Source organism: Phaseolus vulgaris, chromosome 1 (genome assembly GCF_000499845.2).
Source record: "Phaseolus vulgaris cultivar G19833 chromosome 1, P. vulgaris v2.0, whole genome shotgun sequence".
Taxonomy (NCBI): Eukaryota; Viridiplantae; Streptophyta; class Magnoliopsida; order Fabales; family Fabaceae; genus Phaseolus; species Phaseolus vulgaris.
The window spans coordinates 19,299,867-19,371,955 of record NC_023759.2 but is presented as its reverse complement, the minus strand read 5'-3'; the positions used below and the strand labels follow the sequence as shown (position 1 = coordinate 19,371,955).

Sequence of the window (72,089 nt, the reverse complement as noted above, 5' to 3'; positions counted from 1 at the left end):
TGATTTATGCATTGGTGAATCCGGAATGCATTTTTTGACTTATGGATTGGTGGATGTATAATGTATTTTTTGATTTTTGATGTTTGATTGTGATTTTCACTAATTTGTTGGAATTTCATAGTAACATGTAAATTTGTAGAAGTATGGACAATGACGAATGATTTGTTGAACTTCATTATTAATCAATTTTAGGAGTCATTGGAAAACATAAACAAAAACATTCTTATGCAATCATCAAGGCTTGATCTTCATATGTAGTTATGAGGTTGTAATCAAATTCATAAATTGATATGAAAACATACGTTGTGACTATTATAAATGCGGAAGAACAAATTCACTCACGTGTAAGAACTAATTTCATTATCCTTTAAAATAATAATTAAACAATGTGTAGCTTCATCAAATTACAAAACATAAATGCAACTAAAAACATTAAAAATATAAATAATCATCATCGTCCATGACATTGTTTGCGGACATACACACACCATACAAATAGGCAACATGGTTTTCATAAGTTGTCAATAGTGACATATCCATTTTAATATTATACTTTGGGTGTTTCTTTTGCACTCCCTTCAATATTTTGCAATTTAGTGGATGAGTCATTGTTGACAACTTAATGATTAATGAATTTGATTACAACCTCATAACTATATATGAAGACCAAGCTTTTGCACTTGGATATAAATGTTTATGTCTATATTTTCCACGAGTCTTAAAATTGATTAATAGTGAAGTTCAACAAATTCTCCGCTATTGTCCATACTTCTACAAATTAACATCTTACCATGAAATTTCAATAAATTATTGAAAACCAAAATCAAACAAGTTAAAAAAATGCATTTTGAATCCACCAATTCATAAGTCCAAATAAGCATTTCGAATCCACCAATCCATAAGTCAAAAAAATGTGTTCCAGATTCACCAATCCATAAGTCAAGAAATACATTTCGGATTCACCAATCCATAAGTCAAAAAAATGCATTCCAGAAATCTATAAACATCATAATTGTGTCTTTTCAAATAAAAATGACAGGACTAGTTTTGGTACTTTAGGCTCTGTTTGCATCCGAGTGAACGAACATTGTTCACTCGGATTGGAAAGCGAAGAAATTTCTCATTTGTTTTCAATGATTTGAACGGACTGGAAAACGATGATTTGTGGGAAAGGGTCAAAAATCATCTTCTGTGCCAAGAGAAGAAAAGCGATGAAACATTACAAAATAAAGTCAAAACTATCCTTAACTATTATTTTATACACATGTAAAAATTATGAAATATTAATATTATATTTAAAACTTAAAATAAGAATACTATATATTAAAAAGTAATAAAATTATAAATAATAATAGTAACTAAAATAATAATAATAATAAAAAAAATATAAATTACATACTTAATAATAATTAAAATTAATTTTTATTTTTATTTGATTTGATTTTGTGATTTTTTTATATATTTATAAAATTTTAATTAATTAAAATTTATACAAAAATATCTCATATTTTATTATTTAAATATTTTTTAAGTAAAGGGTAAATTTGTAAACTTACATTTTACACATTAAAAAATATCTTTTTACAACCATCCTATCACTCACAAACTTCAATAACTTTCCTCACAAATCCACTATAATATACTCTAATTCAAACAATTTCATTTTCTTTACACTTTTTTCTCAAATCACTCCAAATTCACTATCTCAAATCTTTTTTCCAGTTCAAACACAACCTTAGGATGCCGGAAGAAACACCTAAAACTACGTAGCTAGATTTTTAGATAAGGCTGATAGGATCACGGATTTTCAATAAAGTAAACTTTTCCTTTTCATTAAGCCTTTATGCCCTATAAATGTACGGTATTGTTAGACATATCTATTAGCTCATGAATTATCGTTTTTCCACCGACGAACATCTTATTTTGTTCATCTCAAAAACCGTTTGCTAACGTAGGGTTCGTCCTGCCATCCACCATTATATTTTCCTATAGTGAACCAAATCTAGTGTGTTTTGTTGAGCGACACTCAACCCTGCTAAGTACAAAGGATGAATCATCAACACATGTAGGGTCTTAGTTCACTCCAACGTGGCACATGACAGTCACACATCACCATCAGTCGAACCTCTTTGTCTTTGTTCTCACCTCAGTTTTTGTTTTCCACCATTCGTCTTCTTAATAGACTCTTGTTCCTCTCAAGTTCTCTTTTTTTTTTTTTTGAAACCTTGTTCAACATTGTTAGTCTTTGTCTCTCCTTCTGAAATCTTTAGAATGACTTTAACATTTGCCACCTCTTTTTCTGGGACACCATAATCACTTCATACAAAAATTATGATAAACGCTACTTCTCTTGGTCTACGTACATCTGTTAATCTTTGGTTTCTTGGCCAAGGTTTTCGTGATCACTTGGAAGAAGATGGTAGTAAATTATGACATGAGTTAAGTATTTGATGATTCCATTCTAATGAAGACCTTGGTTAAGTTAAAGTAAATTGAAGAATGAAAGATCAAGTGATGGAGATTATTAATCAAGAATGTGATGATTTTACTCTTTTATCTTGATTTAATCATTTGCTAAGTTGAAAACTCTCTCAATGGGTTATGAAGCCCTTTGTAACTTTTAATTATATTTCAATAGATAAAAATGTATTTTAATACGGTAAATGTATTTTAATAGGTTAAAATGTTCTCCTAATTACTGAAAATGTAAGGAAGAACATTTTAATTAAATAAAATGATTAATTAATCAATAAAAACACTTAAAATTCAAAGTTGTAATTTTGGCAATGTTTTAATTGACTTAAACGAGTTTTTAAGTGATTAAGATCACATAAGTCTCATCTCATTTTTGCATGTTCTATTTTAATTATTAAAATCATTTAAAAGTGATTTAAAAACATAGTTTTATTAAAATGTAAAGTGCTTTAATCTAAAGATTAAAATGTGTTTTAATCTATTAAAGTGGTTTCAATCAATTAAAATCACTAGTTAAAAAATCTTTATATTTCTGTCATTTAAAAAAGTGAAATTACAATAAATCAATTTCATTCTTTTTTTAAAACATTTTTGCTTAGTTAGAGTTTGAGATTAAACACATTTATTGGAGTTATCTTACTTTTTTTTTTCTAATGATTGAGATATTTTCTTAAAGTATTTAAATTTAAGCATAACTTTATTAAGATAAGTCAGTCTTATACGATCTCATACTAAAAATTTTCAAGTATGTTTTCATGATAAAAAAAATTATAATAATGGTGAAAACCAAAACAATATAAAACAACGCTATGATTCAATAAAACTTTAAAAATGCATTAAACACAACAAATTCTATAGATTGTATATCACTAAAGCATTAGACGATGATCTTATCATACAAGAGTTATATACTATATAGCATAGATACAGATATGGATATTGACACGACACAGATACGGACACGGAGATACGTATAATCTCTAAAATGTAGGACACGGAGACACAGATCTATATATTATATAATTTTGAATTATATAAATTGAAAATAAATATTTATGTGCAAAAGTATGTTTCAGATTCTTTTGGGAGCAGGAAGATATTTTTCATGACTGGTTCAAAAGAACTAATTCCTTATTTTTATAATCATAATAAAAATTTATACAATAAATTTGAGTTTTTAGAAAATTATTGTATTTATACCTTTTAAAATTGGGTTAGAACCGTGTTAGAATTTTAAAAAATCCAACAAATATCTTTTGAATTGAACGCTTCACCGATAAGTGTCCTACGAGTGTCGTATGAGTGTCGACACCGATACGTGTGTCTGACACGGATACGCCCATTTAAGAGAAGTGTATGAACCTCATAGGTTATATATCAAATGACTTATAAAGTTAGTAGACAATGTCTATAAAAGGGAACTCAATGGACTATACTCTCAAGCAAGAACATGTAACATAACAATTGGCTGACAATGCTCTCAAGACACACATTAGACGATACTCTGAGAAGAACATATGAAACATGAACGTTACATGGACCAAACGATTTTCAAATGAAAGTACCAGACAATGATCACGTGTTGATAAAGTGTAAGGGAAGTTTCCAAACTTATTCCTTTTACTTTATATGTGCTTAAATATGTTTATCAAATGTTTTCTGAACTCGTTTTAATTAAGCTAAATTATACAAATCATCCTTGATGAAAACACGGTATTTTAATTGAGATTTAAAAATGTTTTCAAATGAACTTCAATGAATATATCATGTGACCAAATTGTTCAATATTTGAAAACATTCATTGAGCAAAATTAATATGTTTTGAATGATTAATGAAAGATATTTTATGCATTGATTTCAAATACATTTGTGCTTAATTGTAATTCAAATATGTATTTTAAAAGCATTTAGAAAAACACGTCTTAAATATTAAAATCGTTTTCGAAATTTCATGAAATATATTCAAGAGAAATTGTGATTATATTTAAAAAGAGTTATTATGTATACACTTGAATATATTCATATTATATGTGAATTAATATTTGAGAATGGAAAGTATTGATAATTCATATCATATTCTAAGATCTTAAGAGATTATTGTTTAGTGATATATTTGCTTTAACATATTGATGATTGTGTTTACGAAAAGTGTATCATGTTAGAAGTAATAAATTTTCCCTAAGGACGGATATCGAACCCATAAGGAACAATTCTAAAATCTCAAGTATAATATTCACTAAATATAAAACAATGTGTAAAATTTTGTTGGAAAGTTGGTTGTATTGTGAATTTGCAAGAAAATAAATAAAGTAAAGTAAAAGATTTGTATGAGTCAAATGCGAAAATTGGGATTGAGGTTCATCCTTCTTACTCGTTTGTATTTTTTCAAAAAGCATATAATATTCAATCTTGATTGATACTTATGCACATATAAAAATCATTCATATCGATTCCTTGCATACAAAATTATTAAGAGAGTCTCCTAAATAGTGATTTCTCACATATTTATAAAAACTCCTTATCATTACGAACAAATGTTATAAAGCAATTAACATTTTAAGTCTATTCCTAGCGTTCAAATATGTTAAGCATTATTATTTAGGTCAGATGTTTTGAAGTACTTTCCAGTCAAATCTAAGGATCAAAATCATGAATAATTCAAGCTTTGAGAATAAAATGATAATACCAATCATCAATCAATAATTGAATATTATAGATAAATATCACCTCAATACATAAGAGTTTGAACAGACTACTCCCAATCTCAAAGGGAAGAATTAGCCACTCATGTTGGCCATTACAAGCATGGAAAGCAAGAAAAGAAGATCTAAGATGTTTATCCTTGACAATTGCCTTCTCTAGGATTTTCTATCTCTCTTTATTCTCCCAATGATGTCTTGGGTTATACTTCATGCCTTCTATTTAACCTAGTTGGACTTAAGCCAGGTGACATCTCACTGAAGCAAGTTATTACTTTTTTAAGCGATTTTGACGAGAAAAAACTCAACTTCACTGGAGTGAACTCGCTTGGGCGAGCCTTGGGTTAGTCTTGGACAAGTTCCTTTGGAGTGATCTTCCTTGGACGAGTTTGAGCGAGTTTTGGGTGAGTTTGAACAAGTTTAGGGCGAGTTTAAATGAGTTTTGGATGAGATTTCAATGTTCCAACTTTGTCTTTTTATCTTGTCCATTCTCATTTAACCCTTTCATCTCCATTTTTCTCTAGAATCCTGGAATTAACAAAAAATTGGGAATAAATTGTTCTCATTCATCTTATAATCACAAAATATGTAAATAGGTTTAAATTCCTAAATTAGGGATTGAATTATAGTTATTTTATCAATAAAAAATCATAAGTACCTCTTATAATATGAAATATTACTGAATTATGGCGTTGATCACATATTGAAAATATCAATATCACTGGTAATCACAAAGGTTTCTAAATGTGATTTTAGGAACCATCAAGACAAAGAGGATAACATGCACAAGTTTTCTTATTGAGCGTCTAACAAACATAATAAAGTTATTACAGAGCGAGATTCATGGGAAGGAATTGAAGACATTCAAAGTTGTTGCAAATAACAAAGAGAATGAGCATTAAAGACGCAAGCCAGAACTTTCCATAATTACCGTCAAATGCAACAAAGATCAAGTGGAGAACAAGATTCAAATCAAATTCAAGATAACATCCAACGTTCAAATCCACAACGCGATTAGAAATAAGTTCAAAAAGCATTAAAGACAATTATAGATGACAATTATAGATGGCAAAGATCTGTAGATATCAACAAGCAAAAGTTTCCATATTGGGTGTCTACTGCATTGAAGTTGATTATCAAGATGACAGTTCAACTTAATATCAAGTCACACAAATATGAATGATCAACATTCACATCAAAAATCATAAAGGAAATAATTCAAATTGTTTCATATGCTCAAAGACACACATAATATAATGAAAGAAAAAGTTGTCATATTCAGCATCAAACGTGGAGAAGATGATGAACAAATGCATGAATGAAGGATACCCAAAGATTACAGTATTAATGAATCAATGTTCACATTGAAATTGAAAGAAGAAACAATTCAAATACAATTAAAGTCCAAGACGCAGAATAATCAATGAAGAACAAATATTTCTATATACATTGTACAATGACTATGTGAACAAAGAGAAGAATTAAAGTTTCAATGGTCACAATCAGAAAACTATATAAAGACTTTGAAAGTGAAAAAGACATAAACAAACAAGTGTATACATATCATAGAGAATTCATAAAGTGTATAGCCTTTATGAGAAAAATGAATTATAATCAACTTTGTAAAGAACTTCTTGGAATATAGTTCAAACTATTCCAAAATGAATTCTAAATTGTTCCAAAAACTTCATTCCATAATGATAAATTTCATTAGACGATGTTCAAAAATACATAATATAGAATAGTTCAAAATCATTTTTGGACTATCAATTTCAGAGATGGAAATCTAGAATCCTCTTTTAAAGAGTTAATTTTTTTTCTAGATGGCATGTTTTAAAGGTACTTTTATTACTATTTTGAATATTGACTCGCTAAAATCTTGTTAAGGTTCATAGACCGTCTAACTACGCCAGACCATACAATATAAGGTATGCAACTTTTAGCATATGTGGTGGCTAGTCTTAGTAGAATGTTTGAGAGGATTGATTGTTGTGTGGATGGTTGCATGCTCTTCTATGATAATGAATACGGTAAAAATGATGGAGCAATGCTTGAATGCAAATTTTGTCATAAGCCAAGGTATTATCACCATAACACGGGAGAAAGTAACAAAAAACTAGTTCCTGTAAAGGCAGTGTTCTATTTGCCAATAATTCCACGGTTGCAAAGAATGTATGCTTTAACATAGACTGTGGGAGAAATGACATGGCACTATCATGATAGAAGCACTAATGGAGTTTTGCGTCATCCATGTAATTGTGAGGCTTGGAAACACTTCGATAGAGTATATCCCAATTTTTCTGTGGAGATATGCAATGTGCAATTGGGCTTATGCTCTAATGGTTTTAACCCATATGTGGAAGCATCAAATGCACCATATTCATGTTCCCAATAATTGTAACCCCATACAATCTTCCTCCAAAAATGTGCATGTCTAAAAACCTTATATGTTTTTGAGTTGTCTCATACTAGAGGCATTCAATCCAAAGGCTAATATTAATGTATTTTTAGAGCCCTTATAGACGACTTGAAGAAATTGTGGAGTGGTGTCCCAACATACGATATTTCAAGAAAACAAAACTTCATGATGAGGGAAACATATAATGTGGACGATTAATGATTTTCCTGATTAATGTATGTTGTCTGGATGGGGAACTCATGGTAAATTGGCATGCCCATATTGCATGGAGCATTCGAAGGCATTTAAATTACATCATGGGGAAAAATTATTGGTTTGACTCACATCGTAGATTTTTGCTGAAGGATCATGCATTTAGGATGAACAAGAATGCGTTCAAAAAGGGGAAAGTTGACATGGATGCCCACCACCGAAGTTGAACCTACAAAAGTTTGGAATAGAGTGAAGACTTATCCTAAAGTAACTGAGAGTAGTGTGCAAAGAATACATGGTTACGGGAAGTGGCATAACTAGACAAAAAGAAGCATCTTTTGGGATCTTCCATATTGGAAAGACAATATATTAAGACATAATCTTGATGTTATCTATATTGAAAAAAAATTCTTTGATAACATCTTTAACACTGTCTTGAATGTGATTGGGAAGACAAAGGACAATGAGAAAGCACGAACGAACGAACTTAAGTTTGTATTATAGGGGAAGAGACTTGGAACTGAAGTCACATCCTCATGGAAAGATGTTCAAGCCAAAAGCAAATTACACACTTGCAACCGAGCAAATAAAACATGTGTGTCAATGGTTAAAAGATCTTAGAATGGCTGACGAGTATTCTTCCAACATGGCTATAGGTGCTGATATCAACAAGGGAAGGATGCTTGGGATGAAAAGTCATGATTGTAATGTACTCATGGAATTCCTACTTCCCATAACATTTAGTTCGTTACCAACTCATGTTGTAAATCCCAATATCGAGGTAAGTCGTTTTTTCAAAGATTTGTGTTATACGACACTAAAAGATGATGACCTTACTAGGATGAAACAAAACATTCCAATAATTCTTTGTAAGTTGGAAAGAATATTTCCCCTTGCATTTTTTTATTCTTTGGAACATCTCACTGTCCATCTAGCATATGAAGCAAGACTCGGTGGACCTGTCCATTAAAGGTGGATGTACCCATTTGAAAGGTAATAATAAGAGCTATTAGTCTTTATAAAATGTGAAGTATAATTATCAATCATAACATATTTCTTTGATTATAGATTCATGGGATATGTTAAACGATCAATGAAGAATAAGGCTAGGGTAGAAGGATCTATTTGCACATCTTATTTGCATTGTGAGACAACTCATTTTTGTTCACACTATTTCAACAACTTTATGTTAAGACCACAAAATAGTATAAATGAAGTCGAGATTGAAAGTGAAAGTCTTCCATCAATGTTATCGGTCTTTGACCAACCTGGACATCATTCTTGAGGGAGTTCACACGTTGGTTAAGTGATGAAGGATTGAACTCAACTCTTGTTCATATTTTGATCAACTGTAATGAAGTTAAACCATACCTTGAGTAAGTCTCATGCAAGAGTTTATTTTAAAACATTGTCATTCATTCATTAAGTTATCGCTAACCTAATACATTGACACCTATTGGCAACTCCTTATATTCTAATGAAATTATTGAATCAAATTCTTTGGCTTGTATACATGCAGGTTTCCCTTTGTGGTTTAGGGGACAAGTATGTATCTTCAAATTCTATAATTTACTTTTTGTTGATTTTTTTAACCATTTCATCAAAATTTAATGACATTGATACATTTATAGGTTCATAAAGAGCCTTTAAGTGTGATGAACCAACACTTAATAGATTTATCACTTGGTCCTTTAAGGTGGATAAAAGAAAGGCACACATTCTTTGTGAATGGGTTACAAATTCCACACTCATGCATGGAGCGAGGAAAAAAAAACAATAAATAGTGGGGTTCATGTAAAGGGCCTTATAGAAGGTGGTAAGGATGATTTCTATGGTGTGATTCAACACATGTATGAGGCGAAGTACAATTCTTCAACCTTAGATAAAAAAGTTGTATTATTTTACTGTGATTAGTTTGATCCATCAACAAGAGGTACATGAGTGGATTCCAAATATGGTATTGTGGATATTCAAATGGATAAAATATATGTGCCAATTGATCGTTTTATCATTGCACATAATATTCGACAAGTATATTATGTACCATATCCAACATCACGTGGCTGGTGTGTTGCAATCTAAACGAAGCCCAAATGTCATCAGACATGGCATATATATAGATGTCATCAAGAGATTGTGATCAATCATCACCGAGTGCCAATAAAAGATATGGAAAGAAACATTATGTGATAAAATTGTTATCACGAATAAACAACCTAAATCCATTATCCACTCAACTCATTATACCTACTCCATCTTCAATTCATGAATCTACTCCATCAGTAGAAAATGCTATTGCATCCACACCATCTCCACATGTTGCTATTGGATCCACCTCATTACTAGCCAATGTTAATGCATCCACCCTGCCAGTAGCAAATGCTACTGCATTGACACCATCTCCACGTGTTGTTGTTGGATCCACCCCATCAGTAGCAAATGCTATTGCATCCACACCATCTTCATCCGTCACGCCATCAATACCCGATCAATCCACCTCGTCCCTTTCTCCACATGTTGGTTCTAATGCATGAACCCCAAACCCAAATATTGCACCATCCCCACATACAAATGTCGCAGGGACACATTCATCTTCTACAACCAATAACTTAGAGGAGAAGGTCCTCTCAGTTGGTGATTGCCCTTTGATTCAGCATGGAAGAGGATAAGAATATAATAAATTTCAATTTATATAATTTACTATTATTTTCTTATAATTTTGACTAACTTTGGTTTGGTATTTAGGTTTTATCCATAAAAAAATTGCATTAAAGGTCATCACTGCCACCATTAAGCAACAATTTGGTGAGCCATGACTAACATGTGGGGCAATTCCAAAGGCTAATCGTGATCTATTTTTTCAAAGTTTTAAGGTACATGTTTTTTATTCCTTTTAAAAATGCTTAAATTTTACAATTTGGATTGATTATTCTTGTTGTTTTACAAAGGAAAGTCAAATGGAGGGTTGAGGATGAGGAAAAAGTTAAGAAATTTTTTTCATTCAAAGGCTTCTCATACCCTTTCACAGATGTTTAAAATGGTTCGCCAAGAAAACGACCTGAATGGATTGGAACTAGTGTTTGGAACAACCTCCTAGAAAAATGGAACATGTCTGTGTATCAATCAAAATGTGAACTAAAATGAATCGTTTATCCAAAAAAGGTGGATGTTTGCATATCGGAGGATCCATCAGCGTGCATGAACACGCGATTTGTTTGGTATGACTTCCCTATAAAATTTTATATTAATCTTTGATTAATTATTATTACCTCCTTAATTTATAAAATGTGTTTTTTTATAGATAAAAGAGCTTGGTCACTCGTTCCATGTTGATGAAGTGTCTCAACAAACACATATACGTAAGAACACTGTGGATTTTGTTGATGATAGATCGAGGCAGACACATGTTAGTTTTTTTCAACTTTTTTGTACATGTACATTAATTACTATTTTATAACAAATATTTATGATTTCAACAGAAAGATTTTGAAAGTAGATTCTCTCGAGCATTACTTGAGTCACCATCTGTGCGTACCTCGATATCTACTCCATTAGATTTTACTGAGGAGGAAAGATTAAGAAATAATTGTTGGCTAGAAGCTGCAGGTGGGAGGTATAAGGGACGAATGTACGAGGTTGGACGTGTCGATCGTCAGGACCACTGTGTTGATCATTACTTACAACAAACACAAACATCTTTTAATAAGAAAGTTGATTCAGAAGAAATTGTTGAACTTAGACAACAACTATCAACAAATGAGGAGCAGATTCGACACATGAATTCCCAATTTCAATAATTTCATGATCTTATGATTCAATATCTATCGCCTGAAGTAGTAGCGGTTGCACAACATATTTTTCAGCAACTAAATACTCAACAACCAAGTACTCAACAAAATCATATTCAAGATAATGATCAAGTGCAATGACATCAATGATGATCAACAACACAATTCACCTACTAAAGATTATAATAATTATTAGTTTGTTAAAAACTTTGTAATGACTTTAATTTCTTTTTATTAGATGTTTTCTTTAGTTTGAATGAATTACATTTGAATATTTTGAACATTTGAAAATAGTATTCTATCATGCTTTTGAATATATGTCCTGGTCTGAATGTTAATGAATATATGTCTCTGAATGCTTTTGAATATATTCAGGTATGGAAGAAAAGGTTTTCAATACCTTTAGGTGTTAAAAAAAAAATAAAAATTACAGTTACATACAAATTTTTCAGTATGTAATACATTAGTAATTACATATGAATATATTTGTATCTAAATACATATGGATTTTGAATCCGTACGTAACAGTTACCTACAACAGTTTTACATACGAATTTTTTTTCGTATGTAACTATGTTTTACCAATTTTTCTTGTAGTGTCAATTGACAACTTAGATGAACAATGTTCAATTGCAATATCTTTAAAGCTTAATCGAGTCCATATTACATGCACTGATTTAAGTGGTATGCTACCCACACCAAATGAAGTCAATTGACACACACACGAAAGACCATGAATACATGTAAGAATACATCAACCACATCTATTTTTATCAAAGCCCACATATTTAACTTTAACAAGCTCTTTGGCAATAAAGTTTAAAACATATTTAGACACAAAACCTACCAATTTTTTTGTATGATCTAACCTTAAATCGATGTCCACCACATAAGGCTCTTTTGAAATGAAGCTTTGATTGCATTATGTTATAAAGTAATTATCTTTCACCGCTCCACTACAACACATTTTTGGTGTCTGTTCCAAAGTTTTACAACGTTTAATTTATTCTCTTAATTACTAAAAAATAAGAGCAGACATGAATAACAAGGATATAAAGTTGAGTAAATTTGTAAATATTAGTAATTTTTATAGATTAAGAATGAATATATGAATCGGTATCTAGTATTGATTGACATAAAAATAATTTCAATAATATCTAATTTAATTAATATTGATATCCAAATAAAATAGTAATTTCAATTTCATATTGAAAATAAATAACATTATTAGAATAGATATTCATTCTAAAATCATGCAGTAATGAATTAATTTTCTATAACATAAACATTCATCTTTCCAATAAAATAGAATAATTTGAAGTTAAATATTGATGAATAGCATTGAAAAGCACTTCATGATAGACTTAAAGTAAGAGATTTCAGGTGTTCCAATACATTCAACATTATTATTGCAACAAATTCATTATTATTTTTTCAGTTAGTATTATTATTGTAGTAGTAAGGGGCTAAGAAGATATATGACAATTAATTTTTCTTCTTAGATCACATTTCCTTTTTTTTTTTGGCTTTTGGGTTTTAACTTTCGGTAAAAAATACACCTGTATAAAATTGTCCGACAACATGACTATTCGGTAGATGAGTCGCACTTAACAGTATAATCATAAAAATAATATAATTTATCTTGATGTATTTATTCCAATTCTGGGATCGATACTAGAAATTATAGGATCGTCGCATCTAATCGGTATAATTATTATTATAATTAACAAATGGTCCTGAAAAAAATATTTAAGATTACAAATGTTAGAATTTGTAATTACATTTTTAAATTAGAAATTCTGAAAATGGTTTATGAATTTTTTAATTCAGAGTTAGTATAGAGAAAATATCTGAACACCAAATTGTGAGCAGCAATTTGTTGGCATTACTCCCTCCACAGGCTTCTCTCTTTGAAACGATGGTGGTTACATGATATCACAACACTAACATTCTTCAAATATATATATATATATATATATATATATATATATATATATATATATATATATATATATAAGAAGATAAACCATCTTTCTTCCATACAACAAAACCCCACCAAAACCTTCATCTTCTTTTCAAACTCTTCTTCCCCAATGTCATTCTGAACACACATCCACATGGCTTCTTCTTCATCTCTCCTCCCAAGGCCACAACTTCGCACACCCCTCATCTCCAAGCTCAACTCTTTCCCAAGAGCATGGAGTCTCTTCATCCTCACACACCCTACACACCCCAAACACGGAAACAAGCAAAAGCTGTCACCTTTCACCATCAGTGCAGTATACACCCCACGTAGCACCTACACGCCTTCCACACCCTCAAAAACGGAACCCCGCAACGACCCCATCTCCGTCCTCAACGAGAGGATTCGCCGCGAGTACAGCAAGAAAGAGGTTTTCAGAACAGTGATGAACTCAGAGGAAGCGGGGAAGTACATGCGGATGGTGAAGGAGCAGCAGCAGAAGGGGTTGCAGAAGTTGAAGGGAGATAGGGAGAAGAAAGACGGGGTCTTCAGCTACAGGGTCGACCCTTACACGCTCCGTTCTGGGGACTATGTTGTGCACAAGAAAGTGGGAATTGGGAGGTTTGTTGGGATGCGGTTTGATTCTGGTAAGAATTCTTCAGAAGCCACTGAGTATGTTTTCATCGAGTATGCTGATGGCATGGCAAAACTACCTGTCAACCAGGCTTCCAAAATGCTCTATAGATATAGTCTGTGAGTTTTTTTATCCTGCATTCTTCTTTGTTGTTTGTTGAGTCAAATGTGGAGGTGATGATGCTGAACTTGACTTAGGCCGTGATTGGATAAACTTTTCATTAAGCACTTATCAGAGAAGAAAATAAGAAGGTAAAATCAGTTAAAATTAGCTTATGTATAAGTTAAAATAAAGTTTTGGAGAAACTAAGCGAGATAGTTTGTGTAAAGGTTGAGGTGCATAAGGTGATTCTAACTTGTAGGAGAAACTTAATTCATTTGAACTTTTCTTCTTTCCTAGTTAAAATGATCTTTTGGAGAAATTAAACGAGAGAGTTTGGATAAAAAATTGTAGTTCCTAAGTTGATTTAACTTATTCATTTTACTTTCTCATTTTCTTCTATTGCAAATGCTTTATCATAAGTTTATTCAAACATGGACTTAGTTGGCTTTGTAAATGCTGTTGTGTGAAGTGTGGTGTGCTTGCATTTCTAGGCCAAATGAAACCAAGAAGCCTAGGACATTGAGCAAGTTGAGTGATACTGCCGCATGGGAGAGAAGAAAGGTTAAGGGTAAGGTCGCAATACAGAAGATGGTTGTGGACCTGATGGAACTCTATCTACAAAGGCTAAAGCAAAGAAGGCCTGCATATCTGAAGACTCCTGCCTTGTCCGAATTTGAAGCTCAGTTCCCTTATGAACCCACACCAGATCAGAAACAGGTGACATTGTAATAAATTCTATGTCCTTTGGAGGAAGAGGATTAATTGATTGTGGTTTTTCGTTGCAATTTTATCTCTTCTGAGTGCACATTCTTGTAGGCATTTATTGATGTTGAGAGGGATTTGACGGAGCAAGAAACACCAATGGACAGATTAATTTGTGGAGATGTTGGTTTTGGTAAAACTGAGGTTGCAATACGTGCTATCTTCTGTGTTGTCTCAGCTAAAAAACAAGCGATGGTTCTGGCACCAACAATAGTTCTAGCAAAACAACATTTTGATGTTATTTCAGAGCGATTTTCTGTATACCCTGATATCAAGGTTGGGCTATTAAGCAGGTTCCAGGTACGATTGAGTAATTTTACTACTCAGTTAAATTCATCTAGTCGTTAGTCTTGCACAGTACAAAATAGAATTTTCACTAATCCAATCCAATTAAACTTCTTTGATAGTCAAATAATAGTATATTGTTAAGAAATGCTCTCTAATGATATGATAATCCACTTGAATCAGCATCAGAATATTTGAACTATCCCATAGATTATAACCATGCCCTGAGCTTAATAAATGCAAGTTTATGAGTATTGTAACATTTCCTGGCGCTAAAGACACAATTGCTATTTATTGGATAAACGTGACAGCCTTTTAGTATCTACCTTGTGTGAAATACCCTATCCAGAACATCACCTTGGTAGTGTCTGGCTTTATCTATTTGTACCTTATTGCATATGCAAACTATTTTGTCCCTATGACTGTGATACTATTTTACTATTAGAATGATTAGTTTAATTTCTTGTGCATGGACTAAATATATACTTAAATTAGTTAGTCAGCAATCATAAATCATTTACACCTCTAATTGTTGTTGGTGTTTTGGTGTACATTTCTATCCTTTTTTTTTTAATTATGAACTAATGTCTATATTAGAGAGTTATTGCAGTTATCCTCTTATTATTCATAGATATATGAAGTATGTCACTTTATTTTGCTTGATGTATCTATTTTGTCCCTCACCTACATTATTTTTATGCGATGATCCATCTAGGTTTCTTTCTCCTGAATTGGCAAATGCATTTTATCATGCTGTTTATGAAGGCTATCGTATGCTTAATCTGTTGATCAATCCGAAACTTCTCTATGATTTGCAGTGGTGAAAGTGACAATGATTCTATGGTTATGTATTATTGCCCTTATTTGCCAGCATAATAAATTCAATACTACATAGTATTATATTATTCAAAAGAAACTGGATGTGTTGCTCCTCCTTTTTCATCCTACAAACTTTTCTTATAAAATGGAAGCACATGGACGTTGTAGGAACTTGAAATTTGGAAAATTATAGGTCAAACAAATATGAGCTAGGTGGATATTTATAGTAACATGGTCTTCTAGGTGGATATTTATGAATAACTTACAAGTTCTATCAGTTTTAGATTATGTCACCTGCCTCAACTTGCAGACCAAAGCTGAGAAAGAAGAGAATTTGGACATGATTAAGAATGGTAGCCTGGATATTATAGTTGGAACTCATTCACTCCTAGGAGATCGTGTTACATATAACAATCTTGGTCTGCTTGTGGTTGATGAGGAGCAGGTTTACCAATTATCTGGAATTCATATTTTATTTTTTTTAATTAGAATGGCACTCCCCCCTCCTTCCTTACTGGGCTACAATTTATTGCTTGCAGAGGTTTGGTGTCAAACAGAAGGAGAAGATTGCTTCTTTTAAAACTTCTGTGGATGTACTTACTTTATCCGCAACCCCTATACCACGAACTCTTTATTTAGCATTAACAGGGTTTCGTGATGCCAGGTACGGTAACTAGTCTTTCTTCAAATTATGAAGGAAGATTCATTGTGTTTGATTAACTTGGTATTGAACAGAATCTTGTGCTGAACCTGTCTTGCACATTGTTGGAAAAAAATTCTAAAATATCTGGTTGCTGAAAAAGGATGTAGAGTGGTGCATGTTTTATCGATGTCTGTGTCTGTGAGTGGGTCCACGAGATGTAGTGAGGGTACTACAGTGAATTATGATATAATTGATTTTCCAAATTACGGTACATTAGCATATGTTTAAGTTTCTTTACTAGAAGTTTGTTTAAGTTGAGATTTGGTTCATTAGATATTAAATTAAACCATTCATTAGCCTAACCTGATTGGTTAGGCTTTTGGAAGAGTTAGTTCTGACACAGTATTAAAGCCTCTATGACCACCAAATGATTATGAGTTTGATTCAACCTGCCCACATTGTTCTAAATGAGAAGTTAAATTTTAGCCCAAGGTAGAGTTGCTTGTGAATTAGCCACTAAGTATAAAACCATTCACAAGCCTTCATCTGATGACTAATGCTTCCTTGATAACTTAAACTTTTGAGAGTTGTTTTTTTGATAACTCTTTTAAGCTGCCTATGCTGCCCACGCTGAGGATGTATTTTATTCTAAAAACTAGAAAAAAAAGGAGGCTAAGTCACAATATATGTATAGAAAAGGGATAATGTATCACTCTAATATCTCTTATATTTGAAGGCTAAGTTATTCCCTCTGTCCCCAACTGCTTTTCCTCCTAAAATTGTGTATAACAGGATATCTGTAATGTTAAATAAGAAAAATATAGAGTGAAAGGAATAAATATGCAATGCAACTATCTTAGTTATCAGCGAGTTGGTTCATCAATTCAGTAGAAAAAATGAAAAATTAACTTAAACATGGTTGAATGTAATGGGCTTAGCCCATAGTTTCTGTTATTTTGTTATTATTTCCATCTATAAATAAACAACCCTATGTCTATATTTTACACAAGGGATATTAATCTTATATTTATTTTCTTTATTTTTAATATGGTATCAGAGCTTTTAGGAGCTCTGGCCATTCCTTTTGCTTCTCTGTTCTGCTCCTTATTCTTTCACCATGGCAAGACGAGGGCAGAACGGGAAACAGTTCCTAAATGTGCGTAACAGTAAAATTGGTCTTAACATTTTTTACCCCCTTAATCTTCTGGTTCTAGTTTTGAGCATTGTACTTTGTTAGGCACTTAGATGGGAACTTCATTTGTTGCATGTTTGGCTCTTCCTATTGAAATCAGGACTAATCAAACCTCTGAGCTTAAGTATAATGCTAGACATGATTTCTATTAATCTCTGTTTCAGTTTAATATCAACACCACCTCCAGAAAGAGTTCCTATAAAGACTCACCTTTCTTCATTCAGTGAGGACAAAGTAACGTCAGCCATCAAGTATGAGCTTGATCGTGGTGGTCAACTTTTTTATGTTCTGCCACGTATTAAAGGTGATTCTCAGCTACTAATTTCTATACAGACATCTGTGTGTAAGCTTATGTATTGTCCAAGTCTGAAAATAAGACCTATCATTACCTTATGCAATGACTTTTAGTTTGACAGGAAAAGCTGTTGTTCATTTTACTCTAATGGCTGATTATTTTTGAGTGTTCTGTGGATAGGGTTTTCATTTGTGATGAAAAAAGAAGAATGTTTTGAACAGATAAAACTGATTAATGCACCAAAATGATATAAGAGGAAAAGAAAAGAAAAACTGTTAGAGGAGAAAAGGAAAAAATGATTGACGATACTATTTCATAAAATGATTCATAGCATACTTCTTTAACCTACAAACATATTTTCAAACCCTTTTTAGGGCCATACAACAACGTCTGTTCTGTTTATTACATTGCACATGCTTTCGTCTAAACATGCTTAAAAAAACTATCTGTAACAGCTTTGAATAATAAGGACCTTTTTTTTGTTCTTAAACGTAAAGTAAAGGTACCCTAATCTTAAGGATAGATCGGCTGCTGGTTTTTCTAAAACCTTCCAGAAAAGCTTACTCTGAAAATATACATGGTTTTTCCCTGTTGTATGTTGTGTGACTCACCAGGGAACCGAAATAGGTTAAGTATGCTGCACTATAGGCAAGCCCTGTCGTTGTAATCCCTGATCTCAATTTGCTGTGAGCTTGTGACAAATAAAGATTTTTATGGAAAGGAAGTGGAACATTCATGAGTTGGAACTTGGAAGGTAGAGTGCGGTAAAGTAACCTTAATAAATATAGATTGTCATCTGGCCAGCTGCAATCCCACTGTTACTTTCCTTTCTTTAATAGTTTACCTGCCTCCCAGAGTTTTAGGATCACTTTTTGTCACTTTACACCTAAAGAAATGACTAACTGATTAATATTTAAGGGAAAGAAATATTAAAACATTTTAAAGGAGAGGTGCAGTTAGGAACCTTCACAAAGAAGGTAAAACGCAGAAAAGAAATAGTGGGGGCAGTCCTTCAAAACTGTATTATTTCTCAGAAAACTTCCAAACCAACGTTTACAAATGAAAATACTTCCTTTCACACAGGACATTCTCTGTTAGAAAACAACAATCCTCCTTTTTCATCAACCCTTAAGAAAAGAATATATAGATTTCCTAAAAGAAAGCCCCCTTCCAGCAATTCTGTTAACAGCTAACAACTAACTAATTTTTAAATTTCCTTCTATAATAAAATTTCTACACCCTCTCATTATTCCCATTTCTATCATTACTCACCCCTGCCAAACTTGTCCTCAAGGTTGAATACTGGAAATTGGTCGCAGGCTAAAAGTAAGGGTGAGTATATCTCCTGATCAAATGATCGACGCCATCTAGCACCCTCTCCTAGAGGTTCAATTCTTAAATAGTATTTTTCCTAGCACAATTAACCATGTGCACTTATTATGAATGCAAACTGTTTCATTCAGTGCCTCGACAACACCTTTGGAATCATCCTCAAGTAACCTCCTATGAATCATTAGTTCCAATTGTCCATCTATGATGCTGAGCCCCCCACAACTCTATCTACCAAAATAGAAAATTCTACGCTTTTGTCTTTCAAGTAAATCCCAAGGTTGATTGGGTAACCAACACGTTGATTCACCTCCGAGTGCCAGTCTTTTCTATAGTCGAACACATTCACTGAAATTACATCCATTGTAATCACTATCAGATTTGGGCAGCATCACCAACCTTGGAGTAGTTTGCTTTAGAGCTATCCCATGCCTCCATAGCTGTCTTCATAAACATGTAAGCATCACTCACTTCGGGTGTCATGACATTCCACAACCATGACATTACCACCACATCTGTCTTGTCCCATGTTGCAAATTTGGGATCTGAAAATTTCTGAGTGTTGTCAATGAGATGATTTTCTTTGCCCTTCCCTTTTAGAAAGGTTTGGACAAAATGAGATCATTTTATGTAATTTTTCCCGTTGAATCATAACGTCAGTTGAATATTCTGCAGTTCAACCTACCCAAATTGTTTGATTGGTTAAGGCTTTTTTGTGTATTGGACATTTGGAGGTTTAAAGTTTGGCAATGCAGGCCTAGACTAGAAGGAATACAACATAAGAAAGAGAGGAATTTGCACCAATGCAGTATGCACTGATGATTACACAGGTTCCCAAGGATTTTGTAGCTCTGATTGTTCTGATTATTTCTATAGAAGAGCAATTGCTCTTGAATAGAATACAAAGAATCTAATTAAGTAAACTCCTAAATTATGATAGAAACAATCTATCCCTATAATTCACCATCAGCGATCCTGTACAATAAAAACAAAATGTTCAACCAGCCTATTAATTATGAAATATAATTAAATATGTACAAGGAAATATCCTATCCTTCATAGTGATGAAATTTAATTAATTCTTTGCAGGGGAATATTATCTTGAGCATATTCCTAGAGATTCTGACATTATCTTCAACATATTTGTAGGCATTCTGACAAAGAGTGTCCTGTGATACCATAAATTGCTGATGATCAGAATACTTGTGTAGCACTAGACAATTTATTGGAAAATTGCTGAAGTGTAGCTTTATAATATCTAGCTACCTTGATTAGTTTATTATTTATTTCTGTTTTTTTGGGGAATTTGCAAAAGCAGGTAGTGAACATAACAAAATCTTATTTTCACCATTTGTGAGAATTATTGTAAAGAAAAAATAAAGTGAAAACAAGGTGGCGAGCTCATTGTATTAATGAAGATAAATCAACACAAGATAAGCCAAAAAACACCCTAATAGAGTTTATGTGATTGTATATTAGCTTAAGTGTTTAAGTAAGTTTCTGTTGTAAGCAATAGATTAGTCTCTGCCAGCTGTAGTTACTTATGCCAGCTTCTGTTAATCAAACACACTCTAATTCTACACTTGCTTACATACTCTTGAAATCATTTTAGACATTAGAATTTATAAGAAACAACTGTAGAATGAACTATGCTGGTCATTTTGTCAGAGGAATGTGCATCCAGAAAACTTGCTATTTCAGTTCCTGAGAAGCCTGCTAATATATCAGTAATACATAGATGATAGAAACAAGTTGAACTAAGGTCTCATTATTGCAAATACGTTTAGTGCACATTTGGTGTTGCCCCTGTCAGAAAAAGTATTGTAGTATTACATGGCCATCACAGTCCTAAAAAGAGATTATCATGGTGTTGCTGTTAATGTATATATGCTAATATGTCTGATGTCTATTACAGCACTGAATCTGGTTTCTTAATAATTGTTGTGTTACAGGACTGGATGAAGTAATGACATTTCTTGTAGAGTCATTCCCGAATGTGGAAATAGCCATTGCCCATGGGAAGGTAGTTAACACTTACACCCTGTTTAAGGGTCTATTGCATGAAGAATGTTAGTTTGCTAAGGCGTGAAGATTGTTAGTTTTGGATGAATACGTTTACTCTGTAGCTCAGTGTGTTGGTGAATAGGCAATTATAAAAAATGGCAGTTATTTTGTATTTTGATACTCTTTCCATTCCAAAATAATAGTTTTTTAGATTTTTATTTTTTTCTGAAAATAGTATTGCTTTTAGCTTTTTAAAGCATTTTTCCGGCAATGCCTCAACAATATACTCACATTGAAAAGAGATACTAGATTAGTTGAAAAGTTAGAGATTTTGTCCTAATTTATATTAATTTAAAGGAAGGAGTTCTATGAAGAGATCTTTGTCTTCCCTGCTGTTTCCAGGTGGTGTTGCATAATCAGGAGAATTATGCTATAATTAAGTGCAGATTCCATTTTATATTTATTAGAACATATTTGTTAGTGATTTGATTTTATTTGATTTCTACAGTTTTAAACACCCATTATTTCTAGCTTTCATTACCTATTATTTCTTTCCTTAATTAGGTTGTAAAACAGTCTATTAAATAGAAACTGTAATCACATTTGGAAGATATCTCAGAAATATATTTCATCTATTTCTTTCCACTTCTTTCCACTTGGTATCAGAGCTCCTGATCTGGGAGACTCTGCTTCTGCAATTTTTTTTTAGCAGCCTTCATTGCTGTAATCATTTTCCTTGGCAGCCTTCACTGCTGCAATTTTTTTTTGGACAGCCTTCATTGCTGCAACTTTCTATTTTCCTTATCTTTTCTCCATTGACCACCACCACCACCTTGCATCATTGACCGTTACTGCCACCACCTTCCATCATTGACCGTTACTGCCACCACCATTGACCGTCGCCGACCACCACCACCGACCACCACCGCCGTCGCTCACCGGAAACTGCACCGCTCGCCGGAACTGCCACTACTCGCCGGAAGCTGCCGCCGGCCGCCGGAAACTGCCACCGGAAAAATTTTCCAGCGGATTTTTTTTGTGAACATGATCAAATTTTGCCAATCTGAAAGACTCAGTTGTGTTGAGCTCTCATGGACTCCCTTAGTAAGCCATCTAGCTATTGTTCCTTTACTATGAGTGGTAAGAGTTCTAGTTTTTTATCATTTAATGCTTTTAGTACTGAAAATATCTGGATTATAGACTCTGGTGCTACTGATCACATGACACCTCTTTCCTCTTCTTTTTCATCCTACACTGCTTTATCCGGTAACCCATATATTACTGTTGCTAATGGTTCCACTACCCCCATTAATGGTCGTGGTAACATTCACCTTCAACCTTCATTTCCTTTAAAAAATGTGCTTCATGTTTCCAAACTATCCAATAACCTCTTGTCTATTCAAAAGATTACCCAAGATTTAAATTGTGCAGTGGTATTTTTTCCTTCCCATTGTGTTTTTCGGGATCTTGCCACGGGGAAGACTATTTGAATTGCTAAAGAGCAGGGCGGGTTATATTATTTACAACATGAAGAAAGTAAAAAGTGTGCTAGACTACAGGCACACACTTCTAATCTTCAGCAAGGTCGTGAATCTTGGTCATCCTCTCAGATATGGCTTCAACACAAACGTCTTGGTCATCCTCCATTTAGTACCCTAAAGTCCTTATTTCCTGTTTTATTTACAAAAGTGTCTACTGAGTCATTTCATTGTGATGTTTGTTAGTTTGCTAAACACCATCGGACAACTTTTCCTCCCAATGGTAATAAAAGTTTTAAACCTTTTGATCTTATTCATTCAGATGTATGGGGACCTTCACCTATTCCTAATATCTCGGGTGCAAAATGGTTTGTTTCATTTATTGATGATTGTACTCGGGTTACTTGGATATTCCTCATGAAAGATAAGTTTGAAGTTTTTCACTTGTTTGTAAAGTTTTACAGAATGATTCAAACACAATTTGAAAGTCCAATTAAGAGATTGCGTTCTGATAATGGAAGAGAATATGTGAACCAAAACCTTTCCAAGTTCCTTGAGGAAAATGAAGTTGTTCATGAATTAACCTGTGTGGACACTCTTCAACAAAATGGGGTTGCTGAAAGGAAAAATCGTCATCTCCTTGAGGTTACTCGAGCTTTACTTTTCCAAACATCTGTTCCTAGATCTTACTGGGGGAAACAATCCTGACTGCCACTTATTTGATTAATAGATTACCCTCTCGGGTTCTAGAGGGTGTTCCTCCTATTCAGGTTATGACCACATTCTATCCTTCTATTGCCATGTTGAATAGTCTTCAGAATCGTGTCTTTGGTTGTCCTGCTTTTGTCCATGTTCATAGTCCTTATCGGGGTAAGTTAGATTCTCGCGCCATCAAATGTGTCTTCATTGGTTATGCCCCCAACAAAAAGGGGTACAAATGTTATCATCCTCAAAGTCGTAAAGTTTATATTTCCAAAGATGTCACCTTCCATGAAACAGGGTCTTTCTTTCCCAGTTCTCAGCTTCAGGGGGAGAGTATTCAAGAAGCTGAGGACCTTGAGTTGCCACCTTTTCCTTTGTTGCAGGATTTCGTTCTTACAGAGAATGACATAGACCCTATGCCAGCATCATTACCAGAGAAGAATAATGAGGACAAATACTTTGGGAAACAATATCAACGAAGGCAACAAGAACCCGTCCTGATCGAACAACAACTTCAATTGTCCGAACTGGAGGTAAGAACTCATACCTATGAGACTTTTGAGGACACCTTAAATGAAACTAACCTAGATGATTTACCTATTGCCTTAAGAAAAGAAAAAAGATCTTGTGCCAAATATCTTATATCCCAATTTGTGTCTACAGAAAAACTTTCTATGCAGCACCAGAGTTTTCTTTCAGCTATTGATTCTATCAGAATCCCTACATCGGTACAAGAAGCCTTAAAAGATGAGAACTGGATTCGAACCATGAATGAAGAAATGAGCACATTAGAGAGGAATGAGACTTGGGAGATTGTAGAGAGACCAAAAGATAAGAAAGTAGTGGGTTGTAGGTGGATATACACAGTTAAGTATAAGTTTGATGGCACACTAGATCGGTATAAAACAAGGTTGGTTGCAAAAGGGTACACTCAAACCTATGGGATCGATTATGAAGAGACTTTTGCTCCAGTGGCAAAAATGAATACAGTCAGGATTATTCTCTCCCTGGCAGCACACTTTGGTTGGGAAATGCATCAATTTGATGTTAAAAATGCCTTCTTGCATGGAAGCTTAGAGGAAGAAGTATACATGGAGATTCCACCTGGTTATGGTGTTGTTAATGAAGGGAATAAGGCGTGCAAACTTAAGAAGACCCTATATGGTCTTAAACAATCACCTCGTGCTTGGTTTGGAAGGTTTACTCAAGCTATGGTATCTTTGGGGTACCGACAAAGCCAAGGTGACCATACTCTGTTTATAAAACATTCTCAGAATGGTAAACTCACTCTACTTTTGGTCTATGTAGATGATATGATTATTACAGGTGATGATGAGATTGAAAAACAAAATTTGAGGGAGAGACTAGCTGCTCAATTTGAAATGAAGGATCTTGGGAAGCTGAAGTACTTCCTTGGGATAGAGGTTGCTTACTCGAGACATGACATCTTTATTTCTCAAAGGAAATACATCCTTGATCTTCTCAAAGAGACTGGTAAGTTGGGTTGTAAGCCCACTGGAGTGCCAAGAGAGCAAAATCATAGGATTGGGAATGATGAGGAAAACCCAAAAGTGGAGAAGACACAATATCAAAGACTTGTGGGAAAACTCATTTATCTATCACACGCTAGGCCAGACATAGTTTATGCAGTTAGTGTGATTAGCCAATTTATGCATGATCCAAGAGAAAGACACTTGCAGGCTGTAGATAAAATTATTCAGTACTTAAAAGCCTCTCCAGGAAAATGATTGCTATTCAAGAAGGGGGAAAACTTATCCATTAAAGTATATACTGATGCTGACTATGCAAGATCGATTGTTGATAGGAGATCCACCACAGGCTACTGCATGTTCTTGGGTGGAAATCTAGTGACATGGAGGAGCAAGAAGCAAAATGTAGTTGCAAGATCAAGTGCAGAGGCAGAATTTAGAGCCATGACTCAAGGGGTGTGTGAACTCTTATGGATGAAGATCATACTTGATGACCTAAAAATAAAATATGATGCTCCTATGGGCTTGGCGTGTGATAATAAGTCCGCTATCAGTATTGCACACAATCCGGTTCAAGATAGATCGACACTTTATTAAAGAGAAGTTGGATGATGGTCTTATAGTCACTGAGTACATCCCTTCAAGACTCCAATTGGCAGATATGTTTACTAATGGACTTCCCACAAAACAATTCGAGGATCTTACTTGCAAGTTGGGAATGATAGATATACATTCACCAACTTGAGGGGGAGTGTTGCATAATCAGGAGAATTATGCTATAATTAAGTGCAGATTCCATTTTATATTTATTAGAACAGATTTGTTAGTGATTTGATTTGATTTGATTTGATTTGTAAAGCTTTAAACACCCATTATTTATAGCTTTCATTACCTATTATTTCTTTCCTTAATTAGGTTGTAAAACAGTCTATAAATAAAGACTGTAATCAAATTTGTAAGATATCTCAAAAATATATTTCATCTATTTCTTTCCACTTCTTTCCACTCCAGGCATTGGTACGACCTACAATACAATCTACATCTATACTATATATTCTCGTATTCACTAAGCATTTACATTTATGAGATAATTCGAGAGATATTGCTACTGTCCTTAAATTATTGAAACAATCCTTTAGAGTTCTGCAGGCAGGAGCCTTTTCAATCTATTTGATATTAAATGTTAGATATATGATTTGAAAGGACGAAACATTGAAGATTCATGGTCACTTTGACAGTAAGAAAGTCCTAGGAATATCATTATGTATTTTGTTAGCTTCTGCAACATTCTGACTGACATGTTTACTAAGTCTCTCAACAGGTGTTGTATTTATAAAATTTGTAACAAGCTTGTCTCATATGATACATATGCTCCAACCTATGAGTGGGAGTGTTAGATATATGATATGATTTGATGGGGATATTTCTCTATAAAATCACATCCTATCTCCCTATTAATGTGATCAAGTCATATCTCTAAACCTTCCCCTCAAGATGGAGCATATCTATAAGATAAACTTGTTAAAAATGGTCAGAGGGCAGATATGGGTAGATGACACATTGACTGCCAAAAAAAAAAAATGTTTAAAGAAAGTAGCAGTTGCTGGAAAAAGAATTATTACAGGTCATGGCAATTGCTGGAAGAAAAAATTCTCAAAGGAAATGACAGTTGCTGGAAAGCAAAAATGCTCAGAGGACACAACAACTGTTGGACAGCAACAATGCTTAGAAATCATGATGGCTTTGAAGAAGCAAAAATGCTCAAAGGACACGATAGTTGTCGGAAAGGTAAATTGTTTAGAGAGTGTGGTGACTACTAGGAAGCAAAAAATGCTGAGAGGGTTTTGCAATTGTCAAAGAGAAATCACATAGCAAGGCAGCAACAGTGATGGTAACTAGCTTAAAAAGCTTGTAGGAAAAAAAGGACTCGCTCTAAAAACGTTGATGTTGCCTAAAAACATTGAACAATACTTATTAAAGAAATATCGGTGTTAAACAATACTCTTAAAAAATGTCGACAATAAATAGTACTTGTCGAAAAAACATAAGTGGTGAATATTACTCATCGAAAAATGTTGGTGGTAAACAATAACACTACCTAGAAAAGAAAGCTCAATGGAAAGTTGTCAGCAATGAACAGTAACTCCAGTGGTGAATTGTGATGGTGGTGATGAACAATGTATGTGGCATGAACAATAACTACAGAGTCAAATAACATAAACTGGAAAACTTATACGGTTTCTAAAAAAGTTACTCCTATGAGCTATGGGTCGACAGGGAAAGCATAAATTTGGGTTCCTTTTTTCTTAGGCTCTCAATATCCTGTTGAAAGGAAGAAAACAGGTCACAGGGGATGGTAATGCTCCAGTACCATGTTGACAAGGGATAAACTAAGAAGGAATGTAATGAATTCTTTGTGTTGGGTACATACATGAGTATTCTTATTGATAAGAAAGAAGTGATAGAATAATAGGGAAAAAATGAATATTTAATAAAGGGAAATATTTGGAAAGATATTTCCCAATCAAATCACATCTTAGGAAGTGAATTTAGGCTTAACTCAATTTTACAAAACCGGTTTTCAAGGTAATGATTGCACCCACTTATATATCATAATTTGACCATATCTTTAGCAGTGTTATCACTTTTTGGTTATTATTGGTGCCATGGCGGAAGGCGGTGGCAATGTGGTTTTCCCATGGCGACCACTTTTGGCATCTCGGGATGCTAACGTAAAATGAAAATATCGAAAAAGGCGGAGAAAAAGACGGTGGCAGTGGCGCAAGGTGAGCTAGGGCAGTGGCGGAAAATGAAGAAGGGACCGTGCGGCGCATGAAGATAGAAGAGCTAAACAAAACCCTAATAAGTTTGGGCCTTTGGCACATTCCAACTTTTAACTAATAAAATCCTAAAACTCTAATTATTCATATAAAATTTGAATGTGCTGCAGCTGCATGAACTCTTAAACCTAATTTAGAGTTCAAAACCTACTTAAAATTAGGTTTTTAGGCCTATTTTTGGCCCAATTAAAACATTATACTTTTTAACTAATAAGACCCTAAAACTCTAATTATTCAAATAAAATTTGAATGTGCTGCGCTTGCATGAACTCTTAAACCTAATTAAGAGTTCAAAACCTACTTAAAATTAGGTTTTTTTGGCCTATTTTTTTCCCAATTAAAACATTATACTTATTGCAATCCACAACACATTTTTTTATCTTTGCCACAACACCTTCCGCCCTAACCCGTTATAATTTCCGTTATAACTTTATAAAGGATTTATGGGGTCTCGGATATGATTCGTTATCCGATATCGATAACACTAATCTTTAGTTGATATGAGATATGCAACACACTTCCTTACACCAAAAATTAGACATCTCAAGCGTGAAACTAGATATTTGTAGGTGATCCAATGATGGTTAGATAGTGGTTCCACAAATAGGCCATTAAACCTTATTAAAATAGATTTTGATACCATCTTAGAAAGTTGATTTAGGACTTACTCAATGTTATGAAATTAGCTTAAAAGGTGAGGTTTGCGTCCAATTATTTGTTTTAATTTTATCATATTTCTAGTCAATGTGGGATCTTCAACATTAACAAATATGTATACTTATTCTGACAAATTTCTACCTTTAGGATGTTGCAACTTGCAAATATAATCTGATCTAATTTTGGAAATTGATGCAATTGCTCCATCCATTCCCATCCATATGTGGGACATACTATATTCTGGGATGTTTATTTACACATTTTGTACTTGTTGGTTGTCCTTTTATTAACAAATATAAGCGTTTTAAGTGCTTGATGTGTGCCATCTATAGTGGATGCTGGTTGGCTGTTTTGTCAAGAACATTTCATGAAGTGCAACCTTAGTTGCTTTCCAAAAGTAGATCTGCTTCACTTATGCAATTTCACTTCTTCCTTTTATTCAATGCAAGGTGATAGTACTACTTCAATACAATGGAGTGCCACACACACTGCCTCTACCGTGATAAATGTGCCCTGGATCTTTTGATGGAACTCGTGCATCATATAAATACTTAGTACACAAATTTATTCTTAATATGATGAAAATCTCTGTTTGGATTGATCAACTCAAAAGTTAAATTGTGTTATGTAAAAAGTTATTCGTGCATCATATATGTAAAGAGTTGACATTGACAATTTGACTTTAATGGTATGCATTTGACTGTTTTTCTGGAGTAGCTGTTCTCAAAGCAATTAGAGGATACAATGGAGAAGTTCGCCCTCGGAGAAATAAAAATCCTTATCTGCACAAATATAGTAGAAAGTGGGCTTGATATTCAAAATGCAAATACCATTATCATTCAGGATGTTCAGCAATTTGGCCTTGCACAGTTATACCAGGTTTTGTTTTTTCCTAATTTCACTATTATTTTTTATTTAGAAGTTCTCATATTTTTTGTTGCTGACTCCAAACATTGTTTAGAACTGGTTATTGTTATTAAATTTGTTCTGTAATATGTATTTTACTATCACCAGGTATACTTCATGAGCTTTCATTAATACAGATCATCATACATATTTTTTTTTCAAATTTCAGATCATGTGCTGGAGTAATTTTTTCCTCTTTTACAATCAACTTAATATTGTTTCAAACAAGCCTGTTTTTGATAACGATGAAAGAAATTGAAAGTGAAATGTCAGAATTACATGGATTTTGTTAAAGGAGGAAAAGAGGGAAAAAGGAGACTATGGATAATAGTTTCTTATGCTTATTGATGTGATGCAAAAGGAAAAATGGACTAACTCTGAATCAAATAAGGAAATGAATAATGAAATTCAAGGAAAATGGTTTGGAAACCACTTCAAGAGGCCATCCAAGATATTCTAACTTATTTTATGATTCAGTAATGATATATTTTATAGGTAATTCTGACATAAGTATATGATGGAGGAAATACGAAATTCCACATAGTAGCTCTTGAACAATTCCAGCAATGACAATTTTACGCCATAATTACCCTCTAGAAGCCTGTACATTAGTCACATTATAAGCTATAACTGTGTAATTCGAAATTAATATAACAATAACTTCCTAATAAATTTATAATACAGAATTATAAATACCCAAATCAGATTCCTGTACGGAAGTAGCCTTGTCCTCAAGGCTGAAATAAGGATGTTGTTCCTTGCAGATCAATATTTTTATTTTATTTCATCTATGAAACGCTGAGTTCACCTTCTCCTCCATGATCATCTTTCCCATAAATAAGCACCCTTAACTTCCTTTATAAAACACCTATGAAGTGGCCCAAATGGTTGGATGCATAGAAAACAACATTCTTCCCTCCTGACATTTTCCTGACAATGTATGCATAGTGGCAATGTTTCAAAATGACAAATCTTGTGAATTAATAGCAACAGAACCTGCACTTGCTCCCGCTGTATTTCCACCCTATTTCGCACTTAGAGAAGAATAGAGTGCTGTTATTTGACTCAATTAATACTTAATTCAATGGTTATGCCCAGAAACAGCTGACTGGTCAGGCCTGGTGTTCTCTTGTATGAAGTTGCCTCCCTTCTGCTCTACTTGTGGCATACTGCACCAAATATGGATTTCAATTGTTTGGACCCAACATCATACTATCACCATATAATTCATTCTTAATCTTTATGGCTAAATGATGCTTCTATGCACCGTTGCAGATCCGTTCTCATTTCTCTTCTGATCACCTAATTCAAATGATTCGTAAAATTATCCAAAGCCCATATTTCTTGAATCTCAATTAATTCCTGCACGAACTCCACAGATTCAGTTTGATAATGTTCATATGGATTCAGTTAACTACTAGAAAACTTCTTCAATAATTCTTCTTAGAAAATCTCCTATGTCATCTCCGGTAATCAGTTCTTCAAATATCTAATCTTTTATGAAAGTCCCATCAATACAAATGAAGGCCATGGATAACTTAAACTTTGGTTTAGTTTTTGTCTTTTGAAATTAAAAAAAACTGTCAGCCTTGGCCAGCTATGCACTGGATCTGGTCCACCTAAATTGGGTAATTCTACTTTCTGACCACCTTTCTTAAAACATCTGAATTTCCCATCTTTAAGACTGGAAGAACAAGTGACAAAAGGCTGAATATATCTTGTACAGTAGAGTCACATAAAGTTCAAAGGACTGTGGCATGAGGGAACATATTAAATATATAAAATTATTCTCAAGCTTTCAAATTATAGATCAGGCTTTTGTGATAGTTAATGCATGACAAATATGATGATGTAACTCGTAGTAATAAATGAATATGATAGGAACTTGGACATTATGGGGTGCCCAAGTCCCACATTAGTAGTATGGGATGCTCTTTTGAGTATTTAAGTGTTTGGTTCTCCCTCCTTAATAGCTAGCTTTTGAGGCTGGTTCTCCAAGTGCTTGGGTACTTATTCTCTTAGGGGAGGTGCTATGATAAGAACTTGGGTATTATGGGGTATCCAAGTCCCACATTGAGATGTATGGGATGTTTGATGGAGTATTTAAGTGTTTGGTTCTCTCTCCTTAATAACGTACAAGGTTTGGGTTCCCCAAGTGCTTAGATGTTTGATGGAGTATTTAAGTGTTTGGTTCTCTCTCCTTCATAACTTACTTTTAAGAGTGAATTCCCAAGTCTTTGGTACTTGTCAGTATATTTACAAAGTTATGCAGATGTAAAAGCAAGTAGAACCTGTATGCATTTTTTTAAACTTTTTCAAACTTTTTTTACAGCACAGGAAATCAGACCATGCTGTTAATTAGTTTTTATTTGTTCAATATTTCTAGTTGCGTGGAAGGGTTGGGCGAGCAGATAAGGAAGCACATGCATACTTATTTTATCCTGACAAAGGCCTGCTTTCTGATCAAGCATTGGTATGTTTCTCATCAATCTGTACCTTTTATTTGTAGAACATATATCACAAAAGAATATCGGGTTCATCAAACTTGGTATATTCCATACTTCATTAATATTCCTATCACTAAATTGATTCTTTCATTTCAAATATAGAAAGTTAGGTACTAAACAATTGCTTAAATCCAACATTCTCCTTGGTGTTCTCCCATAGGAGAGGCTTGCTGCTATTGAAGAATGTCGTGAACTTGGTCAAGGCTTCCAACTAGCTGAGAAAGACATGGGTATAAGAGGTTTTGGTGCAATTTTTGGTGAACAACAATCAGGAGATGTTGGAAATGTTGGTGTTGATCTGTTTTTTGAGATGCTCTTCGAGAGCTTGTCCAAGGTAAACTTTGATTTGTGATGTGTATTTTGGCGTGTGGCATTGGTCTTAGACTAGTTAAAATAGAAGAATTTTTGGTCGTCTGCCTGTTAGTTTTGGGCTTATCCTATTCTTCTTTCATTTCTAGGTTGAAGATCACTGTGTTGTTTCAGTTCCTTATCACTCGGTACAGGTATGTTTGATGTACCACAAAGGATTTATTAGAATAATTAAATGCTTTATACGTGTTTATCTGAATGCTGATATATACAGTTCCACAAGTCAATTCTGACGATGTTTTTCTCTTGCTTGAGGTGAAACAGGAAAATGTAAAATGCTGTTGCAATTAAAGATTTTCCTTGAAAACCGAGAAAATATGATTTTATAGTTTGCATTTATCTCTTTTTGGTCATCTATCATAACTTTTATAATAATATAATAATGTCAAACACACGAAAGTAATTACTAAATAATTATTGGTGCCATTGGGGTTAGATGATATAATGAACTCATTTTGTTGTTTGGATCTGTTTGTTGAACTTAAAGACTAATTTTGTTATTTGGAATCTTTCCTCTGTAAGTTGAACTTACAGACAAGATTTTGAATGATAGTATATCATTTATATAATCAGTCCTTAGCAGAATGAATTTTTCTCTTTTGTAGAACTCTTTCTTATTTGCTTTGGAAGTTTTTTTATTCTTTTAATTGTTCAAGCAAACTTTTGGATTAATTTGTAGTTCTATTAATTAAGGGACCATTTTGATTTTTTTTTTAATTATTTTTTAGTTAAAACATGATTGAAAGAAAGGCTATATTGTAGTTAGATTAGTTTTTCAAGAAAAAAAGTAGAACATAAAAAGTTGTTTTAATGCTTTTCTCACAATCAAATAAGGGGTTGTCTATGGAATGAGGTAAAAATGTTTTATTGGAAAATAAAGTATTTATTTTATTAAAAACGCCAAAATCATTTGCCAAAGTCATTTTATGTATACTTTTAGTAATTTAAAACATTTAATAGGCACATTTAAATATTTACTACTTCAACAGCGTGCCTTTGGGCACTCAATAGAATATTCCATCAAATAAATAGTATCTCACTCTAGGTATACACTTTATTCAACTATACATGTGAATAGAAAATAGCCAAATTAACATTGAATTGTGAATACAAACCGTTCAAAGCCTACACCGAAATGGTCCTGATAATATTCTTCCTGGTGTTCTCTTCATTTCTAGTGTCTTTGTACTTATGTAGGTATAATGTGTATCTGGCATCTGTATAAATGCATATAGTAGAGATTTTGTGGTTGATGCATTTTCTACTTTATTATTATTTAGGTTGACATGAACATAAATCCTCATCTCCCTTCTGACTACATTAATTATCTGGAGAACCCTATGAAAATTTTAAGTGATGCTGAGAGAGTTGCCGAGAAAGACATCTGGAGTCTGATGCAATTTACAGAGAATTTGCGCCGCCAATATGGCAAAGAGCCTCGCTCCATGGAGATTTTACTAAAGAAGCTTTACATGAGGAGAATGGCGGCTGATTTAGGGATAAGCAGAATCTACTCTTTAGGGAAGATGATCTTCATGAAAACAAACATGAGTAAAAAGGTATTCAAGCTGATGACAGAGTCCATGGCATCAGATTTACATAGAAAGTCGTTGGTTCTTGAGGGGGACCAAATTAAGGTATTCCAAAGAATTTCTTTATCTCTGAATTCTTTATATTGATGAATTTTGACATCTCTTGAGATCTGCCTTTGTATTTTGTTCATTTTTTTGCCTTATTTTACACATGAAATATGTAATAGTATATAATTAATTTGGTCATTTTATTGATAGATATTTTTATGCATAAAATTCCATTCAATTTGTATAGAATCACGAAGCATAATTTTCTTTTGGTCTGAAATTAATGCATTTGGACAGGAAGTTCGTTTATGCTTCATTTTCAGTCTCTTTGGATACAAAGCTAGAAGAGCTTTTTGAGAGCTCCTATACTAGACAAAGCTCTATATTTTGAATTAAGAAACTCTTAAAAGTGCTTTTAGCTTGTATCCAAACAGGCTCTTTGCTTATATTGTTTTAGCATCAAGACTGCCCATGTCATTTCTTCCAAAGATGATGTAATATTAAGGCTCTATCGCCTAGGACACCCTAATTTTGCTTACATGGAAAAGTTGTTCCCCTTTTTTTCAATAAAAAATCCAATTTGTTCAATCGTGGGTCAGTTAGCCACTAAATCTTATTATTCTATCCAGATATATAAAACATCATACCCATTTTCATAAATTCAGTGATGTATGGGGGCCTTCTTGAGTTAACAGTTTGATAGAGTACATATAAGCATTGGAAGCTTAAACAACATAATAGTGAGAAGACTAGATAACAATTAGAATCTCATCCTTGTCTTAAGTCATGAATTGAATCCATGAGAGGCTTGAATCAAGGATTCCATCAACACAATAACGTATATGAGATAAGAACAAGAAAAGGAACACAAAACAACATAAGGAAAAATTAAGAACATGATGACTGAATATAGTTCAGAAGTAGGTGAGAATATAAAAACAAGAAATAAGAATAAAAAATAGAATAAGAAATTGAAGACAAGTTGAAAGAAATAGATGAAATGTAATCCTGATGTATTTACAAATGTGATTACAGTCTCAATTTATAGATTGTTTACAACGTAATTAAGGAAAGAAATAATAGGTAATTAAAGCTATACAAATCAAATCAAATGACTAAAAGATATCAAATCTGTCCTAATAAATAGAGAATGAACATTGCACTTAATTACGGAATAATTATCTCCTAATTATTCAACACTCCCCCTCAAGTTGGTGAATGTATATCTATCATTCCTAACTTGCAAGTAAGATCTTTGAAGTGTTTTGTGGGAAGTCCCTTAGTAAACATATCTGCCAATTGGAGTCTTGAAGGAATGTACTCGGTGGCTATAAGACCATTATCCAACTTCTCCTTAATGAAATCTCGGTCTATCTCTACGTGCTTTGTTCGGTCATGTTGAATTGGATTGTGTGCAATACGGATGACAAACTTATTATTTCACACCAAACCCATAGGAGATTCATATTTTATTTTGAGGTTATCGAGTATGATCTTCATCCATAATAGTTCACAAACCCCTTGAGCCATGGCTTTAAATTTTGCTTCTGCACTTGATCTTGCAACTACATTTTGTTTCTTGCTCCTCCATGTCACCAGATTTCCACCCAGGAACGTACAATAGCCTGTGGTGGATCTCCTATCAACAATTGACCTTGCATAGTCAGCATCAATATATACTTTCATGGATAAGTTTTCCCCTTTTTTGAATAGCAATCCTTTCCCTGGAGAGGCTTTTAAGTACTGAATAATTCTATTTACTGCTTGCAAGTGTCTTTCTCTTGAATCATGCATGAATTGACTAACCACACTAACTGCATAAGCTATGTTTGGCCTAGTGTGTGATAGATAAATGAGTTTTCCCACAGTCTTTGATATTGTGTCTTCTCCACCTTTGGATTTTCCTCATCATTCTCAATCCTATGATTTTGCTCTATTGGCACTTCGGTGGTCTTGCAATCCAACTTACCAGTCTCTTTGAGGATATCAAAGATGTATTTCCTTTGAGAAATAAAGATGTCCTGTCTATAGTAAGCAACCTCTATCCCAAGGAAGTACTTCAGCTTCCAAAGATCCTTCATCTGAAATTAAGCAACCAGTCTCGCTCAAAGTTTGTTTTTCAATCTCATCATCACCTATAATAATCATATCATCTACGTAGACCAAAAGTATAGTGAGTTTACAATTTTGTGAATGTTTTATAAATAGAGTATGGTCACCTTGTCTTTGTCAGTACCCCAAAGATACCATAGCTTGAGTAAACCTTCCAAACGAAGCACAAGGTGATTGTTTAAGACCATATTGGGCCTTCTTAAGTCTGCACACCTTATTTTCTTCATCAATAGCATCATAACTAGGTGGAATCTTCGTGTATACTTCTTCCTCCAAGCTTCAATGCAAGAAGGCATTTTTAACATCAAATTGATGCATCTCCTAACCAAAGTGTGCTGCCAGGGAGAGAATAATCCTAACTGTATTCATTTTTGTCACTGGAGCAAAAGTCTCCTCATAATCAATCCCATAGGTTTGAGCATACCCTTTTGCAACCAACCTTGCTTTATACCGATCCAGTGTGCTATCAGACTTATACTTAACTGTGTATATCCACCTACAACCCACTGCCTTCTTATCTTTTGGTCTCTCTACAATTTCCCAAGTCTCATTACTTTCTAATGCACTCATTTCTTCATTCATGGCTCGAACCCAATTCTCATATTTTAAGGCTTCTTGTACTGATGTAGGGATTCTGATAGAATCAATAGTTGAAAGAAAACTCCGGTGTTGCATAAAAACTTTTATGTAGACACAAATTGATATTTGGTAGAAAATATTTTTTCTTTTCTCTAGGAAATAGATAAATCATTAGGTTAGGTTCAAAAGAATTATTTAAGGTGTCCTCAAGAGTCTCAAGGGTACGAGTTCTTACCTCCGGTTCGAACAATTGAAGTTGTTCGACCAGGACGGGTTCCTGTTGCGTTTGCTGATATTATTTCCAAAATATTTGTCCTCATTATTTTTCTCTGGTAATGATGTGGGTGTAGGATCTTTGTCATCCTCCCTAAGAATGGAATCCTACAACAAAGGAAAAGGTGGCAACTCAAGAACCTCAGATTCTTGAATACTCTCCCCCTGAAGTTGAGAACTAGGAAAGAAAGACTCTGTTTCATGAAAGGTGTGACATCCTTGGAAACATAGACTTTACGACTTTGAGGGTGATAACATTTGTACCCCTTTTTGTTGGGGGCATAACAGATGAAGACACATTTGATGGCGCGAGTATCTAACTTACCCCAATAAGGACTATGAACATGGACAAAAACAGGACAACCTAAGACATGATTCTGAAAGCTAGTCAACATGGGAATAGAAGGATAAAATGTGGTCATAAGCTGAATAGGAGTAGCACCCTTTAGAACCCGAGAAAGTAATCTATTAATCAAATAAGTGGTAGTCAGGATTGCTTCCCCCAGTAAGATCTAGGAACAGACGTTTAGAAAAGTAAAGCTCTAGTAACCTCAAGAAGATGACGGTTTTTCCTTTCAGCAATCCCATTTTGATACCAAGTTTAAATAAATAGATGAAATGTTTGAGGCTGTTTACAAATGGGGTCTGGTACCAAGTTGTTGCGAAAACATCAACTATAGAATGAGTGGAATAAGTATGTTCTAGGGTATATTTACTATGCAAGTTATGATACTGTTTAAGCTCATTAATTTTTGATAAAATAGGATCAGCTTCTGCATCTATTTCTGAAACATCCTGCCAATAGGGTCTAGATACAAGCTGCAACTCTTTATCTTCCTCTTTTCTCGATAACACATCTGCCACCTTATTTGAAGCTCCCATTTTATATACAATGTCAAATTCGTATACCAAGAGCTTCACCAACCAATTTTGTTGATTATGTTTAATAATCCTCTACTCTAATAACAATTATCTTGAACTTTTTTGTCTTAATAAGTTGGGTCGCTAATGTTGAATAGCTAATGTTAAAGCTATCAATTACTTCCTGTTTATAGACTTATTTAAGGCAGTATCTGATAACGGTTTGTTATATTATATTTAAGAGAGAGAGAACAGAAACAAAAAAAGAAAATTTTGTATTGATAAAAAAGTACAAAGGAACAAAGATTCTCTTTATATAGAGAGTGAAAAGAAAGAAAGTTGGAATTACATCCTTTTACATGCTTCCTCAGCTCTAGGGGGAGAGCACTTTTGAAGCTAAGTCTTCTGAATCTCGAGTCATCTTTTGTCCCAATCATATAGGAACCGTATCATGCTGATACCACTCTCGGTACTCCTAATACTTCTCTCGAGACATCTGCAGATGTCTTTGAAGCTCTTCCTAACAAGGGCAACTTTGTTCCCAAATTAAGGTCAATTCTAGGAACTAGTCATCTAGAGAGTTTCTCCTATATACAATATCAAAGGATACAAAAGCAACCTAAACTGATCCAAAAACAACTCCAATCATCTAAGCTAGGGTAACTTTTCCTTCTTTTGGCACCCTTTAAACTTTTGAAAAATTCCTTGAATAATAATTGTGAGCCTGACCTTGATGACCTGTCCATTTCTTTGAGAAGAGGAACTCTGTCTTGTACCAAGTACCCTATTTCTCAATTTGTGACCACTAAACATCTATATATGCAACACCAGATTTTTCTCTCAGCCATTGATGCAAATAGAGTCCCTACATCATTTCAAGAAGTATTAAAGGATGAAAATTGGGTTCAACTCATAAATGAATAGACGGATGCCTTAGAAAAGAACCAGCCAAAGGAAATTGATGACAGACCACTCAATAAAAAGGTAGTAGGATGAAGATGAGTTTATAATGTAAAGTATAAATTTGGTGGCACACACTCAATAAAAAGGTAGTAGGATGAAGATGAGTTTATAATGTAAAGTATAAATTTGGTGGCACATTAGACTGTTACAAAGGAAGGTTAGTTGCTAAAAGATATACTCAAGACTTATGTTGTTGATTATGAGGAGATATTTGCTCCAATAACAAAGATGAATATCATTGACAACTTATTTTGGTTCGGAATTGCAACAATCTGATGTGAAAAATGCTTTCTTGCATGGACTTTTAGAGGAAGAAGTTTACATGGAAATTCCTTTAGGTTTTCAGTCTATTAAAGAAGGGAATAAAGTGTGTTGGTTGAAGAAAGCCTTATATAGACTTAAGCAGTCACCTTGTGCTTGGTTTGGTAAACTCACTCAGGTTATGATCTCGATGGGGTATCGATAGAGTAAAGGTGTACATACCCTGTTCATTAAGCATTCACCAGAAGGTAAACTTATATTACTCTTGGTCTATGTTGATGATATGATTGTTGCAAGAGATGATGAACATGGAAAACAAATCTTGAAAGAAAAGCTTGTTGCTCAGTTTGAGATGAAGGATCTAGGAAAATTAAAGTACTTCCTTGGGATAGAAGTAGCTTACTCTAAGAAATACATCTTTATCTCCCAAAGAAAGTATGTTCTTGATCTTCTCAAAGAAACAAGTAAGATTGATTGCGAGACCACTCAAGTTCCTATAGAACAAAACCATAGAATTGGGATTGATGAAGGGCAATTCTATGAATAAAGGTCATTATCAAAGACTTGTGGGGAAACTCATTTACTTAGCCCACACTAGATCTGACATAGCCTATGTTGTGAGTGTAGTTAGTCATTTCATGCATGATCCAAGGGAGAGACATTTACAAGTTGTGAACATAATCCTTTGATATTTGAAGACAAGTCCAGGAAGGGGATTATTGTTAAAGAGGAATGAAAAATTGAAAAGGAGGTGTATACTTATGTAGATTATGCAGAGTCTGTCACAGATAGGAGCTCCACCCCAGGATATTGCATGTTCTTGGGTGGAAATTTGATGACTAGGAGAAGTAAGAAACAAAATGTTATTGTAAGGTATAGAGCAGAGCTGAATTTTTGAGCTATGGCTCATGTGGTGTGTCAATTTTTATGGATGAGAATTATTCTAAATGATCTTAAAGTGATATATGAAGAGTCTATGATAATGTTGTCAAACTCGTAAATCGTAAGAGAATCAGGAAAGAGATAAAAGATCGTAACTCGAGTATTGTAACTCGACTCGTAAGAGTTACTAAGAATTTTACAATATATACTTATAGATAACTTAAAGAAAAGATTAGAAGTCTGATGTGGATTAGAATTATTGGGCACTTATAATATTTTAAATAGGCCAAGTAAGAACCAAATAAACCTTGTTTAATTAGGGTTTTAAATTAATATTATTGCTCACTTCCTCTAGCGATTGCAGAACACTTCTCCAATGACTTAATTTGAATTAGGGTTGCAATGGGTTGGGTATTAAAAATGGGCCAAGGCCCACATGTTTGAATTAGATTTTCTGAAATTATGGTTTATTTTTGGGCAACAACTCCTTCATTTTCATGCACCACACACGACACAACTTCCCATTTAATTTCTTCATTTTCTACCACCGTCACAGCCTCATCAGAGCGTGCGTTGCTGCTGCCGCCACTGCACAAGACCATTTAAGTCGTTGCACAAGATCATCGAATCTTCTCCCCGCTTGGGTTTTAACTGGAGCAACCAAACTCCATTTTTTTGGCCAAAAATGGCTGCGCACGAGTCACGATCTAGGATTGGCAACCTCAGTCGATCCACTGAGCCATGTGACACCTCACTCGATCTACTCCAATTCCGATCCGTTAGCCGATTCACCTCGACTGGCCCTCCAAACTAGCTGACTCGTGCGAGAATGCGAGTAAACTTGCGATCTTGGCAACATTGGTCTATGATTTGTTATTGTCATAATAAATCAGCTATTAGCATTGTTCACAATCTAGTTCAGCATGATAAGACCAAGCACATAAAGATAGATCAACAATTTCTTAAAGAGGAATTGGACAACGACCTTATCACTACTTATGTCCCATTTGGGCTTCATTTAGCATATTGTTTCCAATAGGCCTTCCCATTGAACAATATCATGATTTCATCTGCAAGTTGGGAATGATAGATATCCACTTGAGAGGAAGTGTTGTTAGTAGGATATTAAGTGTCTTGTTAGAAGCTATAACAAGTCGTTAGAAGATTTTAGATATCTATTTATAATCAATATTTTAGGTTTAGAATTCTCTATATAGAGAATTATGATTTATGGTTTCAAATTAATCAATTGAAATAAAATCTTCTCTCATTTAGATTAATCATTTTCAAGTGACGCTGAAGAGAACCTACAATAGATCTATAGGAAGTTCATCAAAAAGGAAAATCAGAACCTCTTTTGATAGTTTGCAATTAGAGACCATAAGGGAAGAAATAAACTTAGCTTCAAACATATTAGATCCATGTAAAAGATCATGAAGATATTTGCTTTGGGTTATAGAATAAGGAACCGCCCTGAAGAGTTCTAACTTTTATTCCAAAAAGTAATCAAGGTGACCAAACTGCCTAAAGAGGGAAGGCAAAATTAAGTTGATTGATAATCCTTTGAACAAAAGTAGAAGAACTATCTGTTATAATTATATCATCAACTTAAACTAGCAAATAAATAGTGTTAGTTTGACATTGATAAACAGTGTTCCTTGTTGTTTGGCAAGCCATTGATAAACAGGGTTTAGGGCTTGCTTCTAACCATAGATAGCATTGTCTTGTTTGCACGCCAAAGAAGGACCAGAAGATGCAAAATCTGGAGGTTGTTGCATGTAAAATGTTTCATCTAAAACACCATTTAAAAAAGCATTATTAACATTTAGTATAAACAAGAGGCTAACGATTACTATTTGCCAAAGACAATGTAATATGAATTCCGGTTTGATGATAGGGGAGAAGATTTAATGAAAATCATAGCTAGGTTGTCAATGAAAGCCTTTAGCTACAAGATTAGCTATATACTCGTTTAAAGAGCCAACAACATTTTTTTACCATTTATATCAAGAGTTATGTGTCCAGTATTTTCTCTTTTTTTCTGGCCATTTGTATCTAATAATGTAGTTTTTTTTTTTTGCATTATGCATACTTCCTATCTGTACCGATAACCTAGGCCCCATACCCAGAATCATATGTAATAAGTTTATGTTCCTTTTTCCTAATGATTTTCTTCATGCAGGCTGAACTTCTTTTAGAGCTACCAAAAGAACAACTTCTTAATTGGATCTTTCAATGCCTGGCTGAACTTCATGCTTCACTACCCTCCTTCATTAAGTACTAGGTCCAATACCTGGTCAATTCTGGCAATATGGAAGTTGGAAACCCAACTTACTGTTTACATCACAAATATGTAAAATTTGATGGATTTAGTGTGTTGAAGGGCCAGAAACCTACCACGGCAAATGCAAAACAGGACTGTTTTGCATGACTGACATGGCAGTACAGGACATCTGAACAAGTTGGGACTATCAGCTGATACCAGTGAACATGTGCTTCCTTTCAAGATGTATAATCACAGCCACATCAATGAGGTTAGTTACAACTCACAGGCACCTTAGAATTGGAGTTATCTAAATTGTACTCCTAAATTTGCAAGCCTTATGCAGGACAGGGGCATATGTTACAAGGAAGCAGTTAGTAACCTAGTCATCTGGGCACCTTTAATACTTGCACTCATAAAACAACATTCCTTTCAGAAGCCATCTATGGTGATAACCTAGACATCTTATCCAGTAAACCTTTAATCAAAATATCCAGAATTTACCTTTTGTATACGTCACTGAGTAGTAAAGCATTCTACAACCATACTTTCTTCCTTTTTCCCATCTATAAATTCTTATCGAAGTTACCTGATATGGAGAAATTCATTGCCAAGATTCAGTCTCAGGCTAGTTAATACATTCTAAAGAAACTAGAAATCAGTCTGGTGAGTGGAGCATTTTTGTTGCAGATCACTAAGAAGTATGCTGTTGTTTATAGTTATTGCTAGAAACTTGTATTCTTTATAGAAAGAAATTCTTGTAACCACATGTTTTTGCAATCAGTTCCATCATTTAATATTAATTCCGTAGTTGACATCTATAATTATTTCTATTTTTAGTTTTATCTAAAATCAAAGGAGAACAAAACTTATCCTCCTTTAATTGTAAAAAAATATGAAAATCATTTGAGAAGGCATTTTAAGGTTGCTGACTATAGGCATATGCCATGTATTAATGTGTAGCAATGCTAAATGCATATGTTTCTATCATTATCACGTGCCATGCCATTAAAAATTTCCAAATCAGCGAGGTTGATGTTACTAAATGTATATAACGTTATTAGAGACTAATATATATATATATATAACACGCGCGTACATATATATGTGTGTGCGCGCGCGTGTGAATTGAAATAAAAGAGTAGCATTTATAGGAATTGAAACATATCTATTACTTGTACTTCTTAAATGCAACACTTGTTTGTTCATGCACTAATAAACTTTTTCCAGTATGGAATGATCCATATGGTGTTCACATTATCAACAAATAATAATAATTATGATGAATAAACGATTTCAAAAAATTAAACACACCCTTCTAATGTATCACAACTTGGACAATGCATCACATATTCTCATGCATCCTTTACCACCTACCACGTCTCTTTATAAAGTTTTTACATTCCTTTCAACGTGAAACCAATGTTGAAGGTTGGAAGTTTATGGGAAAATAGTGCTAAGTGCTTGTAGTGAAGCAAGATCTATCACTAATAGTCTAAGTATTTCAAGAAGTCCAATAAAGTTGTTTTCTTATTTACTTGTCAACATTAAAAAAGCCAAAGGCAACCGTGTGGACTTGGTTCTTTTTATCATCTCTAATAGGCATTATTAATTATTGGATTTTAGTTCTTGATCATCTTTATGATTGTGCATCTTTCACATTATATACTTGCTTTACAGTAATGGTATTGTCTAAATTATTCTCTTTCAAATTTAGTAAAATATTTGTAGCTTTTATGTCAACCAACATCATTAGGTTTTTATTTGATGTCATATGGATCACATATTAATATATCAATCAATTCATGATTATGATGTCTACATATTACAAACACAATCCACCATCCTTCGTTATGTACTAGTTTTTCACGCAATTTAAATGGACAATCATATTTCCTTATTTCAGTAATAGTGAATTATAAATTCTTTTTGTAACTCTTATATTTGTCACCTCTTTTACAACCTAATAACACATGTTTTTTTTTTGGTTCAGTTGTATCAAACCTCAACATCATGATTAAAAATCATAGTTTAAATGTTATCATGTGGATCCATTCAAGTCAATGATATTGTGTACTAAATATCTACATAAATACATACACCATCAACATATCCCTTGTGACGACACAAACAATACTTGAATTGATAAGATGGAGAAAATATATTGATTGTTTTATCTTTTATTCATGCTTGCGTGTACATGTGGTTATAAAAAAAGGCAAGACAATTACCTTAAACCCAAAGTTGGGTAAGTACAAAAAAATAATAATAATAAAATAACATTACATATGAACATTCTATGCATCAAGTTAGAAACATATAAACTGAATCCTAGGTAGAAATGCGTGACCCACATGCTACCAAGAACTCTCTACGTGGATTTGTCATATCCTCCTTCTCGAGCCACGCTGAGCTAAGTCATCAAGATGTACTTCCATTCAGAGTCAGCATGCTTTTAAAGTTGTCTTGCCCACATGCTCATTCGTGTTCTACCTTGAATTGGAAAGGCAAACATTTGTTCTTGTCGGTGAGAACTTACTCTAAAGGTTGTCTTAGAAACTACTAGTGCTTTACTTCCTGCTTGAACTAAAAGCTCATCTTGAAAAGCTAGGTCTCAAACTCAAACCTTTGTTGCCAACAACTTCTTCTAACCCAATGATGTTATTATTTGATGCTGAATAGATGAAGGAAATTAATGTTACAATCGATGGATTGTGTGATGTGAGTTGATTTTAGCTTTGTATATGTTTTTATGATTTTTTACTTGGATTAAGATTGTGATTAACAATAATAGGTGAGACTCAGTGAAGATTATCACCGGAGACAAACTTACCAAGTGGTTAAATAATTGTGAAGATTCTCTTCAAAAGAGTAAAATAAAAACACAATTACTAAGATAATGATGATGATTGCGGAAAATAAAGCAAGACAAAGGAATGAAGAAATCGAATTGAAAAGGAAGAAAAAATGGCGGAACAATTAAAGAGATAATGAGCAAAAGAAAAGAAGAGTAATGACATAATTGAAGAGAAAACGGTAAGGAGTGGAAAGAAATGAAGAGGGATCACACCACTTGGGGGAGGAAGCTCCAAGATGAGTGAGGATGGGGTCACCACTTGCAGCTATCAAGATAAGACTAAAATAAAATATAGGAACACTTTAGACTCATTCAAGCTTAGTTTCTTTACTTCATGTGATTTACAATAAGGGAGACATAGGAACAAATTTGATAAATATTGATAACTCTCAGATAGAGTATTAGAAGGGAAAAATCCTTTAGATGATGAACTATTGATTCTAAGCCATCTCTGGCAATGAATCAACAATATCCTATTTACAAATATGAGTGTCGTGGAGAGGAAGAGAGGAAGGATAGGGACATAAATGACTACATACTTCTAAAAACTAGGTCAAATGTGAGCACATGGGGGAGTCTTCTAGAATCTAGGTCAAAGGTGAACACATGGGTGGCTCATGGGCAGTCTTCTAGAAACTAAGGTTTCTAAAAACCTAAGCGAGTTTTTTCTTCTTCTGAATGGGCCAATGTGAGTCCAATTGATTACAAACTAAACTTGTCTTAGAAAGACTAAAAGGAAAAAAATAGTTGATGTTTAACCTAGTCTTGAATAGTAATTTGGGTTTGTGGTTAACTTCTTGCAATGTTGGGTCATATCAGGCCCTCCAGGTTGGAAAGAATTTGTCCTCGAATTTAGAACTCCTGTAGATAACATAAATTAGTTTGTTCACATAAAAGATATGAAGATTTCAAAAGGTGTGAAGTGAATCAAACTTACGTGCATCGAGCTTTTGAAGTTCTTGTTTATTAGTTTTATATACATGTTGTATTTGTAAAGAATGTTTAGGGAGAAAGTGAATTTGATGTGTAATGGCTCTTATAAGGTGTAAATCTTTAGAAGGATTTTGAAAATCATCCCCAAATTTTGTAATAAATATTTCAATTATTTAGAACTATTAATGGATGGAAAAGATAAGGAAGGAACCTAGGATAAGCAGTTTTTATTTTTGGACGAGCCAACGTTACTGTTTTGACCGCATGTGGTGAGATGATGAGACTCGTTTTGATTTTGTTATTTTCCTCACCTTTTTCATCTTCTATTTTTGTTTTTATTTTTATTTGATCCTCATTAACTTCTTTTGGAAATAGAGGTTTTTTAGTTAATCTTGTGTCCTTGGAAGTTGAAAGAAATTTTTTTGGTATTGGCCATCATGTAAAATCTTTCTATTATATTGCCAAGGCCCCAAAAGCATGTGTGGCTTCCATTGACACAACATCACATAAAACTTCATCTTTATATTTTTCAGTGGCAAATATTACAAAAGGAATTGTCTTCTTGGGTTGTTGATGATGGTGACGCCTAACTTCATAATTAGGTCTCTCCATTCTTCCTCATCTTCCTCTTGGCTTTCATAATGTCTTTGATACCTTGTGGTACTTTTAGGCTCTCATATTCTTTTCCGGATTTGCCTCTCTTGTGATTCTTCTACAACTTGAAGCCTCTCCATAATTTTTCTCTTTAAACCAAGTTCCTATTAGTTTCCTCAAGCTCCAAAATATTTTTTCCCTTTGAGAAGAATGTGGCTTGGAAGATTCCCCTAATGACAAGTAAGCCATAATTGTATACAAAAAAATAAATAATTAAATAATTAGTTTAAAAAAACAATTAAATCACTCACTTACGTGTATCACTCAACTTTTTTTTGAGAAAAAGATGAAAGAGGGTTAAGTTCACTCAAAAGAAAGGTTCCAAATTTCAAGAGCCCACACTTGCGAGAAGAGCTTCAAGTGAAATAGGACAAAAAATTTATCGATCACTCAAAAAGGACTCCACAAAACTTGAGAAAATTTAAAGTTAAGCAAGAAAAGATTAAAGAAAGAAAGCTAAACCAAATATGAATCAATATGAAGACAAAACTTTAAATAAGACAAACAACAAAAGCATGTTTTAAGACTCAAAGAAACTTACTTAAACTTTAACTATGAACTTTATGTTTTAGAACTTGTTAAAGCAAGAAGGATAAAATTCCATAGTTATGAAAACAATTTGCCACACAAATAGAATCCCTTTGTTTTAGCATCTTGAATTTCAAGATGTGAATTCACTTACTTTTCTTTGTTTTTATTGTTAGAATATATGGCCTTAAACGAGAGGGGGTGAATTGTTTAAGAGAGGTTTTTGAAATATTTTTTATTTTTAACAAAATTCTTTGTTTGAATCCTGAACAAAAATTAGGTTAGCCAAGAACAAGATCAATAAAACAGTAAAGCAGCAGAAAAACAATCGGTTGTTTATACCAATAAAGCTAAAAACAGAACGTAAATGAATTTAAGGGTAAGAGAAAGATACACCAACAATTTATACTGGTTCACTCTTAAACCAAGAGCTACATCCAGTCCCCAGAAAACCACTAGGTAATCCACTAAGTAATTAAACCAGATTACAACACACAATCCACCAAAGCAGTGAGCTTGAACCCTTCAAGAAACACACTCACTTTGACAAATCACACACCAAGAGTATTGATCTTGACCACCTCAAGAGCACACAACACTCCTTGGCAACACAATACTAGAAATACAGAAGGTTGAGAAGAAATTAAACTTGTTTACAGAACAATCTGAAATCAATACGAATGCAATCCTATTCCACTCTCTTGGAAAACCCAAAGCTTTGATGTGAATGTTTTAAATCTTGAATCAACTCTTTTCCACAACTGAAAAACTTAAATCTGTTTCTCTTTTTTTGTTTGAAAACATAAACAAACTATTTATATTTTCCAAAGATTGGTCAAAACATTTAATGAAGGAGCGTATTTAGTTGGAAATCATTTAAAGCACATTCAACCACCGAAACAGAATTTTGTTAGGATTTTCAAAGAAATAATCGGTTGAAACCACGAAACAACCGATTGTTTGGTTTGGCAGTTAAGTCAACCAAACTTAAACAATTTTCAACCTTTTCAAAAACTCCTAAGAGTAAAACAACTGGTTGATTCGACAAAACATGTTGTTTTTCACTTAGTTTGAAAAACACTTTATTTCAAAAAAGATTTAAAACACATTAACTTTAGATTCAACAAAGGAGTGGATTACAAATAAAACTACCCAGATCCCTCCCAAAACAAAGCAACAACACAACCTTGCATCAAGCACAAATGATTTGGATTCTTCAAAGCACTTGAGCACTCTTGATCAACATTTATGGATTCAAAGTTTTCCATATTCTTTTTCATGCATATTTTTAATTTTCAAAAATGATCTTGGATTAGGATTCAATGCATATGAACACTTGCATTCTATGTTTGGAATTAAATCAACCATCACTCAAACAACTTCTAATTTGGTTTTTGTTCTTCACAATTAAAATTAAAATAAGTCGAATGGAATAAAACTACCTAGAACACTAAGAACAATATACTCAAGGAAAAAGCAATGGCAATTTTAAATGACAAAGGAATTTAAAAACGGAATTTAAATTGCTTAAGAAATATAAAGGCAAAATTGTAAATGACAAGAAATTTAAAGACTGAATTGAAATGACAAGGAATGTAAAGACTGAATTGAAATGACAAGGAATTTAAGTGTTTGAAAAATAAAGATAGATAGAATTGAAAGGTGTTGAAATTTTAAACAAAAAATCAACTCAGAAAAAATTAAGCACAAAATAACCATGCTTTCAATACCACATGATGTGAGTTGATTTTAGTTTTGCACATGTTTTTAGGATTTTTTACTTGGATTAAGATTGTGATTAACAATAATAGGTGAAACTTTGTGATGATTGTCATTGGACACGAACTTAACAAAGTGGTTAAGTAAGTGTGAAGGTTCTATTCAAAAGAGTAAAAGAAAAACACAATTACTAAGAGGATGATGATGATTGCGGATAATAAAGCAAGATAAAGGAATGCAGAAACCAAATTGAAAAGGAAGAAAAATGGCGAAACAATTAAAGAGATCATGAACAAAAGAAAAGAAGAGTAATGGTAGAATTGAAGAGAAAAAGGTTAGTAGAGGAAGCTTAGGGATTGGAAAGAAATGAAGAGGGATCACGCCACTTGGGGGAAGAAGCTCCAAGATGAGTGAGGATGGAGTTGCCACTTGCAGTTATCTCTGCCAAGATAAGACTCAGAGAAAACATAGGAACACTCTAGATTCACTCAAGCGAAGTTTCTTTCCTTCAAAATTAAATGTGATTTACAAGAGGGGAGACACCTTATTTATAGATATGAGTGCCTTAGTGATAAGTGTGAAATTTAATTTATATTTCATATTAAAATACAAGAACTTATGGATATTAATTGATAGAATAATCATAAAATAACACCTAATTTATGAATTTATACATTTTTACATATTTTATGATTTTAATTTGAATAAGAACGATTTATTCCCAAAATTGTGTTAATTTCAGGATTCTAGGGAAGAATGGAGATGATTGGGAAAAAGGAGAATATACAAAGCTAAAAGGGGAAAACTAGAACGCACCAACACTCACCAAAGGTCGCTCAAACTTGCATATGCCAGACGCCTAGAGGATCTTGCTCAGGCGAGATCACTCCAATGATGTTGGACATTTTTTTGTGTAACTCGCCCAGGCGAGCCCAATAATGCCCAAGCGAGAAGTCACTTAGCCAAAGTCAATTAGGTTAAATAGCAGGCTTGAGGCACAACCCTAGGACGCAAAATTGAGAGGAAAACACCTTTGAGTGAATTGTAATCCAATTGGGAGAATAGAAGGTGTTAAAAACCCTAAAGGAAGCAACTGTCAAGGAGAAACATCCTGGGTCCTCTTTTCTTGCTTTCCCTGTTTGTACCAGCCAACATGTGTGACTAATTCTACCCTTTGGGATTGGGAGTAATCTGTTCAAACTCTTATGTTTTGAGGTGATATTTAAACATAATTTTATGTTCTTGATTGATGATTAGTATTATCATTTTGTTTACAATGATCTCGAAATTTAGATTTGACGGGAAAATACTTCTAAATTATTGACCCAAATGATAATGCTTAACATATTTGGATGCTAGAAATAGATTTGAAATGTTAATTGTTGTCAACGTCTGATCTTAATGATAAGAAGTTTTTATAAATATGCGATGAATCAATATTTAGGAGACATTTTAATAATTTTATATGCGAGGAATCAATATAAATGATTTTTATACGGACATCAATATCAATCAAAGGACACAATATTGTCATGCTAATTAAAATACAAAAGAGTGAGAAAGATGAACCCCAATCCCTATTTTCCCAATTGAAACAACAAACTCTTTGACTTGTTTTCTTTTTAATCATTGCAATCATAACAAATTCCAACAAACTTTATTATTTTTGTTTTTTATTTAGTTAATATTTTACTTGATTATTCAATTATTCCTTGTGGGTTCGATATTCGTCCTTAGGGAGAAATTATTACTTATGAAAACACGGTGCACTTGCCATAGAAAAGTCATCACTTGGAGAGGAAGAGAAGAAGGGTGGGGGCATAAATGACTACAAGCTTCTAGAAACTAGGTCAAATGTGAGCACATGGGGGAGTCTTCTAGAATCTAGGTCAAAGGTGAACACATGGGTGGCACACGGGTGATCTTCTAGAAACTAGGGTTTCTAGAAGCCTAAGCTAGATTTTTCTAATTGGGTCATTGTGATCCCAATTGATTACAAATTAAACTTGTCTTAAAAAGACTCGAAGGAAAAAATAATTAATATTATAGCTCATGCTCGGTTGTTCTTCTCCTGAGGATCTTTTGACGAATGGTGGGGTCCTATGTCTCTGCCTGAGATGTTTGACCTAGCCTTGAATAGACCTTTGGTTCATGGTCAACTTCTTGTAAAGTTGGGTCATATCATTGTGGAAGTTGATTAGAGTGGCAGTGGAATGAAGAAGATATGCACCAAATATGGAGTGGTTTTGGTGCTTAGAAATAGAAAGAGGATTGATCAACTTTCTAGGGATTCATTAGACCTTTGAGGCTCTCTAGCAAAAGGAGATTTGGTACAAAATGATTATGAAATTATGAGTAATTCATTTAATTAATTGTAAATTTGAATACAAGAGGTGAAAGTCACCTATTTATAGACGAAGAAGATGAAGGTAGCTTGCTTCTTAAGATGCTTACTCTAGTTAATTAGATTAACCATGGTGAGCTTTACTAGTTTAAGAAGATGCAACCCAATCATCTTAAGATGCACTAGAAACCCTTGCTTGTATCAAGTGAGGGTTTCTAAAGTGTCTTGTAATTATTTAAGAACCTACTTTAGAAATGGTCCAGAAATACAAGATCTGAAGAATTATATACTCTACTTTTTACAAGTTTATACAAGCTAAGACAAATATTTATTCTGTATATCTTGAGGTTGTTCTCCGCTTTTAGCATTGTGTAAGATGGCTTGGAAAGTGAGGATGGTTCTCCATTAGGTTCCTCTTCAAAAGGACTTGTCCTCAGATTTGAATTAGGGTGTGACCTTATTAATGGAGCAGGGTGAGCATGTTCCACCTGGATCAAATATCTAACTGTAAAAGATAGCAAACATAAGGACAATGCGAAAGAATAAAATCTAGAGGATATGTAAACATAGTGAAAGAAAAAAAGAATTGGGTTGTGTGGTACCGTTATTCTGGATCTTATTACCAAATGTAGATAAGTGAGGCACCACATGAAATGGAGAAGACAATGTGGAAGAAATAGAAAAAAAAAAAATTGGAAGAAAAATTACCTTGATTAGGTGATAAAAGCATGGAAAATGTTTTCTTTGTCGAGGTAAAATGGTCATTTGTTTTATTTTATTTTTGAAGATTAAGGTTTTCTTGATATTTTTTTTAGTTTACTAGTATCCATTCAAACCTGTTTAGGTGTAAGAGAATATATAAAAAATTTCTTGTCTTTGCCAGGGTCAAGAATTATCCTATGAAAACAATCAAAAAGTAAAATGAAATAAATATGCAAAAAAAAAATAAGAAGAAAAATGGAAGAAATGACCTTTGTTTCAACAAGGTCAATATACCACTTACTTAAGAGGTTGTCAAAATAGATACAAGAAGTAGTGTTATTTTTTTTTTTAGTTTTCAGTTTTTCTACCTCATGAAGTTGTCTAAACTTTTGATCTTGTTTTATTACAAGCAAGTCTTCAGAATGTGTTTGAACAAAGTATGGTTCAACTCTAGAAAAAATATTCTCTTTATTGAACTCCTTACAAAAGGTTTCCAAGGTAACATAATCAATATTAATGTCTGGGTCAGCACTAGACAATGAATTATCCTTGAGTTATGTTTCATCATCAAATTCCAAAATGGGAGATTAAAAAATTTCTTCTTCATGAAAAGAAGATTGAGTATCAATGAAACTTTTATCATCATAATATGTTGAAAATACTTTTTCATTGGAAGAAATTTCAAAAATTTGGTGTTCTTGACTATGATCACAAAAGTTTAAAAGATATGTAATTTTGGATGTTTTGGAAAAATAAATTTGTTGTGATGATTGTTGATTTTCTTGGAAATGATTTTGTTTAAAAGAATTTGATCCTCTTTAACTTGTCTAGATGTGAGAGGACAAAAAAATGATTTTCTTACCTAAATAATGAAAAATAAGTTTTTTAGATTTTTCTTCATGAATGACCTTATTATCAAACTGTCATAGGTGACCAAGTAAAATATGTTCAACATCCATTGCAATGATAGAGTTTAGAATGAGGAATGGTAGGAAGGTTTAACTTGCGAACCAACTTTTCACTATAATAATTAGAACAGGACCCACTATCCACCACAATCATTTGTACTAATCTAATCAAACAATTCATTACAAGAAACCTGATTAGGAGCCCCCCCCCCCCCCCCCTTGCAGTCATCCGCCGAAAGCACAACATTAAAATCTCCCAGAATACACCAAGGCCCTGTGAAGAAACTAAGATTCCTTCACAAAAACCGTCTAACCAAATATGTGTTAACACCATAAAAACCTACAAAGCTAAAGCATTTATCATGCATAAGGCAAGTAACATAAATAAACTTATCATTGACAAAGAAATTTTGGACAAGATTTGGAACCGACAAACACCAAAGCTTAGCAACTTTATTAATAATAGGAGACGTAGCCACCAAATGCATATTAACAGATTTTAAAAGGATATCGAAAGCATCAGTGTATGGCATCACAGGTTCAGCAAGAAAAACAAGAAGGGGTTTATGTAGTTTAAGTAAACTAATCAACATCTCCACAGTTTTATGGTTTCCCAGTCCTCTAACATTCTAAAAAAATGAAGAGACATTCACTGCGACGTTTTAGAGATAACTACCTTAGCATATTTTTTTGGATTTACTAGTCCCCTTAGGTGGTCTCCTTGGTTTTCTTTTAGTGCAAACAATTTCCTCCCAAGTATCACTGGGAGATGACCTGATTTTTAACAGTTATATGTTTAGAATTAAATTCAACAATGGCAGTCAGAATAATTGGCGTACCAGTATGAGGATCACCTCTTGCATCTGTAGTTTCCAAACCATCAAGAAAGGAAAAGTGATTTTGCAGGACCAACATATCATTATCTGGGAGTAGTGCTTTAGCATCCCCAAGTGATTTAGCCTTCCGAGAGGAGGTATAATGTGACGGAGACGGTGCAACCACAGTAGCAGAGACCTCCACATGATGACCATCAATAAAAGATGTAACCTTCTGTGCATCTACTATAAGTTGTGAATCTGAGCCCTTAGTTTGCATAACAACTCGTGAATCACCTACCATACTATATCATAAGTGGGAATGGACAACCCCTGCCTGGGTGAGGACCTATCATGATCTGAGGCATCCTCGAGAGGAGACATATCTTCAAAATCTGTAAGAATTAATGGCCTTAACAAGAGGGGGGGTGAATTGTTTAAGGGAAGTTTTTCGCAAATACTGCTTAAGAATGAAGATTGATATTGATTTACAGATCAAGGAATCAAATCAGCCAAGAAAACAGAATTGTTAAACTTGTTATTTATGACCAAAAAAGGCAGTCAAAGCTTTGGCATTTAGTGGGTTAAAATTCAAACGAAAAAGAATCAAATCAGAGGCAATAAAGCAACCTGTCAGACCCTGACAGAAAGCATAGAGAGAGAAATCACATTTTGATTTGACCAAGCTTAAAAAGGTTTTAATTTCCAATATAAAGAGGAATATATTCTATAAAGAGCAGTAATTGCACAGAGAATACATGTTCAAAGCAATAATAAATGCACCATTGACCACTAACGGCCCTGGGATTGATCAGAGATGCAAATCAAAGCACAGAGAATCAAAATAGAATTGACCATAGTGTTGTTAGGGCATAAAAAGTCGGTTGTTTCGTGAAAACAATCGATTAATTTTATGTGATAGCAATCTGAGTTTAATAAAATCAAATTCTTCAACATAAATCAAAATTTAGAGATACAAATCAAGGAACAAATTGTTTGAATGAGATTAAGGAAGATACAGAACCAGATAAAGCCAGAAATTGATTGCAGAAACACTGAAGAGGTTCAAATACAGTTTGTTCAAGTGTAAGAAGAGAAAAATGAAAAATTGATCTTCAAAATCATTGTACAGACTTTAAGTTGTTCATAACCCCAAAAATAAATCTATATCTTAAGCATATGCATCCATGTAGTCAAGATTCTATAGATCCTGCAATATGGAAGCAAAATTTTGAAAAAGAAAACATATCAAATGACAAGATTTGATCCCTTAAAGAATTTGGGTCCTTTCATGTTAGATTGATCATTAGAACCTTTAAGATTCTTAGGAATCCATCTCAATATGCCTCTAGGAACAAGAACTTTCATTATTTTGCAGTATCTAACAGAATGCCCTTTTTTCATACAATAAAAGCAAGAAATAACCGGTTGTTTCGAGTTTTTAACCGATTGTTTTTCTGCAAAGGTTGAAAACAGTTTTGAACTTTCACTGTTCTTGTTTTGTGGATAAAAACCAAGACCTGATTTTCCAAATACACAACTTTGAGATGCTAACACACTCTCAAAATTTGATTTTCCTTTGGTGAGTTTATCCACAGTTTTCACAAGATAAAAAACTTTATTTTCAAGGATTTTGCAATTTTCACAAGAACTTGAGTTATACTAACAAGAAGAGTTTCTGTAAATAATTCAAGATTTTCAAAATCATTTATGGAATTATCTAGCTCTTCTTCTAAGCTTTTAACTCTAGTTTACAACCAATTTTTCAAACCTTTTAATCTATTGTTTGTGAGAGCCAACTTATTTGCCTCTTCATGAGTCTCTTTAAAAGCCTCAAGAAGTTGATAATAGCTATCACTTTTAGATGAAGAAGTTGAACTTAGACTACTTGAGATGGAAGACTTTAGGCACATATTAGCTTTTGCATCTTCAAAGGAGGAGCTGGAAGAAGACACTTCATTGTCATCCCGTGCTATATAGGATTTCTTGGTCTTGCCTCTTCTTTCTCCTTTAAATTTTGTTTTCTCTTTGTTCTCATTGTTAGGACAATCTGCCTTGATGTTTCCCTGCTCACCACAGCCAAAACATGTGTATTTTTTAGCATTGAAATCATTCACTTTCTTAGAATTATACCTTTTAGAAGACTGATATTTGTTGTTGTTTTTCTCAAGAATTTCTAAATTTCTTGGACAACAAGCTGAGTGTATCTTTATCACTATCACTTGATTCTTGGCACCTTCTATGTCTAGTTGTCTTTAAAGTTATGCCTTTCACATGTTTTTCCCCATTTTCTTGAAAAAACAATCTGTTCATTTCCAATTCATGTTCCCTTAACTTACCAAACAAAGAGGTTGTAGACATTGAGGTTAGATCTTTTTATTCTTATATGGCAGTAACATTTGGCTGCCATGTTTTGTCCAGACATTTGAGAATCTTTATATTTAGTTCCTCTTCCTCAAAGGTCTTCCCAAGGCCCATAAAATGATTCACAGTGTGAGAAAATCTTTTATGGACCTCAGATATAGTTTCTCCTTTCTGCATTCTAAACATTTCATACTCTTGAATGAGAGCATGCTTCCTTGCCCTTTTGACATCATTTGTCCTCTCACGTGTGACTTCAAGAATGTCTCACATTTCTTTTGCAATTGCACATTGGGATATCCTGAAAAATTCATCACAACTCAAAGCAGAAGTTATTATATTCTTTGTAATCCAGTCAAACTTGACTTTCGTACTATCTGTCTTAGTCCATTCAGACCAAGGCTTATCAACAAACACATAATCTTTATTTTACTTGTGGAATAAAAAGTCCATTCTCTATAGCTTCCCAAATTCCTTTATCTGTAGATTGAATAAAAAATTTCATTCTAACTTTCCATAATTGATAGTTCACACCACAGAATAAAAGTGGTTTATTAATAGAAGCTCCTTCCACAAAAGGTAACTTGTAAGAAACAAATTTGAAAAATAGAACTTGAGAAAATTTCAAGCTTGATGCCAATTGAAAGAATTAATGACCTTAACAATAGGGGAGGTGAATTGTTTAAGGGAATAGTTTTTCACAAATACTGCTTAAGAATGAATATTGATATTGATTTACAGATCAAGGAATCAGATCAGCCAAGAAAACATAATTGTTAAACCTGTTATTAGAAAAACAACCGGTTGAAAATACGTTTTAATCGATTGTTTATGGCGGCAAAGATAAAATCACAATTCAACCAGATTTTAAATGAGTGAGAGAGAGAGAGAAGATCACACAAACAATTATATTGGTTCACTACTTACCAGAGCTACATCCAATCCCTAGAAAACCACTGGGTATTTCACTAAGTAACCAACAACAGATTTCAATCACACAACACCACAAAAATGTGATATTGACCACACAAGAACACATACCCTCTTTGCCTTTTCACACACACCCTCTTTTCCTTTTCACACACACATTCAGAACAACCCTTTGACTTGCAGATTTACTGTTTTACAAGTATACAAAATGAAAAACAATTACAAGAATAGAAGGAACAAATTACACTTGGTGTACAGTGTTAGGATCGATGGCTAGACCAAGAGGTGGGGTGAATTGTTTACAAAAGATTTTCACAAATACTTTGCTAAGAAGGAAACTTTAACAATCAACTCATAAAAGCAATTCAGAAAGCCAATCAAATTACCAAACAAAAACATATATCAGAATTATAATCGGTTAAAATAACGATTTAACCGGTTGTTTATGACAACGGAAAATATCAAACAGTTATGGAGAGAAGAGATGGAGAGAATTACACACAAGGTTTATACTGGTTCACTCTATCCCAGAGCTACATCCAGTCCTCAGTTAAACCACTGAGTATTTCACTATGTAACCAATCACAAATTACAAACACACAACACAAAGAGGTGACTTTGAATCCCACAAAGCCTACTCACCCTCTTTGCACACAGCCAACACCTCAAGCTAGAATCACACTGACCTTACAGGATTTTACAACAATTTTTCAGAGAGTAATATGAACAATTACAAGAACCTAAACAAGGTTAGAAAACACCTGTAATCACAGTACACCAGAAACCCTATTGATCAGTTCTTGAATCACAGCAAAGCTCAAAAACAATCTAGCTAAAACTTGGTAAAACACCTTTTCACAAACAGTTGGTAATCTCTCAAATCAATCACAAATAAGAGTATCAAACTTTTCTGTTTCATCAATCTTTTCACGTTTTAAAGAATACTAGTTTTATATTACTTGAGAAGCTACAGTAGAAGGCGGATTTGAACAACCAAATCAGTTAAAACAGGTTTTCAAAAAATTGTTATAAAAACTTACATTTAATCGGTTAAAATTGCGATTTAACCGGTTGAATGGTTTTGACAGTTATACAACTTATTCAAAAAACAGTTTCAAAACACCTTTTTCCGGTTAAGTGACAAACAACCGGTTGTTTTTCCCTTTGCATGGAAAAATATTTTAATCTTTAAAACAGATTGAAATAAGCTTTGTTTGAGAATCAAGACTGATCTTACAAAGATTCTAAACCCCATAACAAAACCTATACCTAAAACAGAACACAGCTTCAGGCTTCATGAGGATTTGATACATGAAAGCTTCTCATCTTCAACATACAAGAAATTACAAAGCTTCTAATTCATTTATTGAACTAATGGCACAACCTTAGGCAATCTAGCAAAGCTTGAATCAAATCTTCCTCAAAACTGTTTCTTAATCTCTCTTTCTGTATTACTCAAATATGGAGGGTAATCCATATTTATAGCCCTTCAAATTAGCCGTTTTAGGTAGTTAAAAACAAGCCAAAATAGTTTCAAACCAACTAAAAGCAGATTTAACAAGATTTTGAAAAATTGTTAAGTCAACCAAGTCAAGAACAATTTGAAAACCCTCCAAACAAGCTGGGTGGAAAACAACAGACTAAACCGAGAAATCAACCGGTTGTTTTTCACTTAGCTTAGAAAAACACTTTTTATTTTCAAAACTAGATTGATTCAGGTGTGCTTTGGATTAAGAATGAAATTTACAAATTCTAAACTACCTAGAACTAAACCCCAAACACAACGGCACATGCATCAAGCTCTCTTCACATATTTGGAGGCATCAAAGCTTCATTTTCAACAAAATCATCCTCCCCTCCATTTGTTTGATCAGAAGCAAGGTGACCCAAGAGTGACCCTGCATTAGTCTCTCCAGGAACATCAATTGTCAGATTACCAATAGGGCTTTCCACGAGCGTCAGCTGCGAATCTTTTTCTGATACTATTTATGTTGTTTAGGGACCACGGGGTCCCCCACAGCCTTCCCCTGTTCCCGTTCATCAAGAATTTTCTTCTGAGAATACTTATGTTGAGGTCCAGTAACACGACCTTGAGCATGAATCACGTGACACTGAGCAAGTTCATGCCCAATCATCTTACAATGAGAGCAAAATGAAGGGAGTCATTCATATTCCACGTCGGCTACAAATGCAAAGCCTGAATGTTTAACCAAGAGCTAATTTGGAAGAGAGGACAATAGGTCAATATCCACCACCACTTTAGCAAACAAACCCCTATTCTTTTTCATGGTATGGTCATCCAAAGACAAAGGAGTACCAATGCCTCTAGTGATAGAAATATCGCCCTTGGTCTCCAATATTCCAAAGGCAAATTGTAGATTCTAACTCAGGCCTGGTTTTTAGTACTCTTCATAGTAGATGGAACAAAATCTTTTGTCCATGCAAATAATCTCAAGAATCCAAGAGATAATTGTCATGAACCCATCTCTAGAACCCATTGCATGTCTTCTAAAGAAGAGAACTCAAACTCATAAAAACATTTCCCAAGATGGATTGCTCTCCAAGGTCCAATAGCCTTCCACACAAGATGCAAATTTTTAGTTAAATCAAGGTGTGTGAGAGGTTTATCCCCCTTATATAGAATAATCCAACCATCTAGATGGGTCTTGCAATCCTCAAGACCAACCATGTAATTTTCCTCATTAACCCGAACAACAACCATGTCTCCCTTAATACAAAGAGTAGGTAGCTAAGACAAAGGAATGTCACAATAGATTTTATAGATGTTATTTTACTTTACTTGTTCCAAATAAGTTAATTTAATATCTCATACTATGTAACATATTTTTTTATTTATTTTAGTCTTTATAAATATGTATTTTTTATTTTATTTTAGTGCTTTATAGATATGTATTTTTTGTATTTAGTTCCAATGTTACTTTTTTTATATTTTATTCCTATAATATGTTATTTTGTTTTACCCTCTCCTGGAGCGGTAATTTGATATTTTTGGTGAAAACAATATCATTAATTTGATTTTTTTTTTTGGTTAAAGATAACATATAATAATGTTATTAATATTAACTTTAACTTATCAAAATAACTACAAGAAGGGTTCAAAGAAAAAAAAATAAGAACTGAAATATAAAAGATCTGTCCTTATGAAGGACTAATATAGATTTTGAAAAATTAGATGATAATAGAGGGAGTAAGTAGATGGGCACGTGTAAAATATAAGATACAATTCAATGGGTATTTTGCTCTTTAAACTAAAACTAGTACTTTGACATGTGAAACGAGATAGATTTAATTTAAAGATATAATATATTTATTATATAATTTAAAAAAATAATAAAAGGATTTAAAATAATAACAAATAATATGTATAATATATGTAAAAAAATTACTATTATATAATTTTGGAATAATATTTATAAAAAAAATCAAACAAAATAACATGAGTAATGTTTGTTCATTATTTAGTATGTTGATTAGACTAACTTAACAACGCATAACTTATGGAATCTATTTAAACAATATAATATATTTGCTAAGTTTTGTAATTAGAAAATAGTGAGGATAATGGATACTACTATGTAAAAGAGAGTAGTGGGATGTTAACTATTGTAAACTATATTTTGTTATAAAAGTTTTTATGTTAGGCATCATTATGCAATTTGACATCTCAGTTAGACTGATACTTCAAACTTCAAATAACAACAATCATCTATCATCATAACAATCATGTGTTGAAGTCTTCTTTGTTTCTTTGCTTGTCTTCTTCATTTCTTCTACCTGAAATTGAGTAGTCATAGAATAAAAATATGGAGAAACCCAAAAAGTAAACTCACGTAACATTCTATATAAAAATATTGAAAAGTTAGCTCTAGACTTCACATTTCAAATTAAACATTGAGAAAGAGTATTTTATAATGAGGAAAAGAAGGTGATACCTAACATATTTTTTTGCAAATGTACGATGTAAAAAATACATAAATAAGTAATGGGGAAGAATGTACTTGCCACGTACTGATCCACATCTCTCCATTTAATTTTTTCTTTTGACAAAAGTAAAAATAATTTCATTTTGATTTTTTTAAAAAAAAAAAAATTGTGCTGAGACGTGACAAAATTGACTTCATCTCAGTTGTGTATATTATATATTCAGTTGTGTTTATTATAGATTAGTTTTAACTAATTCAAATTGACATTTAACGGAAAATAACATAAAAAAAACAAAGAAATAATTTTGTATTTTTCTTTTACATCATATTTAAAGAAAGGCATGATATTGAATACGAAATAACTAACGAAAGATTGTACCAAATAAAAATTGTCATCAACCAAAAGTGGTCTTAATTATCTGCAATAGTATCTCAAATTCTAAAGGTGCCACTTGTCACGCAACCTTCTTATCCAAGTGTGAAATTCAACAAAACACTCTGAGTACTACACATTTCGGCGAGTAACACGTTGTAAAATGACCTACAAAATAAGGTATTCTTTTTTTCTTCTTCAAAGACTAATAAACTACAATAGGTTACATATTCACTACCCAAATATCATATCTAAAGATAAACCATCCATGAAATTACTAATAACTAGAAAATTTGTACATATCATAGTTTTTTTCAAAAACTTTATCATGAAATTTGTCAATAACTCAAATGTTAATTAATTAATTATCAATTAAAATATTTTATATTTCATCACCAATAATATATCATAATTTCTAATAAAATAATAAATCTTTTATTTTATTTATAAAAAAAGAAAAGCAATAAAAACACATTTATTTTAGAAGGAATTCTTTATCAATTCCGACATTTATTTTCTTCCAATAAACTCATAGATAATCCGAAGAGGAGAGTATCGAAATAATCCAATTATTTTCATTAATTTTAAAATATGTTTTTATGATCCAAACAAAGACAAAGAGGAAAAGGGAGAGTGGGGTCTGTGCAATGTTACTCGTCACTTTTGAGTCAAGCTGCCACTTTTCAATTGGTTCAATAATGATTAAATTAAATTAAATTAAAATTCGAACAAAAATTCTGAACTGAAACTGAAACCATTCCTCTCTGGGACTTCAAACAAGTGACATTTCGGTTCAAATTTCATAACCCAAGTTGAGGATCTCATTCCATCGCCCATGAGTTTTCAAGACATCCAAGGTGGGCCTCACCCTCCCTCTCGCCGGAGCCAGTCACCGGCGCAGGCCGTCGCCGCCGGAATTTTCCAGATCAACACTGCCGTCGCCACTTTCCGGCGACTCGTTGATGCCGTCGGAACCGTTAAAGACACTTCCGAACACCGTCAGAAACTGTACCTTCACGTTACCCTCTCTTCTCTTCAACTTTGTTATTTTTGTGTGTTTTCACTATGGTGTGTTTTGTAGGCACAATACGAGGCAGAGGATATTGCAACAGGTGAAGGATACTTCTGCTAAGCTCAAATCCTTGAGTGAATCTGATCGTGATGCTAATTCCAATGTATGCTTCTCTTTTCTTGTTTTTTTAGTTTTTGTTTACCCATTTTTTTTCTTTTATTTATGCTTCATATGTGTGACTTTGAATTTTGATTACCTACAATTGATCATACCCTGGTTTTCTGGTTTTTCAATTCACTTTTGGCCTTGTATTCGATGCTCTCCCATTATGTTCTGCTTCTTTTACTATGCTTTGAAAAAACTATGAAGATTTTCATATGAATTCTCTCACATTGTGAATATTTTTATGTTTTCATCCAATCATGATCATTTGTTACTTATGTATGTTGACTCTAGTAGTAATTATTTCATCCCACTTGTGGGTAATCGAATTGGTTAATACATTGTAAAGATTTTTACACTATGAGTGTTTCAAAATTAAAATCAGCTCTGAATTGTATCTCTGTAAAAGGAAAAAAAAAGTTTGGATAGATAACCCTCCTTGTTCTTTTTGTATCCAGGCTAGTCAGAAAATTGAAGATGCTAAGCTTGCTAGAGATTTTCAAACGACATTGCAAGAGTTTCAGAAAGTACAGCAGCTTGCCTCTGAGCGTGAATTGGCTTACACCCCTGCCTCCCCCTCTTCTACTTTACCAATAAGGTCAATGAATCCACTTGTATGAATTTTTTCATAAACACTTCTAGAAAGAAAAAAATAAGAAGTACAACAGAAATTAGCTACTCTAAACTAAAGTTAGTCCAGAAACTCTCTCAAATAATTTTTCTATGTTTTTCTTTTTAACTTGTTCATAAGTTAATATTAGTTTATAAAGTTGTTTTCCTTTTTTTTCTTCTCATTTTCTTTCTTAGAAGTGTTTATGAAGAAGAACATAATATAATTGTAAAAAAATGACTTTATACTGTTGAAAATCTAATTTGCTTCTTTTTGTTCCTTGTGATTCGAGCTCTCTTTCATTTTTGTGTAAACAGCTCTGGCTCTGGTGAAGAATCGACTGGAATAGATGTTGAAAGTCAACCTTTTATTAGAGAGCAGAAGAGGTGAGTCTGCAACATTTCAGCTAGTTCACTGGACCGATTGAATTCAATAATATTTAATCTTTACCTTACCGTTATAACATACAAACAATATGCATTTTTGTAAGACAGGCGTATAGGTTGTTTTTGGCTCATTCAACTCTTGATTGAAATGTATCTTTTCATGGTCTGATTTGCTTGATCACTGAAATAAAACTGTAGGCAAGAGATACTTCTATTAGATAATGAAATATCATTCAACGAGGCCATGATTGATGAAAGAGAACAGGGAATTAGAGAGGTAGAAGAGCAAATTGGACAAGCAAATGAAATATTCAAGGACCTTGCTGTTCTTGTTCATGATCAGGGAGTTGTTATTGGTAAATAAATAAGATGACCATGTTACTTGCTTATTGTTGCCAAAAGACTTAGTTATTCTATTCGTTCATATTTTATGCATAAATCTGGCAGATGACATTCAATCAAATATTGATGCTTCTGCTGGTGCAACAACCCAAGCTAGGGTCCAACTAGCCAAGGCTTCTAAAAGTGTGAAATCCAGAACCTCATGGGTGAGTCGTAAAGATCTTATCATACTAATCCTCAAGTTTTGGCTTTATAGAACAGACATTAGAATAAGATGCCGTCCATTTCATTTATGACATTTGGAATTTAATTTTCAGAAATAGTTTTTCTTATTTCTTACGAATGGAATGACGCAGTGCACACTACCCTTACATGTTAACATCTCCTAACGAACTCATTCTTATAGAAAAATATTCCCAGTGTCAGATCAGCACGCAACATTATTCTTTTGCCAATAATGCTATTATGTTATGACACTTGTACATCATTCTTATATTATTTGACTACTCATACAATATTTCTTTCTTTACAGTGTTGGTGGGTGCTTGCAATTTTTGTGGTCGTGCTGGTCATATTACTTATTGTACTCATTCTTTAGTGTGCAAGTGCATATAATTGGGACAGATTTTGTCCATATTTGGTGTGTTTTGTGGTGTGAAGAGTGTTTTGACCAAAAGAAATGTATTATAGCAATGCAGTTTGATATATTGACTGCATTTGCAGCTGGAAGTTGGAAGAAGCTATTGAGGTGAAGTGATTTTATAATGAAAAATAGTCCTGTATTTGTAATACTGACGAGTGCATGAATATACAAGGAAAAAATAAGCAAGAAAACTCTAGAAGAATCACAAGATGTATGATAAGGAACAAAGGAACTTCTTTACTCATAAAAGTAATTCTTTGTTTTCTTTCTTTAATATTTATAGAAAAAATAATATCTTATTAAATTGATACCAATAATCGTGGATACAACATATGTTTATGCAAATCAAATCTGCTGAAAATAAGGAAAATAAATCACATTAACTGGAAGCAAATCTCCGAAAAAAAAAAGAAATAAAATAACATAGGGGTGTTTCAAAAAAGTAAATTTGATCTAATTCCGATTTATTACTTTTTCAGCAAACCTAGATGGAGGCTTGTTGCATGCATCCTCCAAATCTCCATTCAAAAATGTGGTTTTTACATCTAACAAAGCTAATGGTCAGTCCAAGTTAGCTACAACTGATAGGAGAACCCAAATAGTGTTTAACTTTGTCGTGCAGAAAATATTTTAGAATAATCTACTCCGTATATATTTTTTAAAGCTTTTAACTAGTAGGCTAACCTTGTGTTAGAAAAGTAGGCCAAGTTAAAGAAAAGGATTGATCTCTTACAAAATATTTGTCATTTTCTTCCAAAAAGAATCTACAAGTTTCTTTTAATCAGTTAAATGAAGGAATTATCCAGATTTTCTTTAAATGCTCTAAATTAATGTTCATATATTTCAAAACTGCGAATGGAATTTACAAGTAGGAATAAGAAGCAAGAATAAAAAACATAAAATTAATATTGCTTCACCTAGTCTCCTCATTCAAATTAAGTCAATTTATTAATTTCAAGTTTTTAAAAGAACACTATATAAGAAAAATAAAATTACACAATACATCAGAAAATTTTGAACCTTACAAGATCTCTGCTATCATAACTTGTGAAATCCTATCACAGGTATATTTTTTAAGGAATGTGTGGGAGGGAGTGGATCAAATTCAAGTGAGGTTAATAGAAATGCATCTTCTAATAGAAGTAAAAATGTTCTAGGAAACTATTAATTTTTTTTAATATGAAAGTGGACTCTTACGAGTCTACGGAGCTCCCACGAGTCTACGTAGATTCGCGAGTTTGACAACCTTGGGTGCATCTTGATCACCTTGATCAAGAACACCAAACAAAAATAATGAAAACATTTGGAATAAGATCACTTGGAAGCACTAATAATAGCATATCCTTTAGCCCAATATCCACCTATTGTTTATGAGTTTATCCCACCAATAAATTATATAAATGATAAACCATTACGTAGCGACATAGTAGAAGAGTATTAAACATCTTTCATAGGATCATGGGTACCTAGCATGTCCTCTTGAGTATAGCTATATCGGAATATATGTTGTAGATTAGATTTTGGGCATAGAAAAGTTTATCTTTCGAGACTACTCTTAGAACATTTTTTTTGTTGAATACAAAGGGTAGGATAGATAGATATTTTGATGTTCTTTTAACAACTCTCTTGAATGTAAGATATAAATTAAGAAGAATGTTTACTTGTAATTTGGTTAACTCTTATAATCCAAATTCATGCATATATATAATATGATTATTTTTTCTTTTATTTTTGTACTGGCCAGACCTAGGAGATCGGCTGCAGAGATCGGCGACATTGGATCTCGATGGTCTGGTGGCATTAATGGGCTACACAGGTGTGCCCCAGACATAATAACGAGTTATTATCCATACTAAAGAAGGACCTAAGTCACGAGAGGGTTCATGCATATGGTGTGTATAGCACGTTCAGGTTTAGCATGGACCTAAGTATCCCTTGGAAGCGCTAAGGCCCATAAGGGTTAGGGTTTCCAAAGATAGACTGCATGCATGACACGTGAATACTTAGGGCACCCATAGAACAGATGGCCCCGCAATGCTGGTATATGAGTTGGTACCTTGGCGGCCATATTGTTAAGATTTTGCACTCCAGAAGAGGTAAGTCCTATGCCGCAACTGCGGTAAGCTTGTGCGACGCGTCACAGGATGCCTCCCCAGTAACCCTAATTCCACTTAAGGAAAGATCCTCGTGGGATAGGGAGTTGACCTAAATACAACCTATATAAAGGGTGGTAAGAACCCTAGATAGGTACGCCGTTTCTAAGACTGAAACTGCTTTACATACTTACTATTTCTTAGCTTAATATTGACTTGATCGTCGGGGTGCAATCAACAGGTAGGGTCTCCTCTGTTTCAACGGAGCCATTCTCGACCACCCAAGGAGAGAGCATAAACCACTAGGAAATAGGAGGAGCCACCATCTGCCTTTGAAGTCAACGGCAGCTGAGTCAACCGGCAAGAACATTTGACGCCCACCGGGGCCCCGATAAAACTAGGTCTCATTCACAATCGTGTTGAGAGCCATCCAACAACATCAGGAATATGAAGCAAGGTGCATCTGCACTAGAAGGGGGAGACAACGTCGCTATGTAGCAACTCATGGAGACCATTCGCGCTCTCCAGCAAGCGGTAGCGACGTCCAAAGCTGACCAGAACAGGATTTTGGCTGAGGTCCAAGTCGAGCAAGCGGCCAGCCAGGACCGATTCCAGGTCGATTTGGTCGCGTCACGCACGAACAATGAGGAACTGCGCAAAGCCAACGAAGAACTGCACAGAGATTTGCAACACATGGGTGAGCGCACAACTGATGAGCAAACCCCATCCATACCAGTTAGGGCTCGCTACATGCCGTTTTCACAAGCAATCATGTTCACTGTGATACCAGCCAACTTCATGGGCCCAAAGATCGCCTTCACAAGTGTAGAAGACCTAGAAGCTCATATCACAACTTTCCACACTCAGATGATGATCTCAAGAGGCACCGACGCCATGCACTGTAAGCTGTTTATGAGTACGTTCTCAAGCACAGCGTTGGACTGGTTCATCAGTCTCCCTGATGGACACATTACCTCCTTCGACCAATTTTCAACATTATTCAGAGAGCAATACATCGTCAACCAGACCTTCCTGTCTCTTACGATCTTTTCGACGTAAAACAATACCAGGGAGAGCCTTTGAAGGACTTCTTGAACAGGTTCGGTGCATTGGTGGTGAAGCTGCACACCAAAGATTAAGATATGACAGTACACGCCTTCAGACGAGGGGTGTTGTCAGGACCTTTCAGCGATTCTTTGATAAGGTGCCGCCCGAAGACGTTCAGCGAAATCCGCCACAGAGTCGTAGCCCACATTGTTGCAGAGGAAGAGGTCACAAAGAAGCGCGGAAGCATCGACCCAATCCGACCTCAGGGAATTGGTCGTCCTCGGCCCCTAAGGGTACATGAGGCGATGACAGAGAAGAAAGCCCCGGGGAAACAACCGCCATATGAAGCAAGGAAGCCTCAAACCAGGGCACATGCGAAAGAAAACGCCTCCACCAGGCACAATTTTCAGATGGACCTCAAAGAGCTGATTGCCATCCCTAAAGTGGCAGATAGATTGAAGTCTCCACCGAAGACTGACAAGAGGCTAGGTCCCAACAAAGACACTTGGTGCGAGTTCCACCAAGCCTTTGGCCACAACCTGCGCAACTGTTTGGCGTTAGGATTCCAGTTAGATGAACTGGTGAGAAATGGTTTCTTGAAGGAATACCTACAAGAACCGCAAGGGGCTCCTACGTCAGCAGCCCAACAGCAGATCAGGGGCACGAGGTGCCCATCCACGGAGAGATCAACACAATCTCAAGAGGATTCTCAGGAGGAGGATGCACCGCCTCCCAACGTAGGAAATATGCCAGAGGAGTGATGGCAATAGAAGCCCAGAAGTCATACCAGACACCCGAGCGCGACCTCGTCTTCACCAAGGCCAACTTGCAGTATGTGATCCCACATGAAAATGACTTAGTGGTGATCTCAGTAGTAACGGTGGGAAGAAAGGTACACTGCGTCCTCGTAGACCAGGGAAGCTCAGCCGATGTGATGTTTTGGTCGACCTTCAACAAACTACAGCTGTCTCCTGACTAGTTGAGGCCTTACGATGGCTGTCTGTATGGTTTCGCGGGAGACCAGGTAGAAGTGCGTGGACACATAGAGTTGAGGACAACCTTCACTAATGGCACGACTTTTCGCACTACTAACATCAAGTATCTTGTTGTTAATGCTCCTTCAGCCTATAACATACTTTTGGGCAGACCCGCTTTGAACAGGATTGGAGAAGTAGCCTCTTCGAAGCATATGAAGATGAAGTTGCCTTCCTTTGAAGGAACAGTGATCACAATCAAGTCTAATCAGAAGGAGGCCAAGAGGTGCTACGAGAACAACCTCAAAACAAGGAGAGAAGTGTACGTCGTCACCGCCTAACCTCCAAGGGAAGAAGGGGTCACCCGTGTCAAGATCACCCGAGAGAGATGACCCGAGCCAGCAGAAGAAGTGTTGGAGAGGGAGATCGGGGGCAAGAAGTTCAAGCTTGGCAAGTCCTTAGGCCAAGAAGCACAAAACCAGATTGTCGAGGTCATAGCACGACACATAGATGCCTTCGCATGGTCTGCCTCAAACATGCCTGGCATCGATCCCGATTTCCTGTGTCATCACCTCACCATGGACCCACAGGTCTGACCTGTCTGCCAGAGGAGGAGGAAGTTCAACGATGAAAGGCGTCAGGTCATCAGGGAAGAAACCCAAAAGTTGTTGAGCGTTGGCCATATAAAAGAGATCCAATACCCAGAGTGGCTGGCGAATGTAGTGTTGGTCAAGAAGGCCAGTGGAAAGTGGAGGATGTGGGTCGACTTCACAGACTTGAACAAAGCCTGTGCAAAGGACTCTTACCCATTGCCCAGCATTGACGCCCTGGTAGACAGCGCATCAGGATGTAGACTTCTTAGCTTCCTGGATGCTTTCTCTGGATATAACCAGATCTTAATGCATCCCAGGGACGAGTGCAAGACAACGTTCATGAATGAGCTCTCCTGTTACTGTTATAAGGTGATGCCTTTTGGGCTCAAGAATGCAAGGGCAACTTATCATAGATTGATGGATAAAGTACTCGCAACCATGATAGGGCGAAATGTCCAAGCGTATGTAGACGATATAGTGGTCACCTCCCAGGTGAAGGATCAGCACGCCGCTGATTTGGAGGAGCTGTTTAACACGATAGCAAAGTATGGATTGAAGCTAAACCCCAAAAAATGTGTGTTTGGGGTAGAGCCAGGCAAGTTTTTATGGTTATTACTTACTTAGCGTGGGATAGAGGCGAACCCTGAGAAGTGCGCTGAAATTATAGCCATGCGGAGTCCGATCTCAGTGAAGGAGGTGCAACAATTGATAGGGTGAATGGTCGCTTTGTCCAGATTCGTGTCAGTAGGAGAGGACAAGGGGCATCCCTATTTTCAGTGTTTGAAGAGAAACATCAGGTTCATATGGACCAAGGAATGCGAAGAGTCGTTTCTCAAGTTGAAGGAATACTTGGCCAGCCCACCAGTACTATGCAAGCCACAGCTAGGCACCCCGCTTCGCTTGTACTTCGCAGTCACAGATCGGGTGATCAGTTCGGTCCTCGTTCAAGAGCAGGATCAGGTGTAGAAGCCGATATATTTCGTAAGCAAAGTTTTGCAAGGCACTGAGGTAAGATACCAGGCCATAGAAAAGGCAACCCTGGCAGTGGTGCTTTCAGCGCGAAGACTTCGCCACTACTTCCAAAGCTTCACCGTAATTGTAATGACAGACCTACCCATTCGCAAGGTCTTACAGAAACCCGATGTGGCAGGACGAATGGTGCGCTGGGCAGTTGAGCTATCAGAGTTCGATGTTCAATACGAACCAAGAGGACCTATCAAAGGCCAAGTTTATGCTGACTTCATAGTAGAGCTCTCCTCAGCAGCCACACACCGAGAGGAAGCAGATTCTAGATGGGTCCTCTCCGTAGACGGGTCCTCCAACCAATAGGGTAGTGGGGCTGGCATCATCCTGGAAGGGCCAAATGGGTTGTTGATCGAGCAGGCCCTACGGTTTGCCTTCAAAGCCAGTAACAACCAGGCGAAGTATGAGGCCTTCATTGTTGGAATGCAGCTAGCCAAAGAGATGGGTGCGAAGAGTTTGTTGGCAAAGAGTGACTCCCTGTTAGTAACAGGACAAGTTATGGAAGAATACCAGGCCAAGGACCCTCAGATGACCACATACCTAGTGTATGTCCAGATTCTAAAGGAGACTTTTGCGGTGTCCGAGTTAGTACATGTTCCCAGAGAGCAGAATGCCCGAGCTGACTTGCTAGAAAAGCTCGCCAGTTCAGGTAAGAGGGGAAGACAGAGAACAGTCATACAGGAGACCATGAGGACACCTCGAACCACTATAGGTACCGTAACAGAAGTCCATCAAATAAGCACCTCAAAAGGCGTTAAGAGGAGTCACAGGTCGTTGACTCAAGAAACGCTGAAAACGCCCAGAATAAGCACGTACACATCATCAAGGGAAGAGTCGTTGCACGTTTGCCTAGTTGAAGGAGGCGAAACCTGGATGACACTCTACAGACGCTACTTGGCTGAAGGGATACTCCCGCTAGAGCCCACAGAGGCCAGAGTACTTAAGAAGAATTCGAGCAGGTATACCTTTCTAGATGGAATTTGTTCAGGAATGGGTACACCCACCCTATCCTGGCTTGCATCAGTGGTGGGCAATGCACGCGCATTATGATAGAGCTCCACGAAGGAATATGTGGGAGTCACATCAGCGGTCGAGCTCTCTCGTCAAAAGCCACTCGCGCAGAATACTACTGGCCAACCATGAAGGAAGATTTCACGAGGTATGCACAGTGATGCAAGCAGTGCCAGCAACATGCTGACTGGCACAAGGTGCCCCTGAAGGAGTTCGACCGATCCACAGCCCATGGCCGTTTCATACCTGGGGGATCGACATTCTGGGGTCATTCCCTTTAGCGGTGCGACAAATGAAGTACCTTGTGGTTGCCATTGAGTACTTTACAAAGTGGATAGAGGCCGAGCCAGTTACACAAATCACAGCCCACAAGGTCCAACACTTTGTGTGGAAAAACATAGTATGCCCTTTTGGAGTCCCAAAACGTTTGATGTTTGATAATGGCACCCAGTTTGCGAGCCAACAGTTGGGCAAGCTATGCACAGAGCTTGGAATAAAGCAGGTGTTTTCATCAATCGAACACCCCAAGACAAACGGGCAGGTCGAGTCTGCCAACCGAGTTCTGCTCAGAGGTCTGAAGAGGAGGCTGGAAAAAGCCAAGGGGACCTGGGCAGAAGAGGTTCCTAGAATTGTGTGGGCTTATCACACCACTCCCCAGTCCACTACCAAGGAAACACCCTTTAGCTTGGTGTATGGTTTGGACGCGATGATTCCTGTAGAAATCCAGGAGAGCTCACCACGTTTCCAGAACTTCGTGGCTGAAGAATCCAACGAAGAAAGAAAGGTGAACCTAGACCTACT

The 72,089-nt window shown here is 34.6% G+C and overlaps 3 protein-coding genes across 5 annotated transcripts; all 3 read left to right on the top strand.

Annotated features, from left to right (window-relative positions):
* The first annotated feature begins 13,570 nt into the window (after positions 1-13,570).
* Positions 13,571-43,127, top strand: LOC137813747 (ATP-dependent DNA helicase At3g02060, chloroplastic). 3 transcript variants are annotated; one of them, XR_011081503.1, is made up of 14 exons: positions 13,571-14,289; positions 14,764-14,989; positions 15,089-15,334; positions 16,449-16,583; positions 16,678-16,802; positions 18,138-18,277; positions 21,550-21,620; positions 29,486-29,647; positions 32,061-32,147; positions 32,342-32,515; positions 32,640-32,684; positions 33,831-34,187; positions 42,244-42,595; positions 42,676-43,127. XR_011081503.1 is itself a non-coding variant. In XM_068616161.1 (13 exons), exons 1-13 carry the CDS (start codon positions 13,691-13,693, stop codon positions 42,343-42,345), a joined length of 2,469 nt encoding a protein of 822 aa, XP_068472262.1. In that variant the 5' UTR covers positions 13,581-13,690; the 3' UTR covers positions 42,346-43,127. The 3 variants fall into 3 exon arrangements, 1 of the variants encoding a protein (XP_068472262.1); XR_011081502.1 differs by having other exon boundaries at positions 13,581-14,289; positions 42,671-43,127; XM_068616161.1 differs by having other exon boundaries at positions 13,581-14,289; positions 42,244-43,127.
* Positions 43,128-62,036: 18,909 nt separating this feature from the next.
* Positions 62,037-64,693, top strand: LOC137813746 (syntaxin-22-like). Its single transcript, XM_068616160.1, has 7 exons — positions 62,037-62,400; positions 62,474-62,567; positions 63,025-63,164; positions 63,494-63,562; positions 63,761-63,918; positions 64,010-64,110; positions 64,437-64,693. Exons 1-7 carry the CDS (start codon positions 62,228-62,230, stop codon positions 64,500-64,502), a joined length of 801 nt encoding a protein of 266 aa, XP_068472261.1. The 5' UTR covers positions 62,037-62,227; the 3' UTR covers positions 64,503-64,693.
* Positions 64,694-69,416: 4,723 nt separating this feature from the next.
* On the top strand, positions 69,417-71,327 carry LOC137815643 (uncharacterized). The gene is made up of 3 exons (XM_068618757.1): positions 69,417-69,849; positions 70,363-70,550; positions 70,638-71,327. Exons 1-3 carry the CDS (start codon positions 69,417-69,419, stop codon positions 71,325-71,327), a joined length of 1,311 nt encoding a protein of 436 aa, XP_068474858.1.
* The last annotated feature ends 762 nt before the right edge of the window (positions 71,328-72,089 follow it).

Coding starts and splice junctions, on each gene's coding strand:
- LOC137813747 (XM_068616161.1), top strand. CDS start 13,691: ATGGCTTCTTCTTCATCTCTCCTCCCAAGGCCACAACTTCGCACACCC. Junction 14,990..15,088: donor CCACACCAGATCAGAAACAG/GTGACATTGTAA, acceptor ACATTCTTGTAG/GCATTTATTGATGTTGAGAG. Junction 32,148..32,341: donor TGCTTTCTGATCAAGCATTG/GTATGTTTCTCA, acceptor GTTCTCCCATAG/GAGAGGCTTGCTGCTATTGA.
- LOC137813746 (XM_068616160.1), top strand. CDS start 62,228: ATGAGTTTTCAAGACATCCAAGGTGGGCCTCACCCTCCCTCTCGCCGG. Junction 62,401..62,473: donor TCCGAACACCGTCAGAAACT/GTACCTTCACGT, acceptor TGTGTTTTGTAG/GCACAATACGAGGCAGAGGA. Junction 63,563..63,760: donor TTTATTAGAGAGCAGAAGAG/GTGAGTCTGCAA, acceptor ATAAAACTGTAG/GCAAGAGATACTTCTATTAG.
- LOC137815643 (XM_068618757.1), top strand. CDS start 69,417: ATGTGGGTCGACTTCACAGACTTGAACAAAGCCTGTGCAAAGGACTCT. Junction 69,850..70,362: donor TGTGTTTGGGGTAGAGCCAG/GCAAGTTTTTAT, acceptor TTGTAATGACAG/ACCTACCCATTCGCAAGGTC. Junction 70,551..70,637: donor AGGAAGCAGATTCTAGATGG/GTCCTCTCCGTA, acceptor TTGATCGAGCAG/GCCCTACGGTTTGCCTTCAA.